General features: G+C 40.9%; 2 protein-coding genes across 3 annotated transcripts in view; both read right to left on the bottom strand.

Moving 5' to 3' along the window:
• Positions 1-5595: 5595 nt before the first annotated feature.
• gapvd1 (GTPase activating protein and VPS9 domains 1) lies at positions 5596-57135 on the bottom strand. 2 transcript variants are annotated; one of them, XM_066713140.1, is made up of 28 exons: positions 56984-57135; positions 43367-43584; positions 42068-42335; positions 40199-40774; positions 39394-39480; positions 38191-38325; positions 37289-37481; positions 30942-31105; positions 30072-30201; positions 29536-29661; positions 29180-29353; positions 26790-26930; positions 24045-24179; positions 23173-23292; positions 22662-22739; positions 21486-21838; positions 20778-20865; positions 19632-19664; positions 17941-18012; positions 17612-17734; positions 17239-17368; positions 16131-16243; positions 15707-15866; positions 14803-14990; positions 14097-14310; positions 13430-13502; positions 11856-12053; positions 5596-10997 (listed from the first exon to the last, which is right to left on the bottom strand). In XM_066713140.1, exons 2-28 carry the CDS (start codon positions 43549-43551, stop codon positions 10857-10859), a joined length of 4398 nt encoding a protein of 1465 aa, XP_066569237.1. In that variant the 5' UTR covers positions 43552-43584; positions 56984-57135; the 3' UTR covers positions 5596-10856. The 2 variants fall into 2 exon arrangements, with proteins under 2 accessions (XP_066569237.1, XP_066569238.1); XM_066713141.1 differs by lacking the exon at positions 19632-19664.
• Positions 57136-61057: 3922 nt separating this feature from the next.
• The window catches only part of ajm1 (apical junction component 1 homolog), an 18744-nt gene continuing 14441 nt past the window's right edge, over positions 61058-65360 (bottom strand). Inside the window, exon 2 of the mRNA XM_066713139.1 lies at positions 61058-65360. This exon is cut by the window's right edge and continues 2479 nt beyond it. Within this exon, the coding sequence (XP_066569236.1) occupies positions 64450-65360 (911 nt within the window). The 3' untranslated portion in view covers positions 61058-64449.

Here is a 65360-nt window from a genome sequence, read left to right as displayed (position 1 = left end):
TATTTTAACTGTAATTTATCGGTGAACCTCTTTTTGTATTTGCTGTCTTGATTGGGGTGAATTGGCTACAATGAGAAAGGAGAGACAGTGAAACAGGGAAGATTGTTTGCAGAATCGCTTCTTCAAAAGCATTGCTGCCTATCCAAACGCAAAGTAATGTGCATGCTGCAAACATGACCAGCTAACACACTATGTAGCAACGTAATATTGTTAGCTGGGTTTGTTAATAAGATTGATAAAAACATTAGACATCCATATAGTGTATGGGCCGGTGCAATTCATATTTTGTGCATTTGTGAAATGGCTGGGCTATAAATTATAGTATGTATTTTGTCTGACTCGTTGAAAGACTGGTTTTAATTATTATTTTTGTCCGAAAGTTTACAGTGAGGCAACCCAGACATCATAATCGCTATATTATGTGTGAAAAAATAATGTTCGCTGGACTTTCATGCTGTTTAAATACAAAATCATTATACTCAGTATTTTAGCCTCTTCCAAGTAAATGGCTTGAGTATGACAATACTGAATTATAAATGAAAAGGTCTATATAATAATAATAATAATAATAATAATAATAATAATAATAATGTGCAAAAAAAATGTAACCAAATGAGCACACACTGCCAAAATATGAAGATACTTGTAACTACTTATTTAATTAAAAGGCGCATTTATGATGATGATGATGATGATTATTTTTGTTGTTGATGTCTTTCGTCTTAATAATAATAATAATAATAATAATAATAATAATAATAATAATCAATGGCCGAAAAACGTTATGACTGGTTAAATTGCATTTGCTAAAGCAAAATCTAACGCCACGAAACTCAAATGATTTAATCACTATTTGCTTTTCTGTCCATTTTCGTTTTTTTTCTTTTACACTTGAACATGATGTGGGTCCAGGAGCTCTTTGTTTGGACGAGCAGCAGACAGTCGGCACAAATGATACGGCTGCCATCTGGAGGTTAAAGATAGGTAAGTCTGCTCAGTCAGAATACACTCACACACACACTACCTGTCTACCTGTCTGTCTGTCTGTGTGTCTATCTAACGAGAATCAGTAAGCCTGTGTTTTTTTTCCTTATTATAAATCTCTCACTTGTTGACCTGTCACCTTAATAACAATAACTGACCAATCATGCACTCTGAATATGGTCCTTATTAATACTCAGCTGATTCTTAAAATTGTGCATGTTGTTACAAACTCGACACTTTGTTCTTCGTGCTTTCAGCTTTTACTACAGCACCACAAATTGCAGTTTATCACACTTAGACTGTCTTCAATACAACAATGTATAAAGTTACAACATCATTGTGAACAAATCCATTTTACCAACTGTAAGCACTGAAATCATGATAATAGGCGTGTAACTGTAAAGTTTTGTTTGTTGAAATCTGCTTTTATGGTATCTGCCCGGGATATAGACTAATTGAATATATCTATATGTATACATGCAGTCTTTGTGACATGTGAAAGTGTGGGTGGAAATGCAGCTGTGAGAGATCCACATGTGCTCTTGACGAACTCCAACTCCAATCTTAATATCTTTCAAAGCAAACTCCACTAAGTACAGGCTTGAACCGAGTGTATTGCTTGCAAATTAGTCTATTATGCCTTGGCATGCTGTACTGTACCAACTACATATGAAAGAATGAAATACTCCTACAAAAATATACACCCACTGCTTAACAATAAAACAAATTACTTTTACTGCGGCAACTCTCACGGGCATGCCATGCTGCTGCTGGTAATTAAGGCACTGTGCCAGTTGCGGTGCAATAAGACTTGTGCTGCCATGGCTGAAGGTTTACTGAGCAAAGTGTGTAGCTGTGAATGTGGAAGTGTTTGAGCGCTGGGGTCAGGTACGGATCAGCTGGCACCAGGCCCCCTGACCTCTGGAAACAAAGTGTCTCTGCTTCTCATTGAGGACAGTGGCTCTCAAAATCGAGATGATTCATAAACATGCGTTCTGTAATCATGATTTCATGGCAGGCGAGAACGGGCTTTCAGTTGAAGATTCTCGCTTAGCAAATTTGTCTGAGAAAAACATAACCTTTCATTCTCTGCCTGCCATCATTTCTTTGCACTTCCTTTAAATGTTGCAGTTTCATACCTGCTTGATTCTATGTACTTGTAACTATCAATCTATTATCTATCTGTCTGTCATCTATCTACAGGCTAGACCAAATCAGAACTTTCACTTACATGTAAAATCGCTGTACAAGCATATACCCCATGGAGTTCTAATTTATATGTAGTTGAAACCAGCTTCTGAGAATATATTCAACCCTAATACACATTTATACTTTGTGAAGATACTAACTAATAAGCATAAAAAAGATGCCTGGCAAATGAAATATAATTTCAGTGAGACCCATGTGACTTTATATGAAATTATGCAGAAGCAAATTTTATAGACAAGTGAATTGTTTGGCTGATTTTTAAATATAAACAACAATCGTGTAGTAGTTGTACCATTAGAATTGACCTGTAGATAGTTGTTGATTGTATGTAATGAAGGCAACTGTGTAATTACCTAATAAAAAAATAATGAAAGGAAGAAACTGATTTTGTGGGGGATGGATGTTAAAGTCTGTGCTCAACACCCCCAGAGAGTTATTGGCCCCGGCTCTTAGTTACTCGGGCCTGGGCTTTGCTGCAGCCGTCCCCCTGCCAATGCTTTCTCTCTCAGCCCTCGCCCTGTAGGCCTCTCTGGTCTGGCGTGGTGTCCGTGTTCCCCCCAGAGAGCACATGTGTGCCGGCACAGCACGCAGGTCCACGGTGTGATTTCACTGGCATCTGTGGAGGAGCCTGGGGCTGTTTATATCTTCATGCAACAATCGGACATGAATATATAACGATGGATTGCCAAGCTACGCTTTCTCATATGACAATACCTCGATCATATGTATATGCATACATATATATATATATATATATATATATCACAAAAACATCTGACATCCAAATACAGTAGCATATGAAGATCTTATGAAAAGTGCATTGTGTCTGGGCTTTGGTGAGGAAGCCTGATATTTTTTTCTCACCTGAAACAAAGACCTGCAAGTTTGACTTACCTCAGTAGAATAATTATCCAAAACCACATTGACTGAAAATTCGATTTTCATATGGCTTCAAAGCCAATGGTTTATTAATAAAACTAATTAAGTTTCCAGGCCAAATTTTAACATAAATTGAATAACAGCTCGGATATTATCAAGTGAAAGCCGCCCCCCCACCGTGATGTTTTTCAATGCACAGATTACAATTAGAGTGTGCGAGCTGTGGGATAGGAGTGAGTGAAGATATTACATGGGGAAAATATCTCTAATTTGCAAAACCTGCACATCTTTGTCAGCTTAAATTAAGTGGTTAGTGTGGATTTCCATTTGTGTTGTGCAGATGGAACAACTTTAAACGTCATACAGAAGAAATATTCCTTCTTATAATATGTTTAAAACCATATTTAAACTGATTTATATATATATATCCATATGTCTGACTTGTGCCTGTATAGCTAGTGGTACAACTAAATTACATATCTAACATGGTTTAGTCATAGTTTAGTTCAGAGGTGCACAATACAGCAGGTTGTATGTGTCTCTTTAAAGCACCAGCACCATAAGAAGCAAAGAAAGTAAAAATAAAAAAGGCCATTATGAAACAGGTTCTGGCTCAGGTTAGTTGTCCAATGCTCTTGCAACCCTTAAGTCTTCCAAGGGTCTTGCACTTGCTATATGAAAGAGGATTTCTACGACCTACATCCCCCCTCCGTTTAAGAAGAAAAAAAAGAGAGTTCATTTTGAGGTGTATTACGGCCATCGATTGCCAGTAGTAGTCTGCGCTTAGTGATGTATCAAACTTATAGAATAAAACACCAGAAATCTCATACATTCTGAGTATCGACCTTGAGAGAGATGGGAATTTGTCTGGGTGTTTGTTTTCATTAGAAGTTCTCTTCTTTGTAAGAGGGGTGGGGGGCGAGGGGGTTGTTTTCAGAATATGCCGTCAAACGTCAACATGATTGCTCTTTTTTGTTGTACATACAAAAACTGAAAGCAGAGCAATTAAGAAGCTGTAGGCCGAGGTTAAAGTACATAAGTCACCACTCTAAAGTGCAATTTTTGTGAGAAAAACAATTATTCCAAATCATTTAAAAAATAAATAACATTTATTATCAGTGGCCATGGCACAAAACAATTTATTTTACCCATAGTGACACATTAAGTCTTGATGTATTCTGTCCCCAAACAATGCCTTATAAATGTATACTATTGTGCGGCAACAGTTACCGAACTGGCAGTCATCTTCAGTACCAATGTGTTGCATACTAGGGTAAATCTGTGTATCATAACTGCTTCAGTCTAGTCTCCATAAAACAAAACAACAAACAGCTATGCGAGAATGAGAACAAATCAGAGCAAGGTTGAAAGAATAGATATTGTGTGGGAATACGCAGAGACAGGGAGTTCAGCAATTAATAAAAGCATTTAATTTGCAGCTTTTTTCCCTCTCTCGCTCAGACATGCAGGCACAACTGTCTGTATTTGGTAACAGTATGTTTTTTTTTTTGGTGTATTTTTCCCCCTGTGGTGTGATATTGCTATAAATCCTTAGTGACTTCTGTCATGATGTATTTCTATTAGAAGGGCTGCTGCTTTTCTCATAAAATTAATGCGCAGCATCAGTGTCCTCACCCGATCGCCTGGGAGCACCGCGGCCACTGGAGTTGTCAGTTTGGGGGTGTGATTCTTCTCTGACCACGTTATAGCAGACAGGACTAGACAGTGGAAGTTATCAGAAGCTGCAGTTTACTGCGTACACAAAAACTAAAAACTAAAAATGAAGGCGGCATTAATTACAGTACGATTATGTGTACAGATGACTCGGCTTTCTTTCATTACCAGGTTTTTGTCAAACGCTTTAAAAGCAGGGATTGTTAACTGGGTCTGGACCGGTGGACACCCAGGATCAACTGGTTTTAATGCTTGGTACCATGTTGAGTCCTGGGTCTATGCATCTACAACAAACTTCATGAGTGAACTGGATAGGTGGATACATTAAATGATCTACTTTTTCACATTATTAATTTCACCATCCCACATGTTAGGATTTGTTTTCCCCCCACTTGACATACACTATATAGGGTGAAATAAAAGTTTGACCACTTTCTGACTCCAGAAATGTGCTGTAAATATGAAGGGTTAAATTAAAGGATAATGTGCTTTTCCCCAGCACGTTTTCAATGAGCATAGGTTGATATTCCAAGTGGTTACAGCTTGCGTTTTTCAGTTAACAATGTATATAGCATTTGCGAGCGCAGGTTGAACAAATTAGATCTTGGGTGCTGTTATACAGCATTAATTTACATTGGTTTCGCCACCTGAACTTTAATTTTAAAGCCAATATACTTTCACTGGAATAAATTTGCATTTTTATAATAAACACCAAGACTAAAGTTATATGAATTCCCTGTTAATACTATTGCCTTGGCAGTTCGGGTGGATAACTTCGCATTTTAAGAGATTCCTAGGTAAAACTTGCAAACTAATAAAATAAAGGATGCAACAAATGACACACCAACACAAGATAAACGTCTGTTTTAATCATTTTTTATAGAATGATATAATACATTAATCACATTAAAGACAGAATACATTTCCCCCCACGTGTGCAAGATTGTGCAAGCTTATTAATTTAAATTTATAAAGTTTTATTATTTTTTCATTTCCAAAGAGAAGAGGGAAGTACGAAGCTAAAAATACGGATTTAACACGGGTTTTATACTCCCCACACAGCAGCTTGGCTCTGACACTCCTAATTCACACTAGTTTAGACACAAACTAACTTCAGTCCGGTTCCCTTTCCTGTGTGTGTGGAATTACTTCCTTATTCTCTCTGGGATCCCAGTTGAGGGAGGTGTGTGAGCAGGATTATTGGAATGGAAAACCGGCAACTTTTATAGGCCATGGGAACTTCACGGCTCACACACAGCTTCTAAAAGAGGAGCGGAGGTTTAAGTTCCATGTGAGCTTTCAATAATGTCTACATTTTATTTGCTTGTTTGGTTGCATTATTTTCCCACGTGTTCAGCTGTTATTGTCTTAAAGTAAACCATAATGCCCTCATGACGGTCACCCTGGAGGATAGAACCGAGACTCCCCTGCTTTAAGGAAATCACACCGGGCTTGGAAATAATCCTCCAAGCAATCTGATTCCGGACATTTTCTATCTGTAAGCTTCTGCTACTTTGCCAGGCAAGGTTTCCACACAAAATAGTCATCTGAATTAAGTATGGACTGGCTATGTAAATGTCTATAATAGTGGGTAGCTCCACCAGTACAACTGTCAAGGTCAAAACAGATGGCAAACTTTAAAACTGTCTTTCAGTAATAAGGGAGTTTGCCTGTGGTTTCATCTGAAAAAGCAAGATCTCAACTTTTTTTTCATTTTATGTTTTTGTTTAATATATACAAACATCCCCTAACCCAGACCCCTGTATAATTTACTATTACTAAAAGAAAAAAAAAACAATAGACTAAATCACCATTTTTAAAATAGTTTAAACAAATTTAGTCTACATATTACTTTTTAGGTTAAAGCAAAGATTTCAGTGAAAAACTGTAACAGGCCAGTTTGCAACTAAACTACCATCTAATCATCGCACACTACTCTATTTCTGCTCATGTCACTCGAGATACATTTTAGGCGGGTATGAATTTTATGGAAAAGATTGCTTGAAGTCAGAGATCTAAGCACCGTGGACTAAGTGCACTGTACAGTATATTGCCACATACTTTTCATGGATGTGCGGTCCACTGTCCTGTCCAATACGAAGTAACCACATCTTCAAAGCCAATCTCTTCCTCTCTGCTCCTAATATATCTAACAGAATGCTGCATAAAGCATTGTTTTACAAACACCCAAAGAACTGGTATGGAATAGTCTTTGCATACGACTTCTGTTTTCGGACTTTTTACACCCCAACCCCAGTCCAATGTGCCAGGCCAAAGCATATGAACCAAATGGCAAGAAACTGATATGAAAGGTGCATCTTTAAAGGGTGATGAGATATTTAAAACTCAGAATCTGGGCTAAGGGGCATCGGATACCCTGCAAGAAACAAACAAGGCTTTCACATTTTAAATGGAACGCTGTTCTGGACAGGAAACAAAACTACAGAGAAAGAAATGAGAGCAGCAGGGCAAAACCAAGGCAGCACGATAGCAGCCAGAATCAATCATTGTTTAGTTTTTTGATATTTTAAATGTTATCCTCATCCCGGCTTTTACAGTACCTATAGAATTGCTAATGAACATCAATTACAGTCAAAGGAATATACAATCAGATAACTTTCTTGGCACATATATGATATTTTCCTGATATTTAAAAAAATAAAATAAAAGGTTATTCTTTTAAGAGGGGATGTGCTCGAATTAAATCACATTAAAAAGATGCTGTAACTGCTTCTACCCTTCTGGGATTGATTAATAAAACACCAAGAAAAACAACAAAACAGAAGCAGCATTTTAGCGTTGCAGACATACAGCTGAAACCCCTTTTAACACTGCCTCTCAACAAACTCTACTCATATCTGAGTAACGGTCTGTGATACACGGCACACAATTCTATAAAAACCTTGACAGTATTAGAAGGGGACTTCTAGTCAACAAAATTAAATAGGGATGGTGTACACACACACACACACACACACACACACACATACACACACACTTCTGTTAGTATTAATGTAAGAAACTTTCTTACAGATAAATTGAGTGCAATTTCACATCTTCTGCATTAAGATTTCTGATAGCAGTGCACATTCAGAATAATGCACTGTTAAATTAACTTTCACTGTCTCTCTGATCTGCCATAGACCTTGATTAGTCCGCACAACTTTGAAGATCTGGAATACGTTTAGCAATCCTATTGCAGATGTCTACATGAAATTCTTAGCAACCCTCTCATACCTACATTCAGATTGGCAAAATCACATCATGGATAAAAGCAACAATCATGTGTAATTTTCATATTAATTTAATGCCCAAATTAAACCAATCAGAAAGACCTAACTGATAGGAATTACACAACATCACCAATGCATGGCCAGCTGGTTATTCAGAAATAAATGATTATGGAAACTAGAAGAGGGGTGCGAAGGGGCTAACTATTAAAACAACATCAGTGTCAGTTGAAAGTAAAATAAATCCAGATCCTCTGAATGTAAAATGAGTTATTGTAGATTTTTTCCCCCTTGGAGTTGAAACCTATTTAATTCTGGAAAATCTGGACAATTAAGAAAAAGAAAGAAAAAAAAACATTTAAAGTAATCTAATACACAGCGAGTAGCAAAGTGCATACAATATAAATACATTTTAACAGCTCCTATAGTCTTGGATCAGTCGCTCTGCTAACTATAGAGAGAGGCTGTTCCTCACACCTGTCCCAGACTGCTTTGCAGGTAACACAATGCTTAAGCACAAAGAAACACATGGGGTTACCCCATTCACACTTGCAAAAAAGTAAAACATACAAAATAATAATCATCATATTTTTATAATTATTCCCCTAGAATGTCAGTCCCTTTCTGTAATATTTAAGGAGATAAAAAGTTAATCTGATTGGTGCTTACATTATTTACAATTTGGATAAATACTTAGTATCGATTTAAAAAAAAAAAAAAAAAGTCTCAGTGAAATGAAAACAAACAACATTCTGAACTTCTGGTTTTGATTAATAATCTACTCCTTTGAAATGTAACCAGATCGATCATTCTAGATCAGAACCAACACGGGCGGCGTATACCAGGAAACAGGGAAATAACTCCTTACGTTAAGAGTGCCTATATCTCAAACTGATAATATTGCACCCACACACTGCTTTATTGTCTGTAAGGAGCTGGTGTTCAGATGCAGCCCACCAACAATTATTTCTCTAAAGAAACAACAAAATAGTATTAGCAAATAAAACTATATTGTCATAACCATGACAGAACGAGAACTGAAATTTTCAGAAGCAACTTTCCTAAGGTGAGGTAGCCTTTGTATATCATTTGGAAAACAAACAAAAAAAACTCCGTTACATATTTTAGAGATTGGTTTTTTTGTTGTTTATGTTGTTTATTTTAACAGTCATCTTTGACACTCTTGGTTGTCACACCTGCAGTGTTGACTGCTCGTGCTAAATCAAATCGAAATGAGAGAAATGGTAGCATGCTAGCCATTTTAAAGAGCTAAATACTGACACCTGAACAGTTCTTTACATTGTAATTATTTGAGGTTTCCAGGATCGGTAATTTGATCATTGATGGTAATTCAGGTTCATGAACTGAGTGCTTGAAGCAATGGCAACTTCAAACTTTTACCCACCAGCAAGGCCTAACCTGTTTGTAGAAGCAGGCCAGAGTGCAGCACCATTGTGACTCCCAGACGGCGTAACCCCAACGATGGAAAGTTTCCCTATCCACCCCCCACCCCCCACCCCATCTCCTTTTCACTTTCCAAAAGGCACTGGTTCTAGAATCTAGATGAATGAATGAATAAATTAATGAATGAATGTCCTCACTGATCCATTTCCATAGTGGATTTGTAACAAGACTCCTATAGTTTGAGCTCCATCTCCTAAATGGCTTCAGTTACAGGACATGATCTCAATGGAAACGGTCTCATACTCTAAACTAACCCTAAACTATTAATCTTAAACCATGCCCCCTCCTCCCAATCACAAAACCATAAAACAAATAATTGTAACAGAGCAGAAGTGCATTCATTCCTAATATGAACTAAGCTCCACTTGGCAGATACACAAGTTAAACATTTTCCAACAAAGTGAAAATATTACGAAAGCACAAACCAAAACAGTGGATTTAGATTTCCAGTGACTTACAATAGAAGAAGTGTCAATTGCCGACATTTATTTATTTTTTATTTTATTTTAAAGGTTAAACCCAGAGTTCAGGACTCTGTAACCCAGTAACTTTTTACTGGAGAAGCTATATTCGCCAAGTCATAACAAATAAAACATTTTTATGAATCATACTTTCAACTGACATGAGCGATAAAAGCTGCCCTGTCCACAGCTCATCCGAGAGCACTCACTCTAGGATTAACAAATATGAATAATGTTCTTTAGATACAAATATTATTTTTTTTTAAAAGAGAGGAAGCTAGAAGCATCTTTAGCCTGTCCACAGTCCCACACAATCACCATCGCATTATCTTTGACACTATGGCAGTAATGAAGTCTCCACAAGCGTGCTGGTAATCATGTTTTTTTTTTAGTGCAAGAGGAATAACTTTGTCTGAAAGGGATGACAAATGCACAGTATTTCGGAGAAGTGCTGCTTTTTGTAAATATTTTTCCCCCCACGTAAAGCTTGGTGAGATCGCAGTCACCCCTAGAAGTGTGGTCCCTTTTCATTTTGAATCATTTCATTTTTTTTTTTATTATTTTTTTTTTTTGGGAAATCGTTAAAATGCAGTGCTAACCTGTCAACACTACTGGAGAGAGGGGAAAAACAAAAACCAACAAACAACAACAATCTCTGCCCCTCCCCCCGAAATCTAACAAAAAATAATTAGTCAAATTCAAAGGTTAATTATTTTGTTTCTTTTTTTGTGGTTTTCATTTATTTTATGCATTTTTTAGTAAAATGTCTACCTATCTTTTTCTTGTAATGTTTATACTGCTTTGTTTTCTTTTGTCTTTTAAAGGTCTCTAACTCTATGTACAAAATATACAAGCTGAGAAAAAAAAAGCCTCTCTTCCCCGGTGTTGAGAGCAGTTGGTTCGCAGGCCTCTGCGTTCCTCCCCGACAGTCTGCTGATACAGGTGGCGTTCTGCATCACTTGCGATCGTCGATGGTCTTAATGAATTCCACTGCTGCTGTGAACTGCATCCACCAATAGCATTCTTCTCCACTCAACCGACTGGCATAGAAATTATTGATGTACTGAATGGTGGACAGCAGGCAGGGAGGGTTGGCCTGGGGGGGAAAGAAGCACAGTGAGACAGAAACTGTTACTCGTAAGAGCGTACGGAAAAATAAGGCAGAGGCTTTTATTATGACTAAACATCCATTATTTATCCGTCCTTGGAAAGAGGATCTACACAATGGCACTCACAACAGCGCAGGAAGTTTGGGAAGACCGTGGGAGGCCATTGGTGAGGGGAAACAGATATATATGCTTTGAACTAACATAATCGTGCACACAGATTTCTGATCAAACTCTACACACGGACATGGCCTGTAAGTGGAGATTTTTTTGGTTTGCCTTGCCGTGTCTGATTGATGGAGCTGCAGTGAAGCATGCGTTATTCTTCCGTTGGGCACATTATGACCCATGCCAGTGTCCTAGGGCATCTTTGTACAGATTGTGTTCAAGCTGTACACCTAGCCACCGGAAAACAAGGGAAAGTTTACATCTTTATTGGGAAAACGATAACGGGATGTTCTTGTAAATAAATAGGGCTTTACCTGAATAGTGCAAATAAATCTGATGTCTTGGCATGTGTCCAATTATATATTTTTAACATCATCATAGAAGAAATGTCTTTACATTTCTTCTCCCACTTGTTTACCCTCTCCCTTTCTATTCTAGCTTGGAACAACTGGAAACTGAAAATAGAGATTCTTACATGGAAAAATTAGGAAGAATGATTTAGATAACGATTTTATTTAATTAATTAAAATAAAACGGACAGACGCTTTTAGGATGTGAAAATCTAGCAGCAAAAACCAGATCACAAAGCACGTCTCTCCGCGCTCTTGCCTCGCCATCACAGCGCACACAGATCCCGTGGCGGCAGTGACTGAGTGTTGCAGCTGCTCGGCTCAGCTCACCTTAATCAGGACAAACACCAGAACGGGGACGAAGTCGTCCGCCCCAGGGACCGAGTCCTCGTTGGCCAGGCTCAGCAGATTCATGATGGTGGAGCACATGCGCAGGATGCACTGCACCTTGTCTCGGGGGGTCTTGTAAGCACTGATCGTCCGGATCTCGGCCTGTGCAGATGGCCAGGGGGCCTCCTTCAGGTACACCTGGAGTACAGACACACAGAGACACAGCAGTGAAAAAAACTCACACACACTCCCGTCGTGTCACAGTACAGGGATACATCATCCTGTTGGGTGAAGAAAAGCAGTGCACTCACATTCTTAACCACAGCAGCGAGAGTCCAAAACAAACTAGTGAGCTATGAGTATGTTTGTGTTGGTTTTTCTTCAGTTAATTCAAATGTAAGGCAAACTAATTCAACCAAATAGAATATGCAGTATGAATCTGTATGTGTAAACTAATTCCATATGATACCTGAACTACTGAGGTACAAAAGTAATGGAAATAAATATTGACAAGATATTAAGATATAACTGATATAAATATGTAACTGAAAAACATATATGACTGACTTATATATCTGTTATATCTTTAAATCTGTGTACCCACTTTTTTTAAGTGACATATTTAAACTGTCATTACACATGTTCCATAATAAAAAAATAAGTGGAAACTTTTGGTATCAGATAAAGTTTTTTTTTTTTTTTCAGCACCCGGTCCATTGAGTACTGCATCTCTGTATACTTATTTTAATTAACATTACTCATGTACATTTTTAGTGCCCCTATTCCTATGAGCTTTTTAGAATTTGTGAGCTAAAACTGCACAGTAAACTTCATATTTTTCACATGTATGTTTTTCCCAGCATGGACACAAGCTCTTAGAATCATGTTACCCTGAAACAACAACCATGAAAATTCACCCAGGCTACTGCCAGACTTATTTATTAACTATCCCTGGTACTTCCTGCTATAAATCTGTCTCAACTTTAATGAACTTGTGCATACAAGTAGAAAAATGAGTCTCTTCTTGCTCTAATAAATTCAATTCATCTGCAGTTCATAAACAGTTATATCTCGGATTCTTAAAATACATGCAAAAGTGCAGGTCCTATTTCCTACCCCTGGTACTGGAACACAATTTAGAATTAATTATTTGTATTAATGCAGTTGTTTTTATTTGTCTTGCAAACTGCATTAGTGCAGATGTATTAACTCGGAAGACAATTTGCTACCGGACCACGATGGCCCATGATTTGTACAAGTCGTCCAAGAGAGAAAGTGCCATCAAACAAACAAACAAGCAAATGGACAAAACAAAACAAAAAAAAGTCTAAAATGTGTCTGTCTTTGATCTAGTTAAAACTAGAGAGCATGTATATATAAAAATAAATAAGCAGGTTATTGTTTAAAAGGGGGATGGGGGGCATGGAGAAGTATTTTAAAACCATAATGGCACAATCCATAAAACATGACTAATTTCAGTCGATAAAGTCCCACTTAAAGGCGAAGTGGATTAAAATTAAATTTAAAAGATAAATCTATTGAGGGGCTAAAAATCATTACAATTGTCCCGTTACCTCTGGGATTTGAAGAGCTCTGTGATTGGCTGTCACCACTTTGGAGAGACGCTGAATATGTTCCTGTAGGAGCCTGAGAAGACAAAAACAAAGCACAGCTGGAATAAAGTGGCTACAGAATGAACATGGAGTTCTGTCCCAACGAAAAAGGCCCTGAATCTGTAATCCAAGAGGAGGGGGAAAGGAAATCGTTAACAAATGGACATTTTCATATCAACCATCACAAAAGGCAGCAGAAACATTAACATACATTCTGCAATTTCATGTCATAGTAGAGGGAAGTATAATCATTAAAATGCATCAAATATTAAAATCAAATACCTGAAAAACCAACAACACAGAAGGAGTATTTTAACAACATCGGCAAAAGAAACAATCAAATAAAGGCTACTGCTGATTCGTGTAAGAATAAGAGGACTGGTGTATTTTCTGGACTGCTTTATTGAGTGTCTTGTAATTTGCATTTCATGGTTTCATCCAGGTCTTCATAGATACCAAAACACACACAAATCTAAATTAAAATCTCAGTAAATGTAGTTAATTATCTAAAACAGCGCCTGGTGTTGCATAGGGTTGCCTAATACATACAGGGCTCTATATAAATATAGGTATAGAATAGCCAGAGAAATGCCAACAGGGGCACCGCAGTGGCAGCACAGTGACTTACTGGTCTCGGAGGATGTCTCCGTCTTGGTTGGGGTAGAAGGCCAGTTTGAAGATGGAGTTCATGACGCTGCGCTCAATGGCCATCTGCGCGTCCTGCAGCTGCTCCTCGCTGGCGTACTGCCAGATTGCATCGTGGGCCATGGCGCCATACAGGTAGCGCAGGAAGTCCTCCACCGAAGCGGTCTTGTCGTCGGCCGCCGTGCACACCTGGAACGCTGGGGTACACGGGAGCGGTGGGATTGAGCGACTCGCAACCAGATCTGCTCAGCCCTCTACAACACCTCAGAGTGGGAGATACTATTCCCGTTTTGTCGTTTTGTTACATGTAAGAACACACACTTCTTCCACATGTAGCCATGCGAGCCATCAGGAAGATATTATTAATCTTATCTTGAAAAGTCTTTCACAGCAGCTTGCTGGTGCCATCTAGAGTGCAGATCACAAACACACTAAGAAAAGCATCAACCTGGCCTCGCTGATGCAAAAACAGACATGACAAAACAGGGAAAGACCATACTTTTAATACCCAAAAACCAAATAGAGCTTCACATCACACCCTGCCCTCTCCATGTTTAATCCCCCAACAGCCACACTTACTGTAGGCAGTCAGCATAATATAATCTGTACTTGAAACATTGGACGATTTAATGAAAACCAAAATGCACACACACACACAGTAGGAAGATGAAAAGACCAAGTAAAAGTACCTTTGATGAAGTCGTGCATCTTTGCCTCCATCCTCTCGAGGAGCAGCCGCACACACACAGTGGTGAAGTAGCGGTTGGCCACCTCCTTGTCCCTCAGCACCCTCTGCAGGAGTCTCTCCAGGTGGGCCTGGGAGGTCTGTAGGCCCTGCCGACACCGGGTCAGGTAGGCAATGTACGGAGCCCGCTTCCTGTCAGGGTGGGGACAGAAAGAGTGAGTGTGGTCATATTATATAAATTAATAATGTCCACTGCTATAGAAATGTAATGGCAAATCAGTGTTTATTTATTTAGTTAATTTACATATAATTTATAAATAATAATAATATTATTAATCATTATTAATAAGATTCATCATCATCATAAATACATAAACAAATAAATAGGGAACCAAAGGAGTTTTATAGATGGTTTTCCACTTGAAATGATTACTTTAAACATAGATCAGAGAAACCTCAACTCTTACCCAACTCTAGTATACATTGCAAGTAAATTTTGTAACACCAGACAATTCTCCTACTGGCAGCTATTGTTAGAGAGGTTTTCAAATTTTAAACCTCACCATGGCATGACTAAATGAACAAAACTTTTTTTCCTCCCCTCAAGACACTGGACAATAACTGAAGTACGAACTGGTGTCTAGAGCGAAAAGCACTGAATAGTTATTTTCAGGGCTACAAGAGATTTGAAGAGAATCCTCGCTCTACCCCGTGCAGTCAAGACATATTTACAAATCAAAGAAGAACAGTGATAAAGTATATTATTTTCACAACACAGCTCTTTATTAATCAGCGGTGCTCATCCTCCTGGCCTGAGAAGGTTTCAGTGTCTCTCTGCTCCAGAGGAGACCAATCTGGAATCCTTCGCTGGCCAGACCAGGTTCTCAAGCCTTGTTCCCCTTGCCTACCTATAGTCCTCGGCTATGGCAGCCAGGAGCTTCCTGCAGGTCCGGCTGTCGAAGCGACTCACACAGCGCGTTGTCTCCTGAATCTGGGCCATCTGGTTCTTGTCCTGGAGGTTGATGGCTTCTGCCAGCTGGACTTTCAGGAAGCAGACAATCTCATTGTCTGCGAGGAAACAAGAGCCTGGCATCAGTGCTGGAGACAGGCCAGCAGAGCCACCGCAGACAACCCTGGTCTTTGGTTTGAGATCCTGTCGTACATTATTACAAGAGTTTTGGTTTTGCACTGGAGAAATTAAGTTCACTTTCACAACATCAGGTCTGAAGATTCATCTATCTCTACTGTTTACACTCTTTACAGACCATAACAATGTCTCTCTCTTTACCCAAGTCGCTCTCCTTCTCCCAGTTTAAATGCTCATTCCATTACCTTCAGGGTCTGTGTGATCCGGCAGGCCGTTCCTGGTCGTGGCGTGGGACAGAATCGGGAAGACAACAGAGTCGGCTGAACACAAGGCCATCCTCAGCTTCTTCTTAGCATCGCTGATGGACAGAGAGGTGGGAGGGAGGAGAAAAAAAAAAAAAAGATGAAAAACAATTTGTTGTGGGTGATTGCCCGTCCATGTCACTGTTACGATGGAATTACCATAATCCTATTAATTTTACAGTTATTAAACAATAATTAATTGTAGTCCTGACATCTTGAATGCCTTCGCGTGATTCTCAAACAGGGGAAACAATCATCTCTAACATGAAGGGGGGAAGGAAAAAAATAAAATAAGGGGGGGACAGAAAGATACGCTGAGATTTCATAAAGTACAGCAATCTGACAGTTTATTAATTCAAGGAATACACCATCCTTCTGAAAATTAATGAACTAATTGGTGATGGGTCACTAAAGAAGGAAAACATAAAGAGAGATCCTGGATTGGAACGAACTAATATCAGTATGGATTTTTGACCATGAGAGGAAACGGGGCAGCTATAAAGTTGGCGGAGAGGCTATCATTTCACAGGCTGAAGGCAGCGCGCAGTAGATGGATATATTTAATTTGCTAGCTTGATTGAAAGTAGGCCGCGTTACATCAGATAAACATCTATGCATGTTCTCCAAGATTGATATCGCCCTCCAACCCCCTAATGTTCAGTCGCCTTGCACTAATGTGCCACCCTAGACGAGCAGAGAAAGAAAAAGGAAAAAAATTGAGTGTCTCAATTCCCTCTCAAAATCGTATTTTAATTTTTAAAAAGATTTCGTTTGAAATAAATAAATAAATCCATAAATCAAAACTATCCGAGGGCCGCTAAAACAATCCACGCATCTATTTGAGATTCTGATATCGGTGTTTGAAGAATGCATCGGGCAAGAAAATATATAGATTTTGACTATTTTTTTCAATCACAGAGCAGGCAAGTGAGGCTCTGTGTGTAAACTCCTTTTTGATGTGTGTCTGACTTACTGTACCGTCACACACGATTGGGGAGACGGCTGGCTTTCTCAGAGGTAACTGCGGAGAGACACGACAACGCAGCCTGACCTGAATGAGAATTTGGAGTCCTGGGGCTGGGCCGTCTGGCTGGCAGAGTCGGGCAGATCATCGGCGGAGATGTTCTGAAGAGCTTCTTCCCGGGGCGAGTCATGGACACTCTCCCCTTCCCCGCAGGCTTCTGTATAGGCAACGTGAGATCAACCAATTTGTGTCTGTGTCTACGTACAGCTGCTGCTAACCCCAACCCCTCCCACATCTTTTTCTATTTCACTTCATTAACATAACTGGCATTCTTCTTAGTGTTCACAAATGCAGCATATGTACGGTGTATAAAATAACATTTTATAAAAACGTATAATTAGGCAGGTTCTCACAGGACACAGAAGGCCGACTGACCGACTGACTAACTGTGCGGCCTCACCTGGCGCTTCGTAGGGAGCTGATGACGCCCCCTCGTTGGGACTAGTCCTCTTGATGTTCCTGTACTTGTCCAGGATGTCTTCAGCAGCTTGGACCTGGGGGGTCAACCTGGGTACCATTTCATCTGCAACACAGAAGATAAGACAAATAAAAGCTGGAAGACTCCCAGAGAGTATTACAATTGTGTTGCGTGGTCGTGTTTCTGCAGCATATTACATTTAAAGGGACGGATTTGATCTATCATTAAATGGTATTTCGGATAGTAGTTCGAAATAATAATTGTTTTTATTTGTGAATACATTTTTGTTCATGAAGGAAAGCGGTTCTGACCTATGGGAGGAATGCGCTCAGGGCCCATGTCTTCTTTCTCCATCTTGTCCTTCTTTCGAAACGCCATCGGAGCTGAAGAGGGGGAAATGGCAATGAGCACAAACTAGGCATTAACTATATAAGCTACTGCACAACACAGGAGACAACTATCACAGCCTGGACAACTACAGTTAACTTGGGACACTGGCGTTCCCCTAAAGATTAACACAGTGAACGATAAGTTAACTGCCAAGTTAAGAGAAAGTAACAGGTTAAAACTATCTTTTACTAAATTATTTCCGAAGCATTTTAAAAGCCACTTACATTAAGTATAAGTTAACGATGAATCAGTATTTACAGACTGAGCAATCTGAATCCACTATGAGGAATTTATATACAAGGCAGTGGTACCTTGTGGATGAACTGACTCCTAGGTCCTTGTATAGTCACTGCACATCTACAAAAGTGCATAAAAGTCCGGTGCTGCAAATACAACTGTATAACCAGACTGAGGTTGAGAAGAACATCACTTTATCATTCGAGGTCCAACTTTAAAAAAAAAAAAAAAAAAATCTGTTCCGTAAAAGTGCTGAGCCCCTGTGAAAAAACAAAATCCAGGTACTCAACCCAGTAGCTGATGATTTTTAAGCATCAAATCTATTTTTGTCTGCCTGACTGCCCGAGCAGAACGTTACTGATGATCAACAGCGAAAGGTCTTCAAGAAAAAACTGCAGACACAAACAATGAGGAGTTTCACTACAAACTACAGCACTTGATCACTTCTGAAGCCTGAATCCGAGTTTATTCTCCTTCACTCGGAATCTGAATAGTGAAAATCAAATCAAAAGCAGCCTGATCTGCCTTCAGCTCATCATAAATAAATACTAGAAATCACATTCGATTTTTATCTTTTGTGAGTAAACTAATAAAGACTATCCCAAACCTGGTCTGGTTTTGCTTCCAACTGGAATATCAATTGCTTGTTCAAACTCTTAACTGATATGATTATGTGACCACAAAGAAATTGTTTAGCAATAACAATAAAGTTTTGCAATAAGGTTTTCTAAGTAAAATGACATCTACAAATTTAAATCGGATCTGAAATCAACAATTAAAAACTCATTTGACTCAAAGAACAAAAAATGCTGGTGTCTGAAGACAAAACTGGGAAGACCTGCAATAGTTTCGTTTTTAAAAAGTCAGAGATCTGACGAACCAGAAAGGATTGTTTTTAAAAGAAAACAGCATATACCATTCCCACTTTCTCCGTCCTATTGAAGGACAATATAACTGTTTTGGGGGCTCTTCAGGGTTTCCTACTTGTAAGAAGAAATTCTCAGTCAGAAAGGTTACGTGGTCAATGTTTTTTTAAGCTGCAGGCATGGTCTGTTCAGGGATCACTCAGGAAGAGCAAAAATGGCCCTTCCCCACGGTGTTATTTGCCCTTGTAATGCTTTGAATCATGTCTACTCATTAATAGGTAAAGGGGAGAGAAGAAGAAGAATAAGAAGGAGAAGAGGAAGAAGAAGAAGAAGTAGGCTATATCAGTGCAACAGGCTTCACCATGTCACATCACAAGCAGAAACCACCACCACAGCCACATCAAAGGACACACGTCCTCTGCTCATCATGTCTCCTCTGCACTGGCTAACACTCAGACAAGCTAGTCACGGCCACAACTAAATAGAGACATCTAACGTGAAGATTTTACCTGTCACTTCGCTTTCAGCCGTCCAATACAGCACTGTATGAGGGACACAACAAACAAAGTTGGCCTTTCACACTCATTTCAATCTATGACTAGATTCTGCATTCTCTTGATAAGCATCAACTGAGTGCAGGGAAGATAATGGGAATTTACAGTATTTTATGTATTTTGCACAGCAATTATCACCTTTGCTTGTAACATTCTTTTTTTTCCCCACATTAACTTTTTGAAGAAAGCTTTCTCCTTGCTTTCCATTGTCCACGACTGCCTACGATAAATTATACTGTGTTAATGAGTGTTTCTTTATATATTGTAATAATCATTATCTTCCCGGCACTAGCATGGACATTGCAGTTTAATTTAATCTCTGCCTTGTGTATAAGCATGACATATGCTGGACCATTCCACGGTTTCTTTTGCATGAAATATTTAACAGTAATATATAAATGCAACATAAATACTGCACGGTATTTCACCAGTCCCTTTACAGGCTGTGTCGTGTGTACATATGAAGTGAATCAACATTGTAGGAATCAGAGAGGACACTACCCAGGAATACATCAATGAAATCTGTATTACTCAGATTTCTAATGACTGAGTGATTTCCAACAGTGATCTAAATCCTAAAATTGACCTTGGATAGGGTACAATTTACACCTCCCTCCATCTCATCTGAAACACTGAAACACAGTTGTAAAAAAATCATATGCCGAAACATGGTTGTCAATTAAAAAAAAGTTGTATTGCCCGGGCTATATACCTTTAAATACGATATCTATCCTCAAAACACAGGTGACGCTAACCAGAACGGCACATTCAATTAAAAAAAAAAAAAAAATGGTTCTGTCTTAATCTTTTTAAATGTTTTGTCATCAATCTTGGAAGCTCTCTGACCAGTGTAATCACTAGTCACAATGCATCTCTCTCCCCCGAGCATCATTTCTGATTCACTTTGCCTATGTGGATACAAGTTATTAAAGTTATAATGTCAACTGAAGCAATGTAAGCCAATTGTGCCGTTGTCTTCCAAGCAAGCACAGACAGAAAGAGTGAGTTAGCAAGAGAGAGAAAGGGAAGAGAAAGAGCAGGAAAGAGAGAGAGAGGGACAGAGACAGTTCACAGCGCCATAATTCAGCAATTTGTTCTTACCTTTAGGGATTGCAGAGACAAAGCGCTTTTTCCACCAGGGTTTGTTGCGATCGGACTTTTCATCATCACTGTCTTTCCTGTCCTCTGCCTGTGCATATTAAATTACCCGCTGTTATTGTATTCATAGATCTCAGGTATTAGATTCTGCTTTATGACTTCACCCATTCGGATTAATATGAAGATGGGGGGTCAGGGGGGAAACTCACTTATTACCACATTTACAGATCAAATAAGGGTGAACAGGATGAGAGATCAAAATTAATATGGGCAACTGAATCCTGTATCTTATTGAAAATAATTCTGCGGTGATTAGAGACGCCAGGAAGAATCCCCAGTTTGGTCTTGAAGCAGGCTCAATATTCCTGCTGTCAGCTGACTGGAGAGTTGATTTCTCACAGCGGTTGTAAATGTGTAAACCAGGAATCTGGCAAGGCTGAAGATACTCAGCCAGGCAGGCCCTGGTTAGCTTAAACATGTTTTCTTCATAGGCATAACAATATACACACACATAGTTGATTGTCAGTTTTCTTCTAAATTCAATTTAATGTACATTGGAAAACTATGCGTTTGCTTGTAGACAAAGTTACAATCCTCTTGTCCTTTCTGCCCTGCCGTTCACGAGATGGAAAATCTCTCACGCTGGCAAGTAGAAATCCAACAATCACGCAGGGCAAGGGAACAGGGTGAAACAAAAGACGGTGGCCCTACCTCTCCTTTGAGCGAGTCCTTGCTGGGGGATGAGGAGGTCCCCAAGCTGAAGGAGGCCTGCATTCCCGCCACCAGCTCCCGGTCCTCTGCGTTGATGCGGCGGTTCAGCCCGGGGTCGCTGGTGGGCCGGCGGGCAGCACACACGATGTCGGAGCTGCGACTGCGTACCAAGCGCTCTGGGTACGAGTGTCTCTGTTTGCCCTGCTCCAGCTCCGCCACTGTCAGACCATGGAACATGGACAGCCGTTGCTCCTGGCCTGTGGCATATGCCTCGGGGATGGGGGGGTCGGGGGGCGGGTGTGGGGGTCTGGCGTAGTGCACCTTTGGCCTGACCACCGCGGGCCCCGTTTGCCCTGGGTGTGCAACAGAGAACACAGACTTTATAGGAGCCTCAGCTGAAATAAGAAAGATTTCCGTCTGTTTTTTGGGGGGGTTGACACAACAAGTGATGTCAGCCTCTTCTGTGTGTCCTCTGTGAACTACCTCTCTGTAGTAGCATGTCTTAATTCCCCTTGTGTTAATTTGCATACTACCTAATGTTTGCAACTGGAGTTCTTGCCAGTGCAAGTCTGTCATCAATATATAAAACACAAATTCCAGAAAGAACTTAACAGACAAAGCAGTCAGTAATGCAATGACCAGGCTGAAGTTAAACAGTCTTTTCCAAGGGTATTTTTGTTCTTGTAAAGTTTCCAGAAGAAAGCTCAGTGCCACGAGCACAGTAGGATCGAGGAGCATGCCAATGTGCCTGAAGTGAGGTCTCACATCCTGTCACGCCACCACCCAGCTACAGAAATTAACTACTGTTGCTCTATTATGGTCTTCAGTAAGGACATTGTGACATCGCCTAATCAGGAAAATCAGTGCCATCTAATGAGAGATTCTGACCAACAAAAACATATATACAATTTTCCCTCAGGACCAAGAAAAAAATACACCCTGCGCGAGAAGCTGAAATGCCTACATAATATTTCTATAATGCAATACTTCTACTGTAACATATTTTGTTCACTAATGAGTAGAATAAACTATGAATGCACATCCATTCATTTCATTTTAGGCTTTCAAGCTGCTGTGTGAGTTCATGTCATTAGACTAAGTTAATGATTATAATGTTCAGTGCAGAAAGAAAGCTTTACCAATGATACGGTGGGGAGACCGGCCGGGTTCAATTACCTTCTCCAGAGGAGAGAGGATCAAACATGGCAAGCAAAGAGTCCACTTGACAAGGAGGCGATGTTAAGTGATGCGCTCCTGTGAAGGCAAAAAGGCCATGATAATTCATCTCAGCATTAAGCCTAACAAGGTGGATTAGAATTTACAGAAAGGCTTTTGGCACTAACTTGACAAGAACAATAAGAAACATGTCATTTATGGATCCTTTATGTTGTATTCTGTTAGTAAATAAAGTCTCATACTGCACATTTTTAGAAAGGAAATAAGATATCATCCCATACATATATATAGCAACAAGCAAGCTGAAGCAGTATTTGGGAGGTCCAACAGTTGTAATTGCCCCATTTGTAACGTAACATTTTGTCATCAGTGGAAAAGTGATTGTAGTACCATTCTTTTTTTTTATATCCTTTTTACAGGAAAACCTTATCACCGCAATGTTGTTCTGCCATTAAAACCATCATTAAATGGCACGTGGGGTAAGACATCGCAATACGCCAACTTGTCCTACCATGTCCAGATTCCTCCCCATCCGGACTGGTCACCGAATCCTTCCCTCCAAAGTCGGAGCTGCACTCGGACCGCAAGTCTTCAATCTTATTGGGGATATCTTCTGAGGTTGCGCTTATACCTGTTCAGGGGAAAGGGCACGTCAACTATTTTATTCAGCCACTCCCGCAAACAGAGAACCAAGAAGTTCAACTTATTGGCCCAAGAATTGTCACAGCCACGGATTCCAAAGCACGGGAACCTAAAATAAGAAAAGTGTACGAAGAGCTGTGAATATGACAAGACAGCAGCTCCAGTCCCATGCATGTTGGATTGCTGATCTCCACTGCTCACCCAAGGGGATCGCTAAATTGGCCACAGTGTTCCCCTGGGTTAAGAAGGGAAAAAAAGGGGGGGAGATCGTAAGAATAATAATCAACTGGGAATGATTCATCTCAGGGAGCCTCAGGGACCCCTTTTGTGCAAACGCCTAGCAAGTCCAGGAGGAACTCAGTTTAATCATCTTAGGTGCAATCACCTTGACAACACCAGCAGATTATGGTCATTGGTTGACTGTCATGGTAAGCCTGAATTTGTTTAAGGCTGGTTTTCACACATTGTGCCGAGCCCCTGCCATACGAACACTGCCATCCATATCAGCCTTCTGCAAAAGCCGTGGGTGTTGGGCCCTGTGTGATGCATAAGCCAATGCTACGGTGTTAGGGTGCTCCCTTTTGTGCTCGTCGTGCCTTTTGAACTACAAGCTTACATCGATTTGCATAACACCTTGGTGGGATTTGAGACAAGGTTGTGAGGGGACGTTAGCAATGCCCGCTGCCCACCAACAAAAACAAACAAACAAACGAGCTTGGTAGTTTGTGGTTCTGTACATACCCGAGACAACGCTGAGCCCCGGGGTACTGGGGCGGGAGCTGACCTCTCGCACCTCTGTGTCGTCGGAGGTGCTGCCCACACCAGAGCAGCTCTCCAGCTCCTGTAGTCGCTCCTCCTGTTTCAGGTCAGGAGCCTCTGAGGAACGAAGACACACACACATACATCAGCACAGCAGGGACACAGCACAGCGCTCCAGCAAAGCACTGTGTTTCTCACCACAACTAAGGATAATGTGACACTTTCCACTTGAAAACTGCCCTTGAGGATCCAGATACTTGCCATCTGTACAATCCACATTAAATAAGCAGTCAGCATTGAAGGCAATAGAATCTCTCTCTGAACTGAAGGGGTTTGATTTCACAAGCAATCCCTGTGGCGATTTTATTTTTACACAATCACATCTTTCATAAAAACTGCAAATGTGATAAACAATTATTCGAAGCTAACAAATTGACACAGCCTTTTTTCTTTTAACTTTTGCTCCATTAATATCCCGTTGAGGTGGCACTGCCCTGTCACAAAACATCACATCACCCTCTGAAAAACAGTGATTTAGATAATGGATTGTTGCACTGTGCACATAATTAAACTGTTGCCCAATTTGAACTTGAAAATGGGAATGAATTTCAATTAACCCTCCTCAAATGAGTCTTGTTATTTATCCAAGAGATATGGTGGCACATTAACAAAAGGCTGGGCACAGCTCTACAAGTCAGGAGCGGATACAGCTGCAACGTGCAGGTGTGAAGAACACAGCAGAGCCAGCTCCACACAGTCTAGTGAATAGGGACGAGCAGCAGGAACGCACCAGAGTTTGGAACGCACAGAACCTCACATTTCTTGTGAAGGTTAAGCCTTTCATCATTAACATTACTTACACATCTATGCATGTATTTCTGTGCATGATGACATCTACATCAATATAACAGAACTGGTCTCTCTGCCTTGCATTGTGTAAAAAGTTATCACTAGCACTGCACCTTCTGTAGAGGATCAAAACACAAGAACTTGATTTTGCTGGAGTCTGTACAACTACCAACTTGATGCTCAAGCATATGCCATATGTGACCTTTGTTAATTTTAAACCACAGGTATGTAATACAGCAGTATGAATAAATCTATATTCATGTACTGCACATGTGGATCTCATTTAGAGTTTACAGAGACACGAATGTACGAGATGCATGTAAATATTGTTTCTTTTAAAACACACAATCTATCAAGAGGGCTGATTATACAGTATTTCAGTAAATGTTATCCAATCTGCATGGCTTCAAATGAACAATCAAGCAATGCATTTTCATACAGTACCTCATTAGTGACCGGAGCATTAATTTGCATTCTCGTTTGTAATAATGTGCTACTGAACTGCTCTTTAGAGTCTTGTTTTACGCTGCTTAGCCATGAAACAAGCAGGGAGCTTCAGGCGAAACATAGATAGCATTATTGTAGTGTGAAACACAGGCAGCAAATGGAGGTAGGGGGGGATGGAGGAAACAATCAGGTCAATCATGCATATGATTTTAGCATTGGGTATATTGCAATTGTGTACTTGATTAATATAAAGGGAGTAAACTACTCCAACAGTTTGTTCCAATCGCTCGAACTATATATTTAATTTGGTATACACATTCATGAAACACTTAATTTGAAACTGCCTGAAGGTGTTGCAAGTCCCTGTGGAAGTGAAAATATTTTGCAAAGATTAAAAATGTAAAACAAATCAAAGCCAGTGCACCAGGTGTACAGGGAGGTCTCACTTAACACGGAAGATGTGTTCCTGAAAATGGTCATGCTATCTGAAACTGTTAAAAGAAACCCTTTTCTCCACAGGAAAACAGGTTATAAAAGAAGATGCATTCCAATGGAAGCCAGCTAGAGACAAATGTGAAATAAGTGTCATAAAACTAAAAAAACTAAACATATTAGTCTTGTATACATTGTATGTAATAAATTAACAAGAAACATGTTGTATGATTATTTATCTTAGAAAATACCAGTTCCAAAATGGCAAGAGAGAATGCAGGGAGTGACAAAACTATTCTTGTCAGTTTCAGCACAGTCCAACCCTCTCCCACAACGTGCTGTTCCGAAACCTGGACCGTGTTAAGTGAATTTGTTCCTAAATTATTTTACCGTGTTGTTCGGAAAACGTGGTAAATGAAATCATGTTCAGAACAACCTCCCTGTACAACCACTGTACTGCCGACCTGCTCAATGATCTCAACCTTCTGCAGCTCTGCTATACTTTCAAAAGGGGACTTAAATAATTTGGCAACGTCTGCTCTGACAGCATGAAGACAGATGTAGAACATGCGGAGAGCCACGGTCAGGATTTTTTTCGATTCTTGACAGTGTCAAGGCCTACTACACCTCAATAGCACACCTTGAGAGCTGTGGGGAGGCAGAAGACCAGAGAGATGCCTTCTTAGCATGAAAAACATGCAATCAAATAAAACAGGTAAGCAGCATCACACTCACTCACTCTCGCACACAGATCCCTGCCATATTATAATGAGCATCTGTACAACAAAAACAGGCAATGGTCTGGTTCTTGAACCTCTAAGTATTAGTTGTCTTGATTGGGCTCTGTACCGAACACCAGTCAAAGTAACAAGATATAGGAATGTGTGTCTATGTGTTTTCTTCGTTTATCTGTGTCAAGACTGGTCATTTTAATAGGGCGGGGCCCAGTATAAAACCCATGGGCTCGGCCATGGGCTCACAACAATGCTCTGTATCCACCTGAGTCACTGGGCAGCACCTCCACACTCCAGGCCTCGCTGGTGGTCTCAGAGATGGTGGATCCAGTGCACGGGTCCAGGAGAACCGAGCCAGAACCTGGCAGACACAGGAGACTGCCCAGCATGTTCTCCACTGCGGCTCCTGCAAACACCCACCAGCAAAGCAAGCCAAATTACCACACATCCACAACTCAAACTGCACAATGAGATATGCATGAAACATTCTGGCGAACCAATGTAGCTGGACGGAAGATATCTGAACATGAAACATGTCGCATGAGTATAAACTCGATCTGCAAATGTATTGAAGAGAGTTAAATTTTTGGGGGATATTCTGGAAGTTTCCGTTTGAGATATCCGAGTGATTTCTAGATTCCTTCAAAAGAATCTGAGATACCGTCCAATAACATTGTTTCAAGATATCTCTAAATGAATACGAGAGATCATGAATAAAGCAGGATGTCATTCTGGGGGGGTGTGCATCTTAACATAAATAAAAAAAAAAAAAAAGTGGATGTTTTTGTGAGAGAACAGGCCGGTGATACAGTGCTTTAAGTCAGATAGACAGCAGGATGAGACCTCAATCTTGTCTTCCCGGTCCTGCTTGCAACACATCACAGACAAGACACTTCACAATGCCGTCAAACTGACTGAGAAAAAGAAAGTACAGCTACAAGGCATACTTTATTTTAGTGGTGTAAAATCTCTACCCTGCTGCCGCTGTTTACAGGTTTCAAGGTAGGGGCATGCGGCCCTGTCTTTCAGGTATATGATTAAATGAGTGGCACAACAAGAAGTGAAACAATTAGAATTTCTGCCTCATTATCATGGTAATCTTATCAGTGGGATAATGAGGTATTAATGGATATTTAATGTGCATCTCATAACTGAATCCCTTGGAGAAAACACACAAGGAAATCGCTGTAAATTCACTTAATGATGGAAAAGTCCCCGAACGCCATATTCCAAAGAATGAAAAATGTTGGATGCAAATGAGAAGGAACCAAGGTCAATAACACTGCAGGGACCGAGTGAATGTCAGGGTTTAATATAATGAGGGGTGGGTTTGGGTGGGGGGGGGAGTAGAAGTGGGGGGTTGGGGAAAATACCACAAAAAAAGCAGGTTATAAAATTAGATTAACATTTTAGATTGAGTTATTTTATCTTATTGAGCATTCTGATTGGAGATGTTATGAGTAGCAATGATAGTATATAGAAATATCTACAAGCTCCATCTGTCTCTCACTTTCTATCACTCTCCAAATATATATATATATATATACACACACATATATACACAAACAAAGGCCCATCTATCTATGCAGTATCAATTCCCTTGAAGTTTGATACAATTCAGCCCTGGGCATTAACAGTATGTCTTGAGACAAAGACATGAAAAACAAAGCCGTCTTCCAGTCAATCCATCACCATCTCTGATTAACACGACTCGCTGTTCACTGTCATTGTTATGTTTTGAGGTTTGATCTTTCCTCCAATGTAGAAGAGGAAAATGGGGACATTGCATGAAAATTACTTCAGGGAGAACGAATGCAGCATTAGATCAAGATATTATTTCGTATGTGATGGAATAACTAAAACTGCTATTAAATCAAATTCAAATGGAAGATGTAAAAAGGGCTTAAAAGGGCTACTGTAAAAAATACAAACATTAATTGTTTAAATGCTACTGTGATATTCTTCATTTCCCCCCAAAGTGGATTGTGCGTTTCTTCTGTTGATGACACAATATAGCTTGTCAATTTAAGGATTGTGTTGACTTCTAAATTATCTCAGAGCAAAAACAGGGATCTGAGCATATTGGCCATTGATCATAAAATAAATAGTTTTAATGGGGTGACCCTGCTGAAGATGTGTTAGTGTCGAAATGCTGGATTGTTATTAATACAATTACTTTTAGGGATTACAATGAAGTGTGAGATTTACTTCCTTCTGGAGTTCTTGACGATTTAGCCTTCTAGATGTGATTTTCGCCAACAAATAAGACCCTACAGATGATGTATTTGCTTTGCATGGTTTATTAAGCTGTGACACTTATGCAGTGAGAAATATCACAATTGTTGACTATAATTTTGTAGAATCGCTCCAGGATTAATTATATACTGGATGCTGAATGTTATACGTTTTAAAAAGATGGGATGTAGTGTTACAAATATGCCACAAGATGGCACACTAACACCTGAAGCCTGTATTGGAAGAATCAGAAATCATATACATTTAAATCATCTTCAAAGATATTTGGATAAGATTTTTCTGTGCATATTTTTGTCAATAGCCCACGAGGTTAAAGTATGTGAAATGATGAGTGTTTTGGCCTGGCCCACCTCCACAGGCCCAACAGCCGAAGCCCAGGAGAACAAACCGCGCTCTCACCTGCGATCTCCTGCAGCCGGTCTTCATCGATATTGGGGTCGAAGTCACTGCCCAGGACATCAGTGCTCCAGGTCTCGCTCACCGTCTCTGAAATGTCCCTGTCGTCCGTGAGTCCCATCATGTCCCGGATCTCAAACTTCCGTAACTTGTCATCCAGGTTGTCCTGCGTTGTGGCTGGGGAATGCAGGACCAGAACGGACTTAAGTAGGCAGTGAGGACAGCACCAAGAGACAATTCTACTACTCCTATGTGTTTTTTGCCCCATTCCAGCTAGCAGGACAATTTTAAAACATGCCAGCAGGCCAGCAGGGCAGCCAGTGCACCTAGCATGGGAGAAAGCGTTTTAAAATACAGACCTTGCTCATGCTCTAGGAGTTGCAGTGCCTCCACCCCATTACTACCCGACGGCCCAGCGCCCAGCTCAGACACGGACTCGCCCTCCAGATCCAGTGAGGACACCGAGTTCGAGCGATTGGAAGGACCTGCCGAGAGACAGAGTTAGACAATTCACATCATGCAGACGACAGACTCTTAAACTGCCAAAACTAAACAAACAAACAAACAAACACTGGCTAATTATTTTTAAGATGAATGCTTTGCAACTGAGAATCTGATTGCAGTGCTTCAGCCAGTATACCTGCCCCTTCAATACTCCATACTAATGTGTATAATTCAATCTGCAGCTTTGTTCAGGGAAAAAAACAAGCCTTAATAATAATAATAATAATAATAATAATAATAATAATAATCAGGTGTTAACCAAAAAAGGCAAGAATAAACACATTATTTTAACTTCAGACACGCATAATGCATGCATGAGATAAACACAATACTGCCAGAGCTTTCAGAGGGAAAGACTGCCATCTGCAGGTCGCACTGGGAACACACACACCTTCCGAAATGCCCTCCAGGTTGTCACTGCACAGAGAGAAGCGCAGGGTCTTGTCTGGCTTGCCGTGTAATTTAGTGTCATCCACTGGCACCTCGCCTTGACCACCATCTGTCATCTGCATAGTTAACACCTGGGAGAGAGAGAGAGAGGCGGACAAAGATGAATGTGAATACAAGTTCAATGGGTGTTTTCAATATATTTTAAATCTCCCTCTCTCTCTCTATCTCTCTACATATATATATATATATAAGTTTAGCTGAAGCTCTATTTTTTTAAGGAAGCTTCAAGAGTTTTGATAATGTATTCGTATGTAGTGCATTCCAAGGAGGCTAATTTCACAGCACACACGATGAAGCCACCTGGTTAAATACGTAAGCTGCAGCCTTTTTAACTTCAGCTTTTTTGTAATCAGCTGCCAGGGTTTCCATCAAAACCCCATATTACAGATGGCTTGTGTTTACTGGTTTAAGTTTTTTTTTTATTAGGACAGATGGCAGCAAAATTTAAACACAAATTGCTGTAGGGTTAAATCTTTTAAACTCTGTTCTAGACTATCCATTTGGAAAGGTATGAATTTATTCAAGAGATCAAAGTTAAAACCGCAGATATCTTAACAATGATCAAATTCATATGCAAAATAGCACGCCAATGGTTTCTCCGGTTGTAAGGGGCGTGACTAAAGTAGTTATTTTTTAATAAAATGTTAAAAATAAACTTGAGAGGAAGGGAGTTCAAGATGGAAAACAGGAGGTGCTCCAAGGTCGTGCGGAACAAGCTGCCACGAAGCTGACTCTGACCCTTCATCTGTACATTCTTGAAACTTCCACACAGCTCTCGCCCGACTGGATTTATTACCGGGGTATTTATTACCTCATTCTCTGACATCATCCCTGGAACGGTCTGAGGGGCAGTACCCATGGCGATCACCAGCACTTCCTCCGGCAGCACTTCCTGCAGGGACTCCTGGGAGCTGGCCTCCGGCTCCCCCTGCTGGTCCTGTGCGATGTTGGAGCGGCTGCGGCTGCGCGAGGCTGCTGAGGGACGGGCGCAGGCAGGCAGTTAATACCTCCCACTGACAGCACAGCGGTCCACAAACACCCAGCAGCAATACACCAGCTAGAGCAGGGCCAACCACCACCACGCTCAGATCTCTCTCACCGTGCCCGTCAAACGAAAACACATCCACATACTGTATAGAGTGGGGTTCGGGTCACAGGCTACCTTCGGTCCTAGAAAACAGACCATCTTGTTTTATGAAAGTGATCCCCCCCTTCTTCATTAAATAAGCTTATCAATTGTTTATGCTTTTTAATATTCTGCAAGTTAACCCACAGTTTAAAATATCCGCCTTTGTCACACATTATCTGTTTGTCTCCTGCAGTGAGGATGATGAGCTTAAAGGACAAAACAACTATGTGAAGAATAAAACAAATGTTTCTAACTTGCTGCTTTGATTGTATGTAGTCAATATTTAATAAGAGAATGCCCCAGAATATCTTCATGATGTCACAGTGCCACCACACAAAACCGGACCGCAAGTGCTGTCTCCTAGGAGGTATCGGACTTTCACAGACATACGAGAGGTCCTTAGGTATACAGACACAGCCTGAAATCAGTGCTGCGTAATTATGTACTCTTGATTTGTCCTTTAATTGCTCACAGTTGAAACTCCACATTTCGTTTGAGAATTGCTTCATAACTTGTTTTAAATGATCATTTGTTAAAGTAATAATAATAATAATAATAATATGCAAAGAAAAAATCAACAATACTACATATTGTTAAACTCAAAAGGGAATGAAGTTAGTGACAAATGTCTGCACTTTCATCTTTAGTGCTTCGAGTCCTGTACCACTGAGGAAGTGGGAGGTTAAATGTTTATTACCAACAGTTTGTCTACATCACATTACTGTGTGAAACGGGACTGTGGAGAATAATAACTGGTGCATTACTGACCATAAAACACAAGCAGAACAACACAGCTGCTATAAACATCACAGGTACATGCCAAACACAGAATGCAGCAGCGGTCAATTGCACAGGAAGCTTTACATGCGTTTCACTGGGGCCATGGAACTGCACTGGCATTCTTCTCATTCAGATGGAAACACTGTCGACTCGCACATCCCAGGACCATTTACCTTTTCCTTCTAGTAGTTTAACAGGGAATGACTTGAAACCTGAGTTGGGTGAGCTCTAAAACATGGACAGATAGATAGATCTAGATTCTAGCCTTTGCTTCTTTGTATCTTTCATCTATTGCACGGGCATCCAACATGCGGCCCATAGGCCAAATGCGTCCCCGCCTGACCCCTGGTGTGGCCCTCCTGAGAATAGTAGCAAACAAAAAACCATGAACTAGGACATCAGTAGGGCCTAACCACCTGCCCACTACTACTACTACTACTACTACTACTAGTAGTAGTAGTAGTAGTCGTGTAACTGACTTCCCCAAGGGGACATGCTAGCAGGCTATACTTCACTGTACTTCAAACATTGTTATCAATTAAAAATTAATGCGGCTCACACACATATGGATATCTGATTATGTGGCCCACTTTTCAAAACAACCTGCATGCCCCTGTGTTATATATCCCTGACCCCATTACTGACTTGTGCGCATAAGTGTTCACATATCCAGAGGTCTGTAATTAAATATAGAAGTTATTACTCAAATTAAATTAACATTTCTAATTGTGTGTAAAATTACGTTCACTTTATATTTGACATGAGTTAATTTTTAAAGTGCCGTTTAAATTTTTCACCTGTATTTCTTCTAGTAAAAGAAATTATATATGAACAGAATTATACATACATAATTCTGAAATCTATTTAAAGAATCTTTCTCTGCAGACAGATTTTTTGTTTGTTTGTCTTTTCCAAGGCCCACAAAATGTTCACAAGAATTTTGTTCACTTCAACCGGCACTGTTCGCATCGACGCTGGCTGCAACACAAATTGACCGTGAAAATGTCTTGCGCCACACAACAAGCGAGCAAAAATACATACTCACAAAATAAATAAAAAAATGCTGTGGCTGGTGGGCTGATGTGAAGCAAGGCAACATGGGTCTGATACAGAAGCCAATGATATGGGGGTGGGGGTGGGGGGCATGCATGTGCAGAGCGCAGTGTGCAGTGTTGCAGGAGGGCTGCCCCACGGTGGGGTTGTGTGTTACCCACCAAAAGGGGTTACTAAAGGAATGTGTGCAGACAGGGTGGCAGAGGAGGGATCCCAGGAGGTAATGGCTGCTAACTGCTGTCCTAATCATTGGCAGCAAAAAAAAAGGAGAAGAAAATAACAGCATATTTCAAAACACATTAATGCTTCAAGTAACCGATTTCCTGGGGACGAGGCAGGTGTGGCGACCAAAGCGCCACTTTCAGGTGTTTGTGAGATTTCACACACACAATGCAAGGCCTCGACCAAGATGCAGTCAATGTTAATGGCAACCTTGTAGTGGCGGGAGACAACGTGCAGACTTCCCCATAATCCAGGATTAAACATCAAATCACAATACTACAATGTTCGCTATCCGCCAGTTATTTGTCAATACCTGATAAATCATTGCGATAACGAAGGGGCCTCTTTATTAATCCTTACAAAACGAGACAAAGGAGAAAGTAATGCTCGACATCAAAAAGAGACTTTGCATTTATATGTACCGGTTTGCTGCATGAGATTATACAATTTCCATCTCCTCTCACAATAATCACAATGTATAATTTGTACTTCCTAATAGAAGTTACTGCTTGGTCTTTAATATCAATGCTATTAGTGAGCTAAATACCTCATTAGTTTCTGGCTTACAGGGTCAGTTCTGCCCCCATGACATCTCATTTGCACTCCCATTGCAGAAAAACCTGGCCTGATTTTAGTTTTTTTTGTGGATTTTGTTTTCTATACAAATTACACTTTTTTTTTTTTTTAAACGACAACAACAAAGGAAAAAGCAATTCATATTTACAGAAGTACATATTAATAGAACTGAAAACAAAAGTAATCAGAGAAACAGATGCAGCCGCATGTAACTTCAAATCATCAGTTCTGTATTTCTGGAAATTAAGTTTGCTACTTAACTATCAATTTCCTGTAACTTGTTCTGCTAGAGTGTAAACATAAACGAAGCAGGGCATGGTACATTTTGCTCCCTGCCCTAAAAGGTTTTACACAGTACTTACAAGCCCATGAGGTATATAATGCAGGTGAAAGGCCTACTTGATATACAGCTCTGGAAAAAATTAAGAGAACACTTCAACTTTTTCTTAAATCAGCATCTCTACATGTATGGCAGCCATTATTCCATTCCAGTGTCTGTTGAATTCCAACACAGGAACACCTCATTCAACTGAATTAGGTACTGATTAGTTGATCACTTGAACCAAATCTTATTTAATGTGGAAAAGTATAAAAACCACTGCTGTGGTCAACACTATCCTCTTGCAATAGGACCAGCTGGATGGCAAAAACAGTGCTAGTAGTACCTCAAAATTAACTGGAGTCAAAAAATAATGATCATGCCAAAAGAGTTGAAAAGGAAAGTTTTGAGTGAGGAAAAGAAAGGTTAAATTCTGGCTTTACTGGCAGAGGGATACAGTGAGCATCAGGTTGCTTCCATCCTTAAAATTTCAAAGACGGCGGTTCATAAGAACAAGGTCAAGCAACAGACCCTGGGGGACAACAAAGCTACAGACCGGCAGAGGGCTAAAACGACTCTCCACTGACCGGGATGACCGCCAGCTCATTCGAATGTCACTCAACAACCGTAGGATGACATCAAGTGACCTACAAAAAGAATGGCAAACGGCAGCTGTGGTGAAGTGCACAGCGAGGACAGTTCTAAACAGGCTCCTAGGGGCAGGGCTGAAGTCGTGCAATGCTAGAAAAAAGCCCTTCATCAATTAGAAGCAAAAAAGAGCCAGGCTGAGGTTTGCAAAAGACCATAAGGATTGGACCGTAGAGGAGTGGAGTAAGGTCATCTTCTCTGATGAGTCCAATTGGTCCAACCTGGTCGTCTAATGGTTAGACGGAGACCTGGAGAGGCCTACAAGCCACAGTGTCTCGCACCCACTGTGAAATTTGGTGGAGGATCGGTGATGATCTGGGGGTGCTTCAGCAAGGTTGGAATCAGGCAGATTTGTCTTTGTGAAGGATGCATGAATCAAGCCACGTACAAGGTTGTCGTGGAAGAAAACTTGCTTCCTTCTGCTCTGACAATGTTCCCCAAATGTGAGGATTGTTTTTCCAGCAGGACAATGCTCCATGCCACACAGTCAGTTCAATCAAGGTGTGGATGGAGGACTACCAGATCAAGACCCTGTCATGGCCAGCCCAATCTCCAGACCTGAACCCCATTGAAAACCTCTGGAATGTGATCAAGAGGAAGATGGATGGTCACGAGCCTTCAAACAAAGCCAAGCTGCTTGAATTTTTGCGCCAGGAGTGGTGTAAAGTCACCCGACATCAATGTGAAAGACTGGTGGAGAGCATGCCAAGACGCATGAAAGCTGTGATTGAACTGTAGTGGGAAAATTTACTTTTATTATTTCCTTTATATTCTATATATTATTAATTGTTTCATGTTGTTATAGTATACATTATTTCAGTTTTATCTATGAAGCAATCATTAGTTTGTATTTATTCTGTCCAAAAGGTTACTTCAATCAAGCATTGTCTTCTCATGATTTCATTCAGCCACTGTCTTCTAGGATATTCAACCAGCTGAAACAGTCAAACAGTATACAGTATCTGCTGACCAGCACTAATCAACTCATCAAACACTTCAACAACAGTAACAAACTTAGGTCTGTGTTAATTATTATGTATGTGGAAAACTATGTTGTACAACTGTATTTTAATGAGATGTAATCACTTCTGACAGAGAAGACTGTAACCCATTGTCTCTGAAGATACAAAAAGGCTTCTCCAACTCACATCCTTAGTTCTTTTCTTCACTTCATGTGAGAGGAGAGCTCCGGGTTAACCTGTAATAAACTTGTTACTTCTTCATCAGTGTATCCTGGGACTTACTAAAACCACTACAGAACATCAGGGTTATTCCACCAAATATTGATTTCTGAACTCTTCCTAAGTTAAAATATTAGTATCGTGTTGTTTAAAAATGAATATGAACTTATTTTCTTTGCATTATTTGAGGTCTGAAAACACTACATCTTTTTTGTTATTTTAATCAGTTGTCATTTTTTGCAAATAAATGCTCTAAATGACAATATTTTTATTTGGAATTTGTGAGAAATGCGGTCAGTAGTTTATAGAATAAAACAAAAATGTTCATTTTACCCCAACACATGGACCGATCAGCCATAACATTATGACCACTGACAGGTGAAGTGAATAACACTGATAATCTCATTATCATGGCACCTGTCAGTGGGTGGGATACATTAGGCAGCAAGTGAACATTTAGTCCCCAAAGTTGATGTGTTAGAAGCGGGAAAAATGGGCAAGCGTAAGGATCTGACGACTTTGACAAGGGCCAAATTGTGATCGGTGTCAGAACACACAGTGCATCGCAGTTTGTTGCGTATGGGCCTGCGTAGCCGCAGACCAGTCAGGGTGCCCATGCTGACCCCTGTCCACTGCCGAAAGCGCCTACAATGGGCATGTGAGCATCAGAACTGGACCATGGAGCAATGGAAGAAGGTGGCCTGGTCTGATCAATCACGAGTTCAAGGTGTTGACTTGGCCTCCAAATTCCCCAGATCTCAGTCCAATCGAGCATCTGTGGGATGTGCTGGACAAACAAGTCTGATCCATGGAGGCCCCACCTCGAAACTTACAGGACTTAAAGGATCTGCTGCTAACATCTTGGTGCCAGATACGACAGCATACCTTCAGAGGTCTAGTGGAGTCCATGCCACGATGGGTCAGGGCTGTTTTGGTGGCAAAAGGGAGACCTACACAATATTAGGCAGGTGGTCATAATGTTATGGCTGATCGGTGTACCTATAAATAGTACTATACTGATAATTTTTAAGTGGTCTCTTAATTTTTTCCAGAGCTGTATATTTGTGTTTGCTCCATTTTGGGCTTGGTAATGTGCTGCACAGTGTTTCACAAATACATGTGTGTCCAGGCTGCTCATTATAATCTGACAGGGCTTGGTATATTAGAACATGCTGTCGGGCTTCTGCTGTGCACATGTGCGTGTGTGTGTGCGTGAACATTTCCGGCCAGAGCGAGCTCACGCAAGGTACCTATTGGGAGGCGGTTCTTCTTGTTGGCAGGGGTGGTGGCCGGTGAGAGCTGGGGCGTGTTGGAGGGGGTGAGTTCCAGGCTGTTGCTCTTGCCTGTCCTGGACTGCGGGACGCTGGCAAGCAGGGTGTCCAGGGCCGTGCGCTCCTCCTCTCGCAGCTGGTCCCCCGACATCACGTTCCTGACGAAATCCACCTGGAGAAAGAAGCAGCCATGAAGTAATAAACATGACATACAGGCTGCTTCCCCACCTCCTCCTGTAGCACCTAAGCATGGTTAGACATAAGAGACCGCCCGACTGCCCAACACAGGTTCGACCGAATGACTCGGGCAGTGTACGAAACAGTGACACTTATTAGGTGAAGCCCATCTTGGCAGAAACTTGGTGAAGCTTCCATTTCATTGTGCACGCTGTAATCGTACAGGTCTGGGCTTGAACCCCTCATTCTTTTTCAAGGGTCACTGCTGACGAGAAGACCAGAGTCATTCAAAATCAGAGACTGTTCACATGATTCCAGGATAAATGACTTTTCAGAACATCTGAAGCAGCACTTTGACCTAATCGCGGAAAGAAAACCTGTCGAGGTCCAATGCGCTTCCCCAGACTCTACTGTGAAAGAAGTCGCATAGAGAGGGCAGGTTGATGGGGTGTTCAGTTATTGATTGGAATAATATTCGAAATAAAACAAAAACAAAAGGAAACCATTGGGGGAAAATATCAGTTGTATTATTTGGATTTGATTTACAGTTAGAAAAATCCAGATTTTTATACATAATGTGACTGTATAACAGCAGATCAACAAAAGCACATATTAAAATTAAACATGGCTATGCAAGGTGAAATGTAAATGTACACAGAAGCGAATGGAAGTCCCTATAATGGATAAGACCACACCAGTCTTACCAGTGCTAAGAGCTGGCTCTGGGTCATGTACACCACAGTCCTGGTCAGGCCTTCAAGGAGATTCATTGAGGACATGGGTGGAGTCTCCACCGCCCGCCCGCCAATCACCACATCCAGAAAGGCAGCGACACAGCTCTGGAAAACACAGCAGTAGCCAATCACTACACACAACATAATGACAATGCTGAAGAGCCCAACACATTTCAGAATTGTTATCTGGTGGGGGAAACATTATGAGAGTGCATTTTACACCAGAAATACCCCAAAGGGAACCAAGGTCATTAGTCAATTAGAGTCCTACTTCAGTAACCTAGATAAGGACAGCAAAGTACAATGTGGTAACTTAGTCTTCAAGAGGTTATGCCATCAACTGGATTGAGAATTTCATCAATGCAAATTGAGTGGTTATCCAATTCCATCGGGCTTAAATCAAATGCTTGGCTGTCCATTCATAGCCAAAAGATAAAACTCCCTGGCTGGTGCCTGCTGCTTAAGGATCAAGCTGTGGCATTTAGCAAGCAGTAATGAGAACCTCAGGAAGTTCGATTACAAATGTCTCCACAGTCCCAGGAGTGACAGTAACATGGCGTGTCTGCTTTGCTGCAAGGAAGAGAGCTTGATTGGAAACAGCCTGCCTAGTATCCAAGAGCACACTGAAGAGAACAATGCTGTGCATGATTTAGCGTGAGTGTGTGAGAGTGTGCTTGTCTGTATATGAGAGAGAAGGTGTGTACAATGTTACTCGCTGTGTTTACAACCCGAAACTCAAACCAAACCAACAAAAAAGGAACTACAACAATATAGGCATTTAATTTGTGTGACCCCATTATGTGGATCTTTTAAACAGATGGAATCCCCCCCATTTAAAAATAACTGGTTTTGTGTTTAATTTCCAAACAACCAACTGGAAATTCCCTACATAACACACCACTGAGAATCAAGCTAGGTACAAAAAAGGAAACTGGATAGACTAACAAGTGCCACCCCCTACAGAATGGCACATAAACAAAAGAGCCATGTCACAGTTCTGGCATTTCAAACTGGTGCAGAGACACTTATGCAGTGGTGTGCAGTTTGTGTGTATTTGAAGTTCTTTGGCTCCCATTTGAGAATGGCTCCCATTTGAGATGGGATTATTCCGTGTTACTTGTCACAGATGATGGTCACATAAATAGTTATAATAGGATGCCACATGGCATTTACCTTATCAAATTTTGACAGGGTGCTCTTCACACGAGGATCACCTTCATCAGTACCCACCATTGCCAACTGCTGCAGTAACTGCCCCACCTTAAAACAATGACAACAAAATCAGCAGGTTAAGGAGGTACCCTTTACCTTCCGGTTAATATTTAGGTCACACTTTACAATTACGGGCACCAATTCTTCATGAATTAATGTATGAATCCCACAGGAATAACACATGAATGCTCCATGCACTTCCACTCAGTTCTGATGTTGAACTCATGTAGAAGCCTTGACCCCAAACCTAGTCTGTCACCCTATTCCTAACCATCACCCTCACCTTTGTTAGTAACAACAGAATCAGATGAAGCGTATAAGGTATTCACACATCAATTCAATTAGAGTTGGTGCCCATTACTGTAAAGTGTGACCGATATTTATTCACTGCCATTATGAAAAGCCACTACTTTCTCCACAGGCATTACAAGTGAAAAAAGACAAGTCAGTACTTTGCATAGGAGGCAGCTGAATGTGGTCCATTGTATTATTGAACTTCTCAATTAGATTATGTACAGCACTAAGAATGTGCTGCTGTATTATCTATTATAAATCTGTTCAAATGACCAAGTGTTGCTATCAAAAATCTACTGCACTAATGAGAGTCTGTGGACAGCAAAATTACTAAAACAAAAAAAAGAGTCTGTCAGTGCCCTTTCCCACATACAATACTAAGACTCCATCTTAATGTTTATTATGCACTGCTGTAGGTGTATTTGTGTGTGTGTGTGTGTGTGTGTGTGTGTGTGTGAGGTATGTTCCACACCTGCATCAGATTGAAGCGGGCCACCTCATTAATGGGGGCATCGGAGATGATGCCATACTGCTCTGGGTTGACGATGGCGGGGCAGATGAAGCAGGTGAGCAGGAGGTCCGTGCACATGGTGCGCACCTCACCAACCTCCAGCCGCTCAACACACGACAGCGTCTTGTACATCTGCGACACGATCCAGCGCAGGCTGTGGGGGAAGCAATAGGTGTTCTGCTTCAGGTAGCCGATGAACTTGTTGACCAGGGTCACCAGCTTGGCCTCGTTGGACTCCACCATCTCCTGGACTTTGCGCCGGTAGCCATCGGAGCCCTTCTCCCCAAACAGCCGCTCCTGCTGGGCCTGTGTGAAGCGCTCCGTCACCTTGCTGGGGTCCGTCTCCAGGTGGTCCTCATCCTCCACCAGCAGCTGCATGATGGGCTCATGCAACGTGGCGGTCAGGAAGAGCTTGGCTGAGTACAGGCCCTCCGAGAAGAGCTTGAAGAGGATGCTGAAGGCACAGGTGCCCCTCCGTAACAGTCGCCTTGGATTGTCGCTCTCCTTGAGTTCAAACTCGATCAAGTAGCGCAGCACCTAAGGGTGGGACCAAAGCACAGTCACAGCAGGACAGGGGATAGTCACAAGATCACACTAACAGCCTCCGTTAGAGTTTGCACTACCAAGAAGGCACTCTAGTACCTAGAACTCTAGAACATAGGTACTCTAGAACTCCCTCCTACCCCAAAGAGGTTCTGCCTAAATTGGTTCCTCAGAACCAGAACAGAGTACTCACAGAACGTGGACACAGAACACCTTGTGTCTGCTATTAGTTAATCCGCTTTCCAACTTCTCTAGAGGGTGCCATCTCTAGAATGACCTGAGCTCTCCATCTCATTGTAAATCTCAGACAACTGCCATCAAATATAATTTTATCATCCTTATGTAATTCTCTTTTCTTGTGGGGGCATCTCTAATAAACAAAAAATACGAGTTCAGAGCTGCTTCAAAATTGATAACTTTGGGATAATAGTGATGTTATCGTTTCGGATAAGTACCATTAAACCACAGGGGCATTGCATCGCGTGGTTCTAACAAAACAATTTTCATTGAAGTATAAGAGACAAAGCCTGGGCCAAACCCAAAATTACATTTCAGAGAATGCATCTTGACATTGGAGCTAATGGAAACACTTGCACTTAGGACTACAAACTATGACATATTACATTCTGTTCCAATATGCTTGCTTTTTACAGTGTGTTGTACTTTAACAATATGCTCATATCTGTGAATAATTTATATGGAGCTAATGACTTCCAATAAAGCACAAGCAAAGACAAGGTCATAAGATATCTCTGTGCTGCTTTTAAAGTCCCAAGCATATGAGCATATGAGATTTTCATCAATGTCATTTCATGAAGACACTAGAAACTAGATGTGTTCTATTTTTGTTTTCTTTGTGAGAAGAGCGGATGACAGATGACAAGCAAGTTGGTTATGACATAACTCTTGGCTGACAAATGTTAAAATAAAAATCTAGATATGAAGGACTGAATCAGATTTGAATCAGATCCCTTGTCCAACAGAGTCACTGGCTAAAATCACATTGAACTTGACAAATTAAGCCAGTAACTACTTCAATTCAAGTACCAATAGCTAAGATGGAATTAAATCTATGCAGCTCTGCAGGATTAGAGTTGAAGGCCTGCAATTTTAAGCAAACAATAGGAAACCAACCATAGATCAAATCTAAATCTAGAAAGCTTTGGAATGTATGTTTATATAACCCTTTGCTTTCCTGCAGACCGCATGCTATAGCAGAACTGTGATGGACCAAGGCACTGATGTCAAATAAAGAAATGTATCTGAGGGGCACGCTGGCTTCCTGACCTGCAGCAGGTAGCTCTCATCCTCCTGCATGATGCAGTTGCCATACAGCGAGGTGAAGACTGTGTGGATGACCCCCTGGGTGTGCTCCTGGTTCAGCCTCTCGCCAGTCACCAGGCAGGAGGCCACAAGTCGCGGATTCTCCCTCAACCGGCTGAGGAACTCCCCATAGATGCTCTCCTGGAAGCCCAGTGTTTTATAGCCGTCCACAAACTGAGTGTCTTCCAGCACCTTGGCATGCTGGCAGCACTCTGCAGGGGAGGCTTCAGCACTGCGAGACAACAGGAAGGAACAACGGGCGGTCATAAGTAATGAGCCAATCCAATGCCACGATCTCTGTAGGCCTTTGTGGCAGCCCCCTAATAAGCATCTCACAAAATGCATAGTTTTGAGATACAGCGAGTCAGAGTAAGTGGAATAAACCTTTAAATGTGCTGTGTGGAGTTTATTGCCCTGTGGTTGCGATATTTAAATGTCCAACAAATCTGAAGAAAACTGAGGGATAATTAAAGAATTAAACTCATCTGCTTCCTTTCCCTTTTCTTTGCATTTTATCCCCTCCCACTAACAGCTGACATTAATTACACACATAATTACATACATATATGGGTTTATACAAGTGTCTGTACGCAGGTATGTGTTAATCCCAAGGGGTAAACGATAATGGTAGATGTATTCAAGTTATTTACTGAACTGTGGAAGTTATATGGCCGATGAGTAAACCCACACTGATAAATGTATATTAATTTGAAATTTATATTCAGCCTGAAACCACATCTGAGAAGGTAATCATTTGGGTTTGAAGTATGATTCATTTACAAGAACTGCAGTGCCAATATCATTTTGTAATCAGAGGGAGTTTAAATTAAAAAATGGGGGGCAGAAAAGAAAAAAAAACATTACATGTGGATAAAGAATTTAACAAAATCATTGTTCCCCTGATGTGCTTCTGGAAATTAAATATTAATATTTTTTTTTGATCTTGATTAACATTTCCCATCTCTTGGATAAAACTGTACAACCCAACTTAAATTGACACAACATGTAGTACTAAACTCCAGCGAGAAAATGTGTTACACTGTTGCGGTCTAAAACTCTGAAATTACAAAACAATGTGATGTGATAGTGATGTGGATCTCAAATCCAAGTTCTTACATTGGAAATTAAACAAGGACATTTAAGGATTCATACACACTATAAAGTAGTGTAAATATCACTGTGTATGAGGTTCTGGTTGAATCTAATAACCTGGAGCCCGGGGTCAAACCCTGCGCTTCACCGCCAAGAGTAGACCATGTTTACCTGGTGAGGATGAGGCGGTCCAGGTTGATCCTCTGCTGTTTGGAGATCCATGCCGCACGGTACAGCTTCTCTGCGGTCTTCAGCACCTCTGCGTTGAGCCGCTGGATAAGCTGCTTCTCTGAGGTTACATACAGCCGCTCCTGCTTGAGGTGATGAGCAAGGGTGTGGACGTCTGGCTTCACCATCTTCAACAGGACAGGAGAAGGCCAAAACAGCGACTGCGGGCAGAGAGGACGAAATCAGCAAACTATAAGAGTAGCTCTAGACGGTGACTAAAGATTGCCGCACACGCACCCCTGGTGGTTTTGCAAAGACATATTGAACACACACTTTTGTTTAATTAAATTCTGTGATAAAAAGGAGACCATTCTGGAGAGCATGTTTACACAGGATTAAAGCCTCTTGATCACACCATTATACCTCCTGCTCTGGGCTTTAGAAATGGAGGAACAAAAAAGGCACTGAGTGAAAGTGCGTTTCCAGCACTAAAACTAAAGTTTGGCCCAGACATATTCTAGTGAATTTTACTGCTGAATAACACCCCCTGCATAGAGGACATTTAAGCACAATACCGTCATAACACTGCAACTAAACCACAGAATCCTACAAAACGATGAGGATGTTGATTATCCCCTTGGCCAGCATGTGGTGAGTCCTCACGGCTATTTCTCCTGGTTGTGCACGTGAAGGGTTAACCGAAGACCAAGATAAAAATGCATGCCTAAATCAACATTTCCCCTGGAGATTCACCAAATGTAAAGACAGCTGGCCAGCCATTTCAAACACGCATCAAAGTCACACCAGCGGAGTGACTCGCGCTGCCTGACAGAAACAGAAACCGTCGAGCTCCATTTAGCTTCTTTTTTTTTTTTCTCTTTTTTTTAATGAGGCTTGCCTGTCAATGCAAATAAAGAGCAGCCCTGCAACGTCAACAAATGGACCGTCTACGCACAGATCTGAACGAACAAAGGCGAGTCTGCTTCTTTTAATAGACCTCTGGTGTGATGATAAAAAGTAAGTGAGATATGCAAATGCCTCGTTCTCCAATACTTATGAAGTGTGAAAGAAAGGGAGAAAAAAAACACACACACAGGAGAATAATTTGGCATATAATTTGAATGATTTCCTGAAGCATTCCTAAACACAAAAGGCTCTTTGTAGATGGCTTAGGACCACTTAGGAAAACATTGCTTGCATTTTGTCCAAGACTTTCTGCAGTAGAGAAAGTAGTACGGGCGAGAACTGCGAAAGGAAGTTATAAATAAAAAAATAAATTGGCTCTAGCATTAGACCCATGGTACCTTTTACAGCTCAAAATCAGTCTGTCCAAGTTAATTTTCACAAAATGCCTTATATTTTATTGAATGTGGGACTTTCACGAGCATGAAAACTCTTGTATTTTACAAGCTCTATGGAGTAATGTTTTTGTATGGGGTTTTTTAATCTCATTTTCAGTAAAATCAGCATTTAACTGAGAGTTGAAAATGATATTGAATATGTCACAGCCCTGTATGAATATCCAGGGATGGTGTAAAGACTGCCATTGAACAACAGTTCGAGCCAGTTCAAGGTTTATAGAGCTGTGTGGGGCTGTGTATAATCTGGCAGCAGGTGCTGCATCTCCTACCTTAAATTTTGTATAGAATACGCACATAAAATATACATAGTACAAATAATACCCTGTTCTGCTCCATTAGTACAAGAGGCTGTAATTTGTAAAATAACTGCTAAATGTTGGGAGTCTTATTTCCATGGCAGTTTTTTTCTTTTCGTCTGGCTGGGGGTGGGGAAGCTCTCTGGCCCCATCTCCTGGGGGTTTTCTCCTGGCAGGCGTGGCAAAATCTGTGGGCTCGGCCTGGCGCCACCCACTGCTTCCGTTGCTAGGAGTGTCGGAGTGTGCCATCTCTGCACGCCTGCTCTCCCTGCCTCTGGCACGGCAACAGAACCATGCACCACCTCACAGCCCCAGTCCCACAATGACAGCCCGACCTGACCAGACAGGCCCGACTCCCCATGGTAAACTACCATAAGCAGGTCTGCGATTTCCTCCCCCTCTGAAACTGAGGGCCACAGTGACTAACCTGTGCTGCACAGTACTGAATTCTCTGGGTAAAGTAAGTACCATGGTACCACAGTGTATATGAGCTCTATATTAGCTCTATGTTTTAGTCTGTTGTCTGTCCCCATAAGTTTTTTTTATTTATTTTTTTTTTGGGGGGGGGGGGTTGTTCCGGATGCAAAAGCTGACCCCTTATGATCTCAAATAGTCTCAAACTTTCCCTTCCTTCCTGCAGAACAGTTTTAGTCAACAAGTTACGTTTTGAAACAACTGTAAAAGCACCACTTCCCTTGACTGTAATGTAATGTAACTAACCAAGTCACTAAGCTATCGTATAATATGAAATACAATAATCAAGGTTTTCTCATTTCCCCATATCTTTGTTTGCTGATCACTACAGAGTTCAGGAAAGCAATCCAGCCACATTATCAAATACTTTTTAATGCACTTTATATTGTTCTCAGAGTATGCAACAATGCACAAAACCAACAGCTATCTGTCACTTTTAGGAACTTCATTATAAAGGTATTTCCCATTTGAACAGTATAAATCAGTGGGATTTTAATGAGCATAGGACTCTTCCAATCTGAACCCTGGCCTGCTTTATCACAGATTTTACACCCAGTGTGACGTACTCAATCCCTACATAACTGTGGTTGATCTCATTCACCCCCCCACTTTACAACATAATGTGCAGTTAGCAGAAAATATGCTGAAGGGTCAGGTGACTTGGGGTTATCTAATAAAAAACTGCAAGAACCACAGTGTAGTGTATTTACAGTGCGCTTGTGTCTGCTATCACAGCGCAGGCAGTCGGTTAGAACGTGATGCATTTCCACACAGATGAGTCATTGCCTTTCACCTGAATCCAAACTGTTCAGAAATTTAGAATATCCCCCCTAAGTTATTTTACCCACAGAATAAAATATATACATAAATCCATTGGAAATTTGAATCTTGTATATTAGAATACATTAGAATAAATGTTGTGCATGTATGTTTGAGAGAGGGGTCTAAAACAGTCTCTATAATGCTCTACTCAGACACAGTCTGGCTGCTCAGGCTCATAAGAACTCATAACAGTTTGAACCCTGACTGTGCTCCTGTGTGTTTACAGGCCTCAAGTGCCAAGCAAAACGGACCGCCATCTTCACCGTCCCAAAACAGGAGCGGTTTGTACAACACCTGGTAACTGCTGCGTGCAAGAATTATGATGTGAAACTTCAAAGCAGAAATGTGCAGCACAGTGACGTAGCGCACCGGTGTAGTGAGAGAAGAGCGCCAGACTATTAATATGACACAGCCAGGATGTGGCATGGATGTGGAATGAACCACCTACACAGACAGAGAGGATTCATTTAGATGGCTGCTTTGATAGGATTCCAGAAAAGGTTTCCACCCTTCATGGAGACATTCCATGTTTAAGAAGAAATAAGTGACAGGCATTAGTAGTGGACCCTCCTTCCTTCAGAAAGTGCTCTTGGTCAAGAAGAATAGTGACAACGCACAGCAGAGAGGCTGACTGAGATAAAAGGGATGGAAATATTTTATTTTCATTTGTATCGCAATTTTTATCCAAATAGAATTTGCAATGGCGAATCTATGGATTAGTATAGCAATTTCTGTATCTCCTTTAAAATTATGTAATAAAATCTGCATTGGAAACATTCACCAATTAACTAATTTGTGCACTAACAAAGTCACATGAGATTAGATGCATGCATCATATGCTGCAAACTTAAAATTGCTTAATAATATTCCTATTCCTAAATAGTAAGCTGTGATACTGAATGAAGGTGCATCCTTTAACAATCTATACATACACATAAGCTGGATTTGATTATTGAAGGGAAAGGAGCTTTTGCACCAGACATCTCCTGCCTGGCATATACAGGCTAGAGGTCAGAATAAGTGATATCATATAAATAGGAAGGGGCCTGCATGACATCCGTTTTTGTTACATTAAAAAAAGACCACAATCGAATGAAACACCATTTATAGACATCCGGTAAGAAGCACTCTCACTTTCCAAATGCACTTCTGAACAATCAAACCAAGGTCCTGTTTTCAGTTCCCACATGACCAACCCACAGTCGATGTGCTCTCAGTGTTCACACCGGTAACAGCGCTGTCAAGAGGGCCGACAGCCCCTGCCACTCTTCCCCAGACAGACTGAAGAATCGATGAGTGTGGCAGAGTAAATCTGTATAATTCCTTGGTTAAGGGGAAATTGCTAACACTGTGCAATTTCACTAAACACATGCTAACAAGCTGTAAACTTTGCTGGTCCCTCCCCCTGCCCCCACCCCAGCTGAGACCTTGCTTACTTGAATCATTAACACCACTGGACAAAATGCTAATTATTCTCCAGGTTCTTGACACCACTAAAGATTTTAAGAGCCCCATTAAACCCGTGGCTCATCGGGAGCTATCATTGAAATAAAATGCTAAGAAATTATTGACTTACCATTCACAGATATGGTATCTGTTACAAGTGATTTTAGACATTTTAAAAAAGTATGGCTTACAGACCTTTGCCCATTTCCTCTGTCACAAAGTTGATCTACATAGCAAATAATTTTTGTTGTGCTACTCTTACTTGTACCCTTGTCACAAATGCTCTTATCAAATCTACAGTATTTTTTGCTTCCTCATGAAAGAAAACCCCTGTTAATAAAATAAGTATTATGACAGATACAAGAAAGTTTTTGTCACGCAAACATACACTTTGTCACCCAAACACATACTTTTCCTCATCTGTGCGATCTGGGCTGATAAATGTTGGCAGTGACTATAGAAAAGGTTTTGTGAAATGCCATGACTCAATAATAATGGCACAGTGCTGCCTCCCAGCACTTTTCAGATTTGAATCTTTATTGAATATCCCTTATTCCACCTCTCACAGATTCCCTAAAAACTATTATTCACACCCTGCATAGCAAACATCATGTTCTGCTGCATTTGTAAGCAGATTTTGAGTCCTCTCTCGACAGGAAACTTTCAATTCAGGTAGGACTTATTTTAAACATGTTGATGCATATAAACACACTTTAAAAGAATTAATCAAATTCACATACAAGCCCAGGGGGCAACATGAGCCCTGTTGAAAATGAATGCTGGGTGACTTTGATGTAGCCTATGCTGGTTTACAAGTCACAGTTTCCCATCTATGAGGTGAAACTGACTGTGCGTGAAGACACAAACCATGGTACTTACGGCAGCAAAAGGATCAAAAATTCCAACCACAGGACAGATCCACAAAGACATGCGAAGCATAAATCATTTTTTTATGTCCCATAATCATGTTTCCCCAAAGCGAATGCTAATCCTGCTCTGCTCACACTTGTTATTTGGAACTCATTCCCGACTGTAGTGCAGTGGACTGAAATGGGATAGTAAGTACTACTGAGTTTTTAGGCTATGTTGCACTTTCACAGTGCAGTTTAACGTCCTGCCTCTTTTCCCATTAGTAATCTAGAGACCCCCCGTTTTATTTAGAGAACCAGATCCGGTTTATTATGAATCTGATGCAAGAGCCCTTGGCGAGTCTCTCCTGCACTCTGCGTTATCTGTTCCCAGTCACCGCAGCCAGAGCCTTCATTCTGAAACTAAGCGGAAAGTTCAGAACTGACTTCCTCTTGACTCTTCTGCATTCCTATACGCGTGCATATCATATCCGGGAAATGACAGACCAGATGCAGCCTGCACTGATGTCATGAACACCCGTCATAAAAAGAAAGAAGTTGAATATTTGAAGCACCTTCTGAGGCACATGTAACACACTCCACGTTTTCTACCTTTTCAGGAAGGTGAAATATGTTCACAAATCCCTGATCCTGCCAGGTATAAAAAGAATAAAAAACTACCTGGAAAGCAGCAACTCATAATAAACATGCTTTGTGGAACACTATTTATCTTCAAACTGTTTCCCGGTATATTTAAGACAAGCCAAACAAGATGGACCGATTATACTGTTCCAGAACACTTGCACCAGCTGCCATGTGTTGACATGCATCACCGGCTTGCTGTAGGCAGAGAGAGACACCCATGTTTGTTACACTGTCATGGCTTGGAGAATTCTTAACCTGTTAAAGTCTAAACCTTTCCTGACTAGTGAGCTGCTAGCTGCTAGACTATAGTAAATAATTATATTGACCAAAAGAACCATAATCCTTCCTCAACAAAGGATGCCGTTCTTCAAGTAACAAAAACATGACTTAGGCCAATTTTGCACATGGTTATTTCACATGTTTCATTGTCTCTCCTATCAAAACTACAGAGAGTAATCATCATCTATAATCACACGAAACAGCAAGACACAGCCAGCCAAAGGAGACCGTGGCCTTCCTTCTAGAAACACTTATTGTTATAAATTTGCCTATGCAAAACACATGCAAATGTAGAAACATCACAGATGCAACCATTTTGATTTCATTCCTCAGAACGCCCTTTTGCTTCTCTCTTCCTTTTGTTCTCAGTAAGTGATGCACACAGATCGCAATGCAGGTAAGTAATGTGACCAAAGAGGGGTTGTAATGGATTAGTATACAGGCCAGGTTTTAAACAATCAAGTGTTTATAGGATTAATGCACGACTGGCAGGTCCAATGCCTTCTGCGCTAATAATATCTGATCATGAAAGGCATTAAGTCATTAAAGAGAGTTCTGTTAGCCTTCATGGCTAAAGATGCGTCATTTCTCAGGTTTGACTTATGGTAATACTGTCAGGCCACAATCTGAAAATATAAATTACGAATACAGGGAAAGATAAAATGAAGCATTTATAAATTGACTGAAAACTTTAAAAGGAAAATTTAACTCAAGACACTCTCTCTCTCATATTCTACTAGCAGACAACATAGAATTAGACACTGAATAAGAAAATGCAGTGGGAAAATATTTTCTTTATATTCTTTATGTTGTTTTGTCTATAAAGCTATGATTAGTCTGTATTACCTAAAACAGTAAAGGTTGTGTGTTTTGGGGCAGAGGTATTTGGTTAAGGACCTGAAACAATGTCTTTGATAATGTCTGCTGCCTGAAGAATGCTGACCAGCACCAATCAGCACATCAAACACAACAACAACAGTAGTTAACTCAGGCCTATGTTAATTATCATGTATGTGGTAACCACTTCATCTCCTTCTCTCTTTTTCTCCCCTCCCTCCCTTCCTCTCTCCCCACCCCACCCACTCCCTCTGTCATCTTCCTCCGTAATCTCTGCTACGTCTCCCCCTCCACTGCTCTCAATCCGTTACCTTCCATTGACAGTTTTTCCCATCTGTCTGTTAACTGTGCTACCTCCTCTTTGTTCTCCTCCCTCACCTCCTCCCTTGACTTTCTCTGTCCTCTCACGTCTCGTCCTGTGCTTCCCTCCCCTCCTCAGCCTTGGATCTCTTCCGTTCTCCGCTCGACCCGATCCAATCTGCGCGCTGCTGAACAGAAGTGGAAGGGGTCCAAACTCCCAGCTGCCCTCGAACTCTACCGCTCTCTACTTTCCACATTCTCCTCCTCACTCACCTCAGCCAAGAAGTCTTACGCCAAATCACTCTTTGAATCCTGTCAACAACCACTGCAAACTCTACTCCACCTTCTCCTCCCTCTTCGCCCCACCTCCCCCTAATCCTCCTCCTTCCTCTCTCTCTGATGATGATTTTGCCTGCTTCTTCTCCCGCAAGATCACAGACATCTGCAAGTTCTTCAACAGTCCCGTCTCCTCTCCCATGCCGCCCAAGTCTCCCACCGATCAAGCTTCCTTTTCTTCATTCTCACCTCTTTCAGATTCTAAAATTTCCTCTCTCCTCCTAGGTCACAAACCTACAACATGTGCCCTGGACCCTCTCCCCACTCCTCCAAGCGACTGCCCCTGATCTACTCCCCTTCATCTCCTCCCTCCTCAACTCCTCTCTGGCTGTTTCCCCTCTGCATTTAAACAAGCTGCTGTCATCCCTCTCCTCATAACTACCACCCTGTCCCCCTACTCCCCTTCCTTTCAAAGACCCTCGAGCGGATGGTCCACCGCCAGCTCTCTGCATTTCTCTCCCATCGCTCACTTCTTGATCCTCTGCAATCCGGCTTCCGCACAGCTCACTCCACTGAAACGGCTCTCCTGGCAGTCACTGACTACCTCAGCTGTGCTTGGGCGGCCTCTCTCTCCTCAGTCCTCATCCTCCTTGATCTCTCTGCAGCATTTGACACAGTCAATCACTCAATCCTTCTCTCCTCCCTCGCTGTCCTTGGAATCTCTGGGACTGCTCTCACGTGGCTCTCCTCCTACCTCAACGACCGGACCTACCAAGTGATATGGCGAGGTTCCTCATCCACCCCCCAACCTCTCCTCACAGGCGTACCCCAAGGCTCCATCCTGGGCTCCCTCCTGTTCTCTCTCTACATCGCTCCCTGGGCCCCTTCATCGCATCCCATGGTTTCTCTTACCATTTTTACGCAGATGATGCCCAGATCTTCCCGTCTTTTCCCTCATCTGACACTCATCCCCTCTCGCATCTCTACCTGCTTGTGTGCTATCTCTGCCTGGATACACTCACACCACCTCAAGCTCAACCTCTCCAAATCTGATCTCTTCTTTTTCCCCCCCTTCCTCACCTTCTGCTGACCTCTCCATCTCAATGCCCTTGGAATCTACAACACTCTCTCCCTCTTCTTCCACTAAGAACCTAGAAGTCACCCTCGATCCTGCGCTGTCCTACACCCAGCACATCAACACACTGACACGCACCTGCAGATTCTTCCTGAGCAACATACGTGGAATCTGACCCTTCCTCACCGACTACTCGACTCAGCTGCTCGTCTAGTCACTAGTCCTCTTGCGCCTGGACTGAAACTCCATCCTGGTCATCCTGCTGGAAACTACTACGCACCCACTCCTTCTCACCCAGAACTCTGCGGCTCGTCTGGTATTCTCTTTGCCCTGATTCGCACACGCTACTCCACTGCTCCGCTCCCTCCACTGGCTCCCGATAGCGACACGCATTCAGTTAAAGACATTGACCCTCACCTACTGCTGTCTCGACCACACTGCACCAAGCTACCTTTAGACCATCGTCTCTCCATTCTGGAGGGGCCAGAAGACTAATTCTGCCTCCTCTCCACTCCCCTTCCTCCAGAGCCACTCCTTCTCATCCCAGGCACCTAAATGGTGGAACGACCTTCCCACTGAAGTCAAAACAGCAGAGTCTCTGACCTCCTTCTGGCACTTACTCAAGACACATCTTTTCACACAGTACTTGTAATTTAGTCTTTCATTCTCCTGTAAGATAGCACTTATACAATGTTTTGTCATACTCTTGCCTTTGCATTAATAGCACCTATGCTCCCTCTCCCTTATTTCTTAACTTTGACTTAACATCTTGTCTGCACTTATCAGCTTTTACAAGCTAGGATGTAAGACTTTATATATTGCTTACTGTTATTGTTACTAAATTTGTAAAATGTATTATGCCTGAACTGCACTGTAATATTATTGTATCGCATTGTATTATTGCACTTTGTATTGCACAGATATTGTGTAAGTCACCCTGGACAAGGGCATCTGCTAAGAAATAAATAATAATAATAATAATAATAATAATAATAATAATAATAATAATAATATAATGTGGTAAATCTACTTGAACAACTGTATTTTAATGAGATGTAATCACTTCCAAATAAGACTGCAACATATTGTCTATCTGAAGATATAAAAAGGCTTTTCCAACTCACATCCTTAATTATTTTCTTCACTTCATGTGAGAGGAGAACTCCATGTTAACCTGTATTTATTTTTTTCTATTAAATTTGTTACTTCTTCATCTGTGTATCCTGAGAATTTCTGAAACCTCTACAAAAACAAACTGAAAAACTGTTTAGAGTCCTGCCTTTTTAAAACTTCTTCTCGTGGACTTTGCTTATGCTTACACAACCGTCATTTAATTATTCAAAGAGATTGATCATGTCTCTATGAGGAGCAATCACATCTATACAGTGCATCACATGATTCCTTAAATAAATCCCAGTCAACACTTGTCTCCAGTGTATTGTGTCGCAGGTCTTAAATTAAAAATAAATAAAACAAGGATGAGAAAAACTATGATTTGCATAAAGAGAATCAAATGATTTAAAAGGTCAGGAAATAGAATAGAAAATGAGTTGAAGTGACAGCTAAAATGTAGAGGCTCAGGCCTTGATTTGAAAAAAAACAAAGAAAAAAACAACAACTTCGAAATGATGAGCTGTAGGTAGTGATGTGTTTTATAGCATGTCTGTGCCATTTGGGGCTGTGAAATATGTTTTTTACCAGTGCTGTGGCCTCCAGGAGAGAGATAAAGAGAGATTGCTTCTACTTTAAAGGTTATATCCTGGAGAGCACACACAAACAAATATCCTTAATGACACACCACGTTCTGTAAAATAATCAGAGGTCTATCCCTTTCTTCTTGTTTTGTTATTTGTTGCTGTTGTTTTTCAGCACAACTGTAGCCAGGAAAATCTGGTGCAAATCACAGTATGTACCTTATACATTTTCCTCAAAATCAGAGGGGAAAAAATAGAGCACAGGACATCCTTAAAAAAATGGAACGGGTGACTTCCTACTTGCCCCAGCAAACAAAGCATGTTTGACCCTTCCCTCCTCCAGATCAGTGACTCGGCTACTTTTGTCCAAGACTTAAAATAGAAGAGGAAATAAGAGCACTATGCCAAAGCAAAGTGAAAAAAAAAGAAGAGGCAACAGAGCTAATTACGAACACCTATAGTCGTAATCAACGTGATTGAGAAACTGAATCCTGTGCTTTGTACCGAGTGCCAACGCGCTCACAGAACGAAGCTGTGTCCACAGAACTGGAATGGCACAATGGCTGGCTGTCCGTTCCTCGCCGCATCCACATAGTCATGGCAACACCAGCAGCTGAACACAGCCCGAAAGTAGGAGCAGTGAAAGGGACGTTTTTTATTTGAGTACATTTTACTTAACGGCTGCCTTTTTTTTCCCCTCCCATCAGTAAGTGTGTGTGCGCTTATGCTTGAGATGCAAAAAAGGTTTGTGGGGAGGTCCTGTGGGATGCAAAAATGTAAATACAAATAAATAAGACGTCAAATATCAGCCGAGCACAAGCCCAATTAACCGAAAAGAAATGCTTGTTAACAAACATGAAGAGGAAGAAAAAAAAAGAATTTGCTGACAATATTTACTGTGATCAAACAAGCCCACCAGCTTTTTTCCCCTTAATTTAAGATTTCTGTATTTATTTATTTATGTTGCACACAAGAAGTTTTCCAAGTTTATCACACTGAGCCATTTTGCATCTGGAGAACATTCAATAAATGGATGTTTTAGTCTAATTTTACCCAATGCCACATCAGTATCACTGCTATCATGATCGACACAGTCCAGAACGCATTTCCTACAAGAGTCGTTTGACAGGGTTTAGCACGTTAATTTATGATGCCTTCCATTAACCCCTAGCCTGTGTCCCGGGACAGTGCTTGAAGTACTACAAAGCAGCATCAGGGCCTCCCAGAATGCGAAGGATGTGGCAGAATTCCAACAGCATAGTTTGCACACGGCTGATAACAGAGACCCCCTATTCTCACACGGGAGGGTGGTACCAGAGTTTGTATGTATAGAAAACAGGTGGGGAAGGGGGCAACATGACTATCACCCTCACCAGCCGTGCAGCTGTCTGGAGAGACACCACAAGGGCCCAGGGATCTGGCAGGCGAGATGGTAATAAGTGAGCCATCACTCCAGCTGCCCCTCACCCCCACAGTCAGGGGTATTGCATGCTGAGCAACAGCCTGAGCAAACCAGGGTACTCCAACTGTTTACACTTGGCTGGTGTGGCACCCTGGCATTCATTTCATGCCCTTTCATATTTCTGCATCTCTGTTCTTACGGCATTGTTTTGGAAGTGGAGTTACACTAGAGAGAAGCCTGCATTTCTTTTGTTCATTAACATAATTGTATCACAGCTTGGGAACAGTACAATGTGGAGGGACTGCAAAAACATGCAACATCCTTAGTGTCCTGCCCGAAATAAGAAAAGCTGGGGCTAAAAAAAAAAACTGGCAGTTAAGCACCCACAACAAAGGGGGGGCTGTTGAACTTACTTGTTCCGCTCAAGCACCAAACAGAGCAGGACACTTACCTTATTCCTAGCAGCCAAAGCTATGCAATTTGTAATTTAGGTTAAACAAACCATCACCCACTGTAACTGGCAGAGCCTGCTAGAATACAAGTAGAGGGTTTTGCTTCTTCAAAACTAGTTTCAAGCCCCACCACTGAGTAATACTAATAGTTCCACACCACACCCCTTAACTTATACCAAACAGGTATGGGAAGGTAAATGTAATATGTTGTTTTTGTTTACAGTTGCATGTGGTCTGAACTTGATTCTTCAGATATCATAATCAGATTTCCTCAGCATCAGATTAATACTGCCAAGATTGTGGTCACCAACCACCTCCCCGGGCTTGATGCTCACAATGTATTAAAGTAATGTTTCTCCCTCTGTCTTTCATTTATGCTCTACTTGGTCAATTGCAATTCTACGAAGAGGAAAATAATCTCAGAAACAAAACCACACTTAATGCCACTGCAATATATGCTTAATCTCTCCTTGACAGTCCTGCACACAAACAACACTGAATACCTACGTTTATGCCAGAATCAGGGTTGCTTGAAATCTGCGAAACTAGGGTTTGTTTAGCAGCACTAAATCTGCAGGCTAAAGTCGCTATGGCAAGCATGCACGTTTTATTCGCATGACAAAATCCTCTCTCCAAATATATCCCACACTGTGACTATGCAACAAGACGACTCGCTTACATTATGCAGTGCGTTTATTGACATCAACGTCCAGGAAGTACTCGTGTAAATTTCCATGCACAACCTACAATGTCGCTGAATGAAATAGCAGCGATTTAAGTAAGTTATGAAAAAAGTCTCCAGGTTCTCATTTGAAACGGAAAGGTATAAAAGCATGCACATATATAACATGTCAATTAGTCATTTTGAAATACTCTTCTCTGATCACCTAAAACGCAAAACATAAAAGCCCGACCGGTGTGAATGCATCCTAATCCCAGTTTGATTCCTACCTACTCCCAATGCAATAAAACACATTGTATCTTTAGGGTGGTGCACCGCTACACCTCAATTGGAAGCGACAGCTAGTTTACATTAGCTCGACTGGTGATCATTAATAACGCCTGGATGTGATTTGTGCCAACCTCCACAAAGTAGCCCCTACTACTAGTATTAACGAGGTATCTCCCAGTGCTCATCTCTCTCTCTGCATTGGAGCATTTTGCGTAATTTTGCGCAATTCTGCTCATAACCCGACCGATCATCCTTCCACGGGAGAGACTGGGAAACGGACATAAAGGCGCTACAGCCCCAATGTATGTGTCTCTCACTATGCCAGTGCTAGACGCAAAGTTAGGCCTAGGCACAGACCAACGAGCCTGACACAATCCTAAATGAAGTCCTGAAGCCTTGCAAACATGCATAATATCTCCTGTTAGCGAAAAGTCAGCCCCATGCATCAAACACGGACTTACAGTAGGACTTGTGCCGATATCCACGCTCTCTCCGTCGGCCGTAGTTTTTCCCTGGCTTTTATTCGAGTTGGATTTTTTCTTCTTCTCTCCTTTCCCAACAATGTTGTTATAGATATACCTCCCTCTTGCAAAGCCTACTCTGTCCACCCCGAGCGGTAGCTGTCACAACGGGTGAGACATGCTCAGCACGCATGCGTACTGGAGGAAGACGTGCGGCATGGGATTTGTAGTCCTGGCGTGTAGTTCTGAATTGCAATGTTTTATCACTGGCTACAGTGATACTTGTGTAGTCTCAATCTCAATTCACATTTATGATGTTTAAACAATACATAATCGGTACTGGGCTGTATCAAGATGTTTATAAAGAAGATGTAGTTGGTATTAATAAATAAATACATAAATAACCATATAAGTGGAGACTAGTATACTTGCAAGTTTTTTTTTTTCATTAGGAAGTTCGAGTTAGTGCCAGCAGTGGCCTCAGTTGTATGTATTTTTTTTCCCTGATTTTGAGTATAAACTGGATTTGTATATGATGTCACAAGCTCTGTCAGAAAAAAATAAACATATCCTAATATAAGAATGATGATATTACGATTTAGAACTTTGAGAACATTTTCGAGTTATTTTGAAGCTATTAAAAGCTATTCCCCATAATTAAATTTGCAATCTGTGTAACTGTCTCTATTTGTGTATTTATCAACCTGTCTCTATCTGTTTATCTATCTACATCTATATCTTATCTGTATAAACTATTATATTTCATACACTTTAATGTTTACATTCATGCATAAATGCTATGAGCAGTAAATGTGTGAGCTGACTCAAATGAATATGAAAGATTTCCATTTTCAGACATGAAGCCAGTGATTTTGCCACTGTTACAGGTTTTGTTTAAGATAATGCGACCACTTGGAGTTACATTTATTCATACAAAAAACTTACACATATTATATTTTAACATTTTAGATATTACCTAACAGGGATAACTACTAGGCACAGGAAACAACACAATGCAATGAATGTTGCTGTTGCATTCCGCAGATTCCATGCGATGGTTGTATTTACTGATTATGGCCAGCAGGTGGAGATCGGGTAATGTGATTTAGCAATCGATTTGCAATGTAAAGAAGAAATGGCTCTGCCAAGGTACCCAAACTAAACTAATCTGAATTTGTGTTTTTAAAACAGTGTGCAGTGATTTGAACCCAGCTAAAATGCTATATCAGCACTAGAGAAAATATTACTGTTATATGTACATAAGTTAACCTTAAAATTAAGCTCATGCTAACTCCAGTCCCATCTGTAAGTTATCTTTACATGTAGTATACATACATCTACATAAATAACCCCACATGTAACTGTAATATACATTTTTTTGCATTTTACTTTTAAAATGTTGCACTTAATCTGCTTGTTATTTAGATTGGAAACTGTAATTAACCCCTTCCTATTCAATTATATTGATTAATTCTGTGGGTCGTGGCTCTTATCTCTATACTGGGGAGGGGGGCAGATGTGCCATTGTAGGATCAATCTCTGCCTTTCTTGTGGATTTTACAGTCCACTTCATTATACTTTTTTTACCTTCAGACAAATTGTATGGGATGTAAATGTGCACCTTGCTGTAACTGATCGAATTAGCTCATGCCAACAGCTGACAAGGAACCCAAAGATTAGGCACTGTCTGTAACTTTTATAGTACAGCTTGTCAGTTTGAATCTTTGAATCTTGAATGTTTATTTCCTTTTTTTAAATACATTATGCTTGTGTACATTTATTGCAGGATGCCATACTCACCTGGAATCACATTCTGTACAGTTGCAGGCAATGATGTTTGATTGATATCATCCTACCACGCTGCAATATCTTTCTCTATCAGCCTGAATCCAGATCCAGAGCACAGCCCCTGCACATATCATGAGAGTGAGATGTCGTGATTTTCAGAGATGAGGAAGGATTAGGTTTAGAGATGAAGTTAATGGCACAGGATGAGGTTAGTGGTAGGCTGTGGCCACTCCATGGTTTCTGCTGAGATTAAGACTTGGATTAGGGTTAGGGTAAGGGTTAGGAATTAACAAGTAAGTCTGGTTGGTGAGCCCATTTTTTTTTTTTAAAGAGCACCAACTAGCCATCTGTTCTCCAACACATCTGCACCATGCAATTTACTTTAAATTGGTCAATGTCTTCTAATAAAAAGAGAGACTAATAAGGTACCAGCATGATTTAAATAGACTGTAGGATAGAACAAATGGACATACTCCACCATCTTTGTAGAGTCCCTGGCATGGCTGGAGCACCTTTGCTTCAGTCACCACACTCCCATTGTGACTGGATGATTGACATTTTTCTCCTTACGTCAGCATGATGTATTACTGACATTCAGATCAGAATATATTAGGCATCTCATGATACATCATTTATATTTGTGTGACGTAAAAATCACCTTTAGTGGAACGCAACGTGAAGGTGATTGTTTACTTGGAGAGGCAAACATGAGGTATAGCAGGAAGAACTACCAGCAGTTCAGAAGGTGTATATACAAAGTAATGTTTAATCAGAAAACAAGGATATTTGCATTCAATAGTAAAATCACCTTCCTATGGCAAGCTAAAAGCAAAGCCAATCACACACAATTACACAGTTAATTGATTATTGTGACAAGATTCAGTGTGGCATCATAAAGTATGAATTGATATGCAGCTGCATTTTGTTGCAAGATGTGAGTGTTCTATGGGAACACAGGGATAGCATGGATTCTCAAATATAACTGAATAAAAGATCTCACCCTTTTAAATCACAGACAATGGGTTTCTATGGCTGTCATTTTTGGATAGAGCGCTATGAAAAATCAGTCTGGCACAATGGATAATATACAGTACATCACTTGCATCTTTTCTTTGCCCAGTCAAGTATCATTGTTCAAAACATCTTGACGGGGAAGCATACAGAATTAGTGCTTTATTTTCTGCATTGAATTCATACTTGCGTAGTGTATTTCTTTCAATATTCCTCAAGCGAGACCAAGATGAGTCAGGCATTGTTCTGGCCCTGTTTGTGGCCTGAGACTATGCCATGCATTGTCTCAGATTATGCTGTTTTTCTGAAGCAGTCACAATGTGTTGGCAGAAAATACTGCAAGCGTTGTTGTTCTGTAAGGAATATGAATTATGTATCAGTCAGATAGACAGGGAAGTGGCCCTATGTTTGTCTTTCCCAGTGTGCCTGGTGGCTCTGATCAGTCCTGAAACAGCAGGTGGTAGAGGCACAGTTAACACTGTGGCAACTGAATTAAATGTACAGCCATGTCCCTCTGTCCCTAAATGCTGGGACACTTAGGAGGTTATGTTGGCTGTTCTAGACACTGTGCCCGGAGAAACTCTAGTCTCTCCAACTACCATGGTCCAACATGGCTCATTTTTTAGCATCAGTTATTTAATTGGATCTAACATTTGATGAAGAGCACCAAACAGAGCAAAATCCTGAAAATGATTGGGAGCCACCATTTCCCAGTGCTGGCTTAAGGCCTTGTCCACTACAGATCTAAAGACCTTTACCTGAATAAATGGCAGTCATCGGTCATCAACAGGCAGCATCTTCCCTTCCCAAGTCCTCATCTTTGGCCCCACCCATATTTTGGGAGACTTTCCCACGAGAGCTGTAGTAATCATCACCGGAACGCTGCTAATAAGCATGTTAGGGTTCAGTGGGTTTGTGGAAGTAATGAGAAGGGGCAGAAACCTTGCTCCTGTGACATCAAAATGATTTGACCCCACGCTCTGGTCTTCAGTGTGGAGTTCAGCTCTGAATAACAATAATGATATGTGAGGTTCATAAATAACACCAGGCACTCATGAGATTAAAACAAAATGGCACATTACTAATGCACTGAGCTTGTTTTGATCTACAGCCTTAGCACACAAACAACCCCCCCTCCCCTTACTTAATGTCTGCTTTGCTGCCTACTCAATAGTTCAAGCAAACTGAAAGGACCCCATTGTCAAAGCTACAAATGACCCAAGCAGCTCTGTTCGGGTGAAGAGGGACAGCCTCTCAGAATACAGTACAAATGCCTGTGTTTGTCCCCTTCTTTCATAAGTGACAAGCAAACAGATACGGGCCAGCCCAGTATTTCTGTTTCGTTTATTAAATATGCTTTATAAATAGAACACAGTCGAACAAGGAATGAAATAAATGAATACAGTGAACAATTATTATCCGACATTTTAGGATGAGATTCTCTTTATTTGTCTAAAAAAAAAAAAAACTGCAGCACTTTACTCCATGACTTTAAAAATATCTTTACAGTAGTTATGGTGTATGATACCAATGAGATTAAATGGCATTTTAAACGGAATAATTTTGTCACAGCATAATTTCCATAAAAATATTAAATCATCAAGCAGGTTATTTTTCTTTTTTTGATAAATATTTTCAATATGATAAAATGATATATGATAAAATATAAATTACATGCATTCAATAAAATCTTCATATCCCATCTGTACATACAGTCTGCCAAGCAAGTTAAACGTAGTAATGGAGGGTTTAGCAATGTCCCTCGCTTTGTCATCCTGAATATAAAGATGATCACGAACGAGGCGTCGTGAGGAATTTTGTCGAGCAGCGGATGCAGTGTCAGTACAATGCTACTGATGAACACAAGGCAATGCAAATGAATTTTTTCTTTAAAAATTCTACCCTAAATCATTAAGCTTGAAAGTGTAAAAGCATTTCTCTAGCACTCCCACAGATACGCAGAGTATGGCGAGTGGTTTGGTCTGCTGATTCTTGAAACATAATATGTATCTATGTATTTAACATTATGGTTTTATCTCATTCCCAACCACCCCCCCATCCCCCCATTTACAGTGGTATAGTCCTATTTGAACCCAGCCCTTATCAATGACCCAAATACCATCTCTAGAGATGGAAATTTCACTCCTGATTCATAACAGAATAGTGCCAACAACAACCATTGTTTTTCCTAAAAGATGCAATTAAGAAGATGTACTGTAACAGGTTCATTGTTTAGGAGATTTATTTTGGTTGGTTGATTTTAAACAATTCTCCATAACACACCTCCCTGTCTGAGGGAACAGAACATCTCCCTGGGGCTAGTCTAAGGCCATAATGGTCAAGTAGTAAAGACAGCACTGTTACAGACTGCCGAAGTGGTGGATAAAACCACCCTTGATAAAAATGTTGATCCAATTTTATGTTGTGTACATAAAAGTCTAAAGATTGTACATAGCTTTCAAATGGTGCTGCACAAAATACAAACTGATTAACTGACTCTAAAGCACAGGTACTAAAGGGCAGCTGGAAGCATGAAATGAACAACAAGCGATGACTAAGAACAAAGCAGTCAGGCAAGAGATGGTAAATGCTGACACAAACACAGTGCAGAAGTTTACCCATGCATAATGTTTTTGACATGAGATGAAACAGAAAACTGGAGTGAGAATAAGTAGGTTGAAGTTCTTTGGGGCGAGTACTCCTAGTCCTCCATTACAGGAAATGAAAGTTCCTGGCCTAGCTCTAGCGCAACATGCAGTGACAGAACAACGAAGTAACAAGTTTGACCTTTAGGGGGCAAAAACACAGTCTGTAGCTCTTGCTCGATTTTGAGAACAGCAGAATATGACATACTTGCACATGCTCAGAATGATTAATACAGTTAACTCTCCTGTTCTATCTTTTCTTGTTTTTGCAAATGATAAAACTACAGCTGCAATAATACATTATTCACAAACTGTACCAAGCAGATTGCACTTTTTCTTTTAATTATTCATATTCTGTATTACCAAAAAAAAGAAAAAAAAAAGAAAAAAGATACCATAGGCAGTTTATCGCTGCCCTCCACTGTCACTGCACTGTACACATATACATCTTTAGTTTTTAGTTTTTTTTAAAGGAAGAGTTTTCACTCTGAGTATTAAATACATTTTAAGGAGCTATTGCTATAAACACTGTCAAATTATTTCATTTTAGGAAGAGGCAGAGGAAATGTAAGAATTATGGGCTCTGATCAATTATTATGAGATGTGATTAAAGAACTACATCTGAAAGATATACAACATCAAAATTAGTTTCCAATGGTGTACATTTAACTGTTCACATATTTAAGTGTCCTAAAGTAAGCTGTCTCTTACACCTGGCTATGCTATATCTTAGTCTCCTACTTTATGCAGTGTTCATAAGTGGCATCATTGCATATATTTCTCTGTGTTTATCAAACCAGATTTAATGCCAAATATACTCACAAATATGTAAACCATGAATTAAATCACTCTTAACATTGAGATGACCCAGAGAAACAGGAACTGGTACATTTTTAAAATGTGTCCAAAATGTATCATAACCCAACCTGACTGAAAACAATAACTGTCACACTTTCATTTGGCATACCACTGCAGATCATATTTTGTTCTTTACATCTTCTTTAAGTGCTCTATGTAAACCTTGCGAAGGGCACTATAACAATACAAATATTTTTCTTGGGGTATTTCTAAGATGTGACAAATCCTTCAGTTATGTCTAGAAAGTCTTTATGACATTTTATTGACTAATATTTAATATCTTAATTTTTATAATACCATAAGTCATTCCATGTCTTTTCAATTCCCCAACCCCAAGAAAGCTTATCATTTATCTTATTAGTCATTCCAATGTCTACTTTAATAGAAGTACATTGCAAACATTCAGATAAGTCCTTCCAAATAGCATTTCATAATAATACGAACAAAACCATTAAAAAAGTGACAGATTAAAACTGTATATAGCAATTATAGTTATTTGAGCATACAATAGATATGCAAATATTATGGTCATAGTTCACTAGTTATTTTCCACAGCACTAATGATCCAGGTTATATTTGTCAGATAGATTAATTGTAAGGTTATACAAGTATCACTACTGAGTTTTAAGGAAACACTGGAAAATAATCTTGTATCGCTACAAGGAAGTAAATCGACGTGTTTAAATTCTCAGTGTGTTGGTTCACCTTCTGTGCAGTTTTGCTTTAGGAAATGTGGCTGGGAGTTCTGTGTCAGCACAAGGTGACTCTAGATATGCCAACCTTGCTACCCTTAGCTTGGGCACATTAAACTTGGCAATATATGACACAAAGACGAGAGAGCTGTGGAAACAACAAAGAGAGTGATATGCAATCAATTTGAAACATAACAAAAACAGAATTTGATTGATTTAACACTGGACTTATTTTGTTGTTTGTTTGTTGGTTTAATTTTCTGAATCTAACAGCCTATAATGCTATTATAAATAATACTGACTAAGCAAACATTTATATACTTCTTCTCCATAGTAAAATACATATCTACAAACATATATAATAAATAGGCTTCATATTAAGATATGTATAACAATAAATTATATATATAACAATAGTTTATATATATATATATATATACTTATATACATGTTACATCAAAGGTGCACTTGATCATATAATGTCATCCAGGAGATGAGGGGTGCCCACCCAGTCGAGGGTTCTTGGCTCAGAGGCTGCCATGATCATACACATGAACTGCTTTCCAGTGCGCTTGTCTATGGGGTAAATGGAGGTAGGGGTGAACCTCTTATTACTCTCCACAAACTCACAGAGCTGCTGGTAGACTTTGGGGTATTCGTGGCGCAGAAAGACCCCCCTGGTCCTCAGCTCCCTTTGGATGTTGATGAAGCATATCTCCCTGGCCTTCCTGCCCTCCTCTCCTTCTTTGTCAATGTCTGCCATTCCTGGTGGAGGGGTGAGGATCAGAGTCTCCATGTCACTCTCCTTCCTCAGGATCTTCTTTTCTGGGCTGGAGGAGGCCAGGGAGACCTTGGCATACTTCCTCACAGTCGGGGCCTGGACTCTGGGGGAGGGTCTGTTAGGCACTTGTTCTCCTACAGCTATGGATACATTCAAGAGGAAACATTCGTCGGGGTCATACTCATTCCCTGCTTCCTGGAGCTCCTTGCAGTATTCCCCAAGGTTGTCCTTGAAACCATCCAACTCCCTGAGGGAAAGGTAGGTTGGGGACATCAGGAGGCTCTCCAGGCCATACTGCAGGAAGTTGTCAGCTGACCCTGGGTTGGGGAAACCAAGAAAGAGGACACCCCTCCCGCGGGACAGGAAGCCGACTTTGGCGATGCGGGAGAAGGCTTTGTGGATTTCAGTGTACTCCCGGCAGTATTTGAGGATATGCCTGCAGACACTACCTATGCGTCCGTAGAGGCAGCTCTCCTTATGGATATCCCAGTCCTCACGGCGGCAGTTGCGCGAGCAGTAGTAGGTGTAGCAGCTATGGCAGGACTTGAAGTAGAGGCAGGCATTGAACAAGGTCTCCGTCCGCCTGCACTTGCTGTTGGAGC

The sequence above is a fragment of the Amia ocellicauda genome, chromosome 9 (assembly GCF_036373705.1).
Source record: "Amia ocellicauda isolate fAmiCal2 chromosome 9, fAmiCal2.hap1, whole genome shotgun sequence".
Taxonomy (NCBI): domain Eukaryota; kingdom Metazoa; phylum Chordata; class Actinopteri; order Amiiformes; family Amiidae; genus Amia; species Amia ocellicauda.
The sequence above is the reverse complement of the archived record's forward strand: the minus strand, read 5'-3'. Positions and strand labels throughout refer to the sequence as shown.

Excerpts from the sequence above, each read along its gene's own strand:
- gapvd1 (XM_066713140.1), bottom strand. The coding sequence starts at position 43,551 with ATGGTGAAGCCAGACGTCCACACCCTTGCTCATCACCTCAAGCAGGAG. Across the intron at positions 30,202-30,941 it reads GGATGATGTCAGAGAATGAG|GTGTTAACTATGCAGATGAC; the intron begins GTAATAAATACC and ends TCTCTCTCCCAG. Across the intron at positions 17,735-17,940 it reads TGAGCGCATTCCTCCCATAG|ATGAAATGGTACCCAGGTTG; the intron begins GTCAGAACCGCT and ends TCTGTGTTGCAG.